This window comes from Mercenaria mercenaria, chromosome 5 (genome assembly GCF_021730395.1).
Source record: "Mercenaria mercenaria strain notata chromosome 5, MADL_Memer_1, whole genome shotgun sequence".
In the NCBI taxonomy this organism is placed as follows: domain Eukaryota; kingdom Metazoa; phylum Mollusca; class Bivalvia; order Venerida; family Veneridae; genus Mercenaria; species Mercenaria mercenaria.
Genome location: NC_069365.1, coordinates 14,732,685 through 14,804,773, shown reverse-complemented (window position 1 = coordinate 14,804,773; position 72,089 = coordinate 14,732,685). Strand labels below are relative to the sequence as shown.

Genomic DNA, 72,089 nt, shown 5'->3' with positions numbered 1-72,089 from the left:
GGATGCTGTACATCAAGAAACATAACTCTATCCTGTTTTTTGCAAGATTTATGGCAGCTTTTGGACTTAGAAAATATCAGATTTCTTGGTTAAGTTTTATGTTTAGGTCAACTTTTTCTCTTAAACTATCAAAGCTATTGCTTTGAAACTTGCAACATTTGTTCACCATCATAAACTGACCCTGTACATCAAGGAACATAACTCCATCCTGCTTTTTGCAATAATTATTGCCCCTTTCAAACTTGCAACAGTTTTTCACCATCATAAGCGGATGCTGTACATCAAGAAATATAACTCTATCCTGACTTAGAAAATCATTGGTAGGACAATATTTCTATTATACAAAAAAATCAGATGAGCGTGACGTCAGAACCCGCAAGGCGGTGCTCTTGTTTTAATTTGCAATACAATAATTAGTTCTTGTTTGAAACACGATCAAATGATCAATGTTATGAACTTTATATTTGTTTTGATTATGAATGCTAATTGTGCGAGACTACATGTGGCAACGACTTTCTTATTGAATACTTTTTAGTTTAATCAGGTTTGCAAATTAGAAGTTGTATAATTATAGATAACAATATGGTCGTTAACTGGCACATGATCACTCGCTAATCTCCCATGGTGTAGATTGCAAATTCGGTAACTATGGTAGCCCTGTTTGACCTGTGTAGGAACAAAATAATATACTAGATTAGTCCTGTGGAAATTATGAATTGTTTTTTTCAAAAATTGATAATGTACGAATTTACGTCCCCACGAAACAACCGTTTTGGCCAGAACCAGAAAATGTCATGCCAATGAAATAAAATGACTTTGCAGTATAGAAAATTTTTTAATGTAGATCATTCAAGATTTAATTTTTTCATTGTTTATGGCAATTCTCACTTGTTGTGTATTAAATTACCCAAATTATATTACAGTGGTACCCTTAATACTACACCTGTAATAAAACTCAGTACAGTCTGTATATATTTTATATGTTGTACACATTGACCTGGTACACATTGACTTGTACCCAACAATCTGGAACTATTTATCTTAGTCGCAGAATGAAGTCGGCATGAGTATATTCTTGGAAGTTTCATGCTTGAATAGTTTTTCCTGAGTTATGCCTCTTTTTTGACTTCACAATATTAGAACTATGTTTGTACCAATGTAAGTTTTACTGTCATTCCATTGCAAGTGAAACTCTGACATATATCTACTAGTATACTTCGTCTACAATTGGACATGCACAATATCCAGTCTCATGTCTGATTACTATTTCTAATTTGACTATTAAAGAATAGAGTATCCAAGAATAAAAATGATTAAATAAGCTGTGTCAGGTATCTAGAGTGGTAGAAAGGCCATGCATTAATTTAAAATGTAGGACAAGAAATCAAATAATTTATAAAAAAAGTATTATTCTTAACAATAAAAACCAAACAATAAAGTTAGGGGGAAAAGTATGCTGTGTCAACTCCAGTGTGCCAGTACAAGCGTGTGTACATATATTTAAAAAAAAATATTTCATTTGTCTTTGACAGTAAATCTATCTGGGGTTTTAATGAAATAAAGTGATATTGTATGTGTAGGCAGTACTTGAAGCAAACTTACAAATGTTCTTTTTTCCATTTTCAGGTGTGGAGGACTTGTCTTCTGCTGAGATCTTCAGGGGTGAGTCACAGGCCCGTGGCGAGGAGGTTGTGATGGTTGTAACCAGAACAGTCATTTCAATTATGTATAATTGTAACCAGAACAGTCATTTCAATAACGTATGACGGTAACCAGAACATGTATGACGGTGACCAGAACAGTCATTTCAGTTATGTATAATGGTAACCAGACATGTATTTCAATTATGTTTGACGGTAACCAGAACACGTATAACGGTAACCAGAACAGACATTTCCATTACGTATAATGGTTACCAGAACAGTCGTTTCAATTATGTATAATGGTTACCAGAACAGTCATTTCAAATATGTATAATGGTTACTAGAACATTTCATATATGTATGATAGTAACCAGAACAGTCATTTCAACTATGTATGACAGTAACTAGAACAGTCATTTCTATTATGTCTGATGGTAACCAGAACCGTCATTTCCATTATATATAATGGTTACCAGAACAGTTGTTTCAGTTATGTATAATGGTTACCAGAACAGTCATTTCATATATGTATAATGGTTACCAGAACAGTCATTTACTATATGTATGACAGTAACCAGAATATGTATGACAGTAACCAGAACAGTCATTTCAATTATGTATAATGGTTACCAGAACAGTCATTTCAATTATGTATAATGGTAACCAGAACAGTCATTACATATATGTATGATGGTTACCAGAACAATCATTTATTATATGTATGACAGTAACCAGAACATTTATGACAGTAACCAGAACAGTCATTTCAGTTATGTATAATGGTAACCAGAACAGTCATTACATATATGTATGATGGTTACCAGAACAGTCATTTATTATATGTATGACAGTAACCAGAACATTTATGACAGTAACCAGAACAGTCATTTCAGTTATGTATAATGGTTACCAGAACAGTCATTTCAATTATGTATAATGGTTACCAGAACAGTCATTACATATATGTATGATGGTTACCAGAACAGTCATTTATTATATGTATGACAGTAACTAGACAGTCGTTTCAATTATGTATAATGGTTACCAAACAGTCATTTCATAAAGGTATGATGGTTACCAGAACAGTCATTTATTATATGTATGACAGTAACCAGAACATTTATGACAGTAACTAGAACAGTCATTTCAGTTATGTATAATGGTAACCAGAACAGTCATTACATATATGTATGATGGTTACCAGAACAGTCATTTATTATATGTATGACAGTAACCAGAACATTTATGACAGTAACCAGAACAGTCATTTCAGTTATGTATAATGGTTACCAGAACAGTCATTTCAATTATGTATAATGGTTACCAGAACAGTCATTACATATATGTATGATGGTTACCAGAACAGTCATTTATTATATGTATGACAGTAACTAGAACAGTCGTTTCAATTATGTATAATGGTTACCAGAACAGTCATTTCATAAAGGTATGATGGTTACCAGAACAGTCATTTATTATATGTATGACAGTAACCGGAACATGTATGACAGTAACTAGAACAGCCGTTTCAATTATGTATAATGGTTACCAGAACAGACATTTCCATTACGTATAATGGTTACCAGAACAGTCATTTCCATTATGTTTATTGGTTACCAGAACAGTCGTTTCAATTATGTATAATGGTTACCAGAACAGTCATTTCAAATATGTATAATGGTTACTAGAACATTTCATATATGTATGATAGTAACCAGAACAGTCATTTCAACTATGTATGACAGTAACTAGAACAGTCATTTCTATTATGTATGATGGTAACCAGAACTGTCATTTCCATTTTATATAATGGTTACCAGAACAGTTGTTTCAGTTATGTATAATGGTTACCAGAACAGTCATTTACTATATGTATGACAGTAACCAGAACATGTATGACAGTAACCAGAACAGTCATTTCAATTATGTATAATGGTTACCAGAACAGTCATTTCAATTATGTATAATGGTTACCAGAACAGTCATTACATATATGTATGATGGTTACCAGAACAGTCATTTATTATATGTATGACAGTCACTAGAACAGTCGTTTCAATTATGTATAATGGTTACCAGAACAGTCATTTCATAAAGGTATGATGGTTACCAGAACAGTCATTTATTATATGTATGACAGTAACCGGAACATGTATGACAGTAACTAGAACAGCCGTTTCAATTATGTATAATGGTTACCAGAACAGTCATTTCATATATGTATGATGGTTACCAGAACAGTCATTTATTATATGTATGACAGTAACCAGAACATGTATGACAGTAACTAGAACAGTCATTTCAGTTATGCATAATGGTTACCAGAACAGTCATTTCAATAATGTATGACGGTAACCAGAACATGTATGACGGTAACCAGAACAGTCATTTCAATTATGTATAATGGTAACCAGAACATGTATGACAGTAACCAGAACAGTCATTTCAATTATATATAATGGTTACCAGAACAGTCATTTCAATTATGTATGACAGTAACCAGAAATGTATGACGGTAACTAGAACAGTCATTTCAGTTATGTATAATGGTTACTCCAGAACAGTCATTTCAATTGACAATATGACAGTGACCAAAAAATCTATTTGTAAATGTGACTGTAATTGTTGTTACATAATAAAATACAAGTAATGTACCATTGTACAATTTGTATTAATTCTTTTAACTTTATTTATGTATTTAAATGTGTTGCTTTTAACAGATTCCCTATATTGTGCGATTCCGCTCGTGTCGTCTTCTTGCCTTCGTTTCGTGTGATTTACCGGATGTTACCCGTGGGTTCGCGTGTTTTTTGTGTGTGTTTTAAGAAAGCTGTGATATCAGCAACAGCAAATATGCTGTTACAACTTATAAGCTGCGAAATCAGCAACAGCAAATCAGCTGTTACAACTAATAAGCTGCGAAGTCAGCAACAGCAAATATGCTGTTACAACTAATAAGCTGCGAAATCAGCAACAGCAAATATGCTGTTACAACTAATAAGCTGTGAAATCAGCAACAGTGTAACATAACAATAAAATACTAGTGATGTACCATGTGCAATTTGTATTAATTCTTTAAACTTTATTTATATATTTAAGTATGTTGCTTTTAAGATATTTTCTATATTGTCCGATACCGCTCGTGTCGTCTTCCCGCCTTCATTTTCGTGTGATTTACCGGATGTTACCCGTGTGTTTGCGTGTTTTTTTTTTGTGTGTTTTAAGAAAGCTGCGAAATCAGCAACAGCAAATAAGCTGTTACAACTAATAAGCTGCGAAATCAGCAACAGCAAATCAGCTGTTACAACTAATAAGCTGCAAAGTCAGCAACAGCAAATATGCTGTTACAACTAATAAGCTGCGAAATCAGCAACAGCAAATATGCTGTTACAACTAATAAGCTGTGATATCAGCAACAGTGTAAGATAACAATAAAATACTAGTAATGTACCATTTTGCAATTTGTATTAATTCTTTAAACTTTATTCATGTATCTAAGTATGTTGCTTTTAAGAAATTTTCTATATTGTCTGATACCACTCGTGTCGTCTTCCCGCCTTCGTTTTCGTGTGATTTACCGGATGTTACCCGTGTGTATATGCTGTTACAACTAATAAGGTAATAAAGATAAATATCTAAAAATAGATTAAAACCGGCACCATACCGCCACCACTAAAAATAGATCACTGCACCGCCTGCACCGATCTAAAAAAAATCTATAAATAGATTAAAACCGGCACCATACTGGGACCACCTAAAAATAGATCACTACCGCACCATAGCATCCCTAAAAATAGAAACCAGCACCAAGCCGGCACCAGGAGTATCCCAGAAAGCCATGCAAAAGCCAAACCGGCCTCATACCGGCTCCGGCACCAGAGGGTATATAAAGAGAATGCAGCTTCACACTACACAATGCAAACCAAAATTGCCTAGTCATTACAGTCAAGTCCTCTGAAGAAGTTCACTGCTGAACGAAAACCGGTCAGGGAAGATATCTAACCAACAAGAGAGCATGTCTTCCATGGCTCACACCCAGCCACATCATAAAAAAAGATAAATATGTTTACTGTTATCTATTATTTGTTGCACGAGTTGATATTTGTAATTTATTACCAAATTGTTAAGTATATTATATTGTTCCTCTACTGTAGATACATACATTATATGGTTTTTTTTGTATTTGTTTCATTTTTGTTTGTAAATATTTTTACTCTTACAGTTATAATTAAAAGTAAAGAGTTCAGTTGTCAGCTGTGGAACTGCTTCAGCTTCAAAGAATGTGAGATTCAGGGAGAATGTGTTACATCACTTGGCAGCAATGGTGGACAGAGCAAAGATGGCAGTTGCTACAAATACTAAAGTTCAGGTATGCACAGAAGTCTTCTTTTTAGCTCACCTGTCACGAGCTTTTGTGATTGCCCTTCGTCCATCTGTCGTCCGTATGTCCACAATTTCTTGTGAGCATGATAGAGACCACAGTTTGCAATCAATTTAAATCGGACTTGCATACAACTTGTATTGGCATAATATCTCGGTTCCTTTCGAAAACTGGTCAGATCCCATCATGGGTTCCAGAGTTATGACCCCTTAAAGGGCCAGAATTCACTATTTTAATAGAGACCACATTTTGCAGTCACCTTTAATCAAACTTGCTCATAACTTGTATTGGCATAATATCTCAGTTCCTTTCGAAAACTGGCCAGATCCCATCATGGGTTGCGGAGTTATGGCCCCTTAAAGGGCCAAAATTTGCTATTTTTGGCTTGTGGACACGATAGAGACAACATTTTGCAATCAACTTTAATCAAATTTGCAAACAACTTGTATTGGCATAATGTCTGGGTTCCTTTCGAAAACTGGCCAGATCCCATCATGGGTTCCAGAGTTATGGCCCCTTATAGGTCCAAAATTTGCTATTTTGGCTTTTGCAGCCATATAGAGACTTCATTTATGGTTTGATGTGATACTAACTTGCAAAATATCTTCAACAACAATAAATCTTGGATTCCATGACGAATCTGTCAGATCCCATCATCGGTTCCTGAGTTATTTTATATCTGATTACCTCCCCTGATTGTAATCAAAATGGATTTATATCAGTAAGTACTTATAGGACTGACTCATTAGTTGGACTGAGACAATCAGGGTAGATAACTATGGATTGATTTTACTTCAAATTACCTCCCTTTATTTCAAATTAAAATGGTTATATCTCTGTAACTAATGAAGATACTGATCTGAAATTTCATTTATGTCAACAGATTGACTTGGGCAATCAGTGAAGATATATATTGACTGAATTTATGACAAATTACCTCCCTTTATTTCATATCAAAATGAATACACCTTAGCAGTTTCTAATGAGATTGGTTTGAAATGTTATTTATGTCTTCCATGGTAAGAAAAAGTCATGTTAGATAACTCTTGATTGAACATTTATCAATCTGAATACTTTTCTAATATATTGATGTATAGGCTTGTATTCTGTATCTTCCACATGCGTTTACCAATGCATAATTACCTCCCCTGATTTGGATAAAAATGGATTTATCTCAGTAAATATTTATAGAACTCATTTGAAATTTCATTCTTGTCTTTAGTTGGACTGAGGCAATCAGGGTAAATAGCTATTGACTGATTTTATGTCAAATTACCTCCCTTTGTTTCAAATTAAAATGGGTGTATCTCGGTAACCAATGAAGATACTGATTGGAAATGTCATTTATACCATCAGATGTACTGGGACATTCAGCGCAGATAACCTTTGACTGAATTTATGACAATTACCTCCCTTTTATGCAAATGAATATATCTCAGCAGCATCTAATGAGATTGGTTTTAAATGTTATTTAAGTCTTCCAGGATAAGGAATAGTCTTGTTAGTACAAAAATACAGCATTTGAGCCTCAAACTTGGTATGGAAATTGGCTCTGACTAGGGGTCACCAGGTCAAAGGTCAAGGTGCTGTGGGGGCATTTGTCACCATTAGTGACAGCTCTTGTTCTTCTCAATTTTATGTATTCTTTGTTTGCTTGCAGTATGTTGATTTTGTACTTTCCACTTTTTAAATACAGCTCTTGGAGATCATATTGTAATTTAGATATGTTGTCTTAATATTTATCTATTATTATTGTTAGAAATAAAGGCAGAACTGACTGGGACCTGTAGAACATGAGGTTCAGGAAGAACATGTTACATCACTAGTCAGCAATCATTGACAGAATAAAGATGACAGGTGCCACAAATACTGAAGTTTAGGTATGCATATAAGTCTTCGTTTCCCAAAATTTTCTTTTGAGATATATATTTCCACAGACTGAAGAGGTACCGTAGATACTCATGTATAATGTGCAGTTTTTTTTTACCCCTGGAACCACCCCCGAATCGTGGGTGCGCATAATACACAGGAATAGACAATTTTCCAACTTCAAAACAAGTTTGTTACCCATGCTCGCCATTTTGGTATAGGGAAACTACTCCCCACGCTTACTGTCATCGCTCTATTCTAAGATTGCCATTACGTTCCGTAAAAGATCGAATGGTGTATTTTTCTTTCAAACAAAATTAATTTCATATAAATTTAAAAGTATTTAAATGATGAAAGAAATGTTAATAAATCAATCACAAAAATTATGATACTAATTAAAGATCGAGAATTATCTTTAACCGAGATCAAACTGTGAACAACATAATTGACACGAGGTGACACGTTAATTCGCAGCCGGTAATTACTGGCTATTTGATCGTGACAAAAAGACTATCACACCTTTTGTTATTGGTTTGAATTGAGAAGCTCATGTCATTTTGAAAGATACCATTCCGAAATATTGAATCAGCTGCTGTTTATTTATTCAAAATAGTTAATTAAAAAGGTAAAACAACAAATAAAACAATATTTTACTGGTTTTATTTTCGAGAAAACACATTTAAAATCGATAGTACCGCGAGACCGATGCTGCTCACCGCCGCGGATATAAAATTTATTACCGGTGTCGTTAATAAACTCTACTTTCGTTTTCCATCCACCTCAAAATTGACCAAAAATGTTTTTTTCCCAGGATTTTGGGACAAAATCGGGGGTGCGCATTATACATGGGTATCTGCGGTAGATGAAGAATTACTATGGGATTTTACTTGTGAAGTTTATCTTGAAGTAACAAATATAACACAACAAGAGTGGGGTGAAAGTAAACGGAATTTTGTAAAGAGAATTCATTAATTGTGTGTATCACGGTTGTTCATTGTTTTTATTAATTTAAAGTGATTGAATGGAAAAATAAAAAGATGCCAGAAAATTATAATGTTACATAATGTACCTATAATCATTTGAGAGAGAGCAACCTATCGTTCCTTTAGTTTCCTGATGTGAAATTGAACAATGATCGCCGACTTAAATGGAGTCGTGCTTGCAGCAGACAAAATCCTGATGGCTCTAAATGGATACCAACTGCAAAGTGTATACATTTGCAGTGTCAAAGCCCTTCCATAGTTTTTATTATAAATTTATTTAATTCATGCCGTAATATTCGCGAGAAATCCGATCCCCTTTCAGTATAAGGACGTGAAAATAAATTGGGTAAATGGGTCTCTCTCTCCATTCCAGTCGTTCTGTAGATGGCCTCCAATAATAAAACCTCAATTAATATTTTTTCATACACCTTTTTGTCTTAAATACATATTCAGCAATTTCATTTTTTTTTTTTAATAGATATTGTTTTATCAATATTTTTTTACTTTCACTTTCATTTTTGATGAAATTAAACACTCCCCATCAACTCTGGACTAGGTCTAATTTGGACTTGTGAAATGTGTTACTAGATAATAATTTTAAATGGTTGATTCATCAACATTAACTTTTATTCTATCAACACCTTCAATGTGGGATTTAATTAGCAGGTGTCATAATAACACCTATATTTAACCAGAAAAATGTGTGATGAATAATGGAGAAAGGATTATTCTAATGATTTCTTCAGCAACATTTCATAGGATAAAACAACACCATTATGTAAATAAATTTAATTTATTATTATATAAAATCAGTGTGGTTTTTTTTCAATGTAACAAGCTTTAAAAAATATATAGTATACATATATCTCTACAGCATGAACATTTGTCTAAATTCATAAGTGATGAGTCTTGAAAAAGTCGCCCCGACTTCATCTGACAGTGTTACATTTTCTGGTCCTTTCAGGGGATCATTGATTTTAACTCGTTTAGATTTGAACATTGAATACTGTTTAAAATGGTGCTAGGGGACGTGGGCAGTGTTGCATTTTCCATTACTGCTCATGAACATAATCAAACCCAGTCTGCAATTTTCACTGTTTGCATTGTTCTCGGTGCTTCCGGGGGATCTACTTTTCAGATTATGTAAAAGACATTCGCAGTGTAAAAATCATAAGTCACAGGGATCACTATGGAGATGAGCATGTAGTTAGTATGTAGTAGGTTGGTAAAAGCCAGTTCTGACCAGATCCTTGATGCCCATCACTAATCAAAGAGACTGATTTCCTGTTCCTATCCCTTTGATGTACACTATGCCTCCAGGGACTTATTATACGCCCGAAGGGACGTATTATGTTATGACGCTGGTGTCCGTCTGTCTGTCCGTCTGTCCGTCCGTCTGTCCGTCTGTCCGTTAGCAATTTCGTGTCCGCTCTGTAACTCTTGAACCCCTTGAAGGATTTCAAGGAAACTTTACACAAATGTTCACCACACCGAGATGATGTGCAGAGCACATGTTTTGGATGTCTCACTTCAAGGTCAAGGTCACACTTAGGAGTCAAAGGTCATATCAGTTTGTTTCGTGTCTGCTCTGTAACTCTTGAACCCCTTGAAGGATTTCAAAGAAACTTGACACAAATGTTCACCACACCAAGACGACGTGCAGAACGCATGTTCCGGATGACTTGCTTCAAGGTCAAGGTCACAGGGGTCAAAGGTCATATCATTTTGTTTCGTGTCCGCTCTGTAACGCTTGAACTGCTGGAAGGATTTCAAAGAAACTTGGCAGAAATGTTTACCACATTGTAACGATGTGCAGAGTGCATGTTCCGGATGACTCGCTTCAAGGTCAAGGTCACACTTAAGGGTGAAAGGTCATATATGTCTTTGCTTTGTGTATATTGCTCTGCATTGCAGTGTTCTTGTTTTTATTTGGCAGATCTCTTTTTTGTACTTACAATAATTTTTTTTTTGAATTACTTCCCTTTTATGTTACTATAAATAGCTTATTTTGAAACTTTTTTATTATTGGCCGTAGGGAAAAACCGAGACCACTTTTCTATGGTACAACATGAATGGTACCTCCAATTTTAAGGTGTATTTTTACATACCTGTACCTGATAAGGATTTTTTTGTAGACTTTGAATTCTTTTTTGTGGACTTAGATTTGTTTTTTGAAGTTTTCCTTTTGTTGTTCCAGTCCTTTGGGGCTACAACAGTCAAGTTGTTAAAATTTTGCTCCCATCCTATGATGTAAGCCTCCGGGCGTATATTGCCCCGCTTGGCGGCGCTCTTGTGTTAATTGGAAGAGTGGCAGGTAGATGCACATTTTTGTTATTTGCATAACAGTTTAATGACACCGTTGTAATAAACCCCTTATTGCATAATACAAAAATTGTATAATCCATTCATTGTTTTATGTAAAAAATTGAGTTCCAAAATATTTTATTCAAATAGAATTTTTTTCAAGGGACAATATTTTAGAAGATCTGTATAAAAAAAAATATAAAATATAAATGTCAATTTCATTTTTATGATTTTCACACTACATGTATTATGTACATAGATATAACTTCTACATTACACAAAGGGAATCTTGACATCCGAAGGGCCGAAGGACTGACAGTACACAACGGAGGACGGACGTTTTGGCCACGAACGTTTTGGCCTGGACATTTTGGCCTAGGATCTTTTGGCCTATGATGTTTTGGCCAAAAAAATTTTTGAGGTAGGATGTTTTGGCCAAAAAAAAATTATTTACATAATATGCAAAATATGATCTGGATATTAATATGTTATCATATGTTACAGTATAAATGAATATGTTAGAAATGGACAGGGAATAAAAAAACAAAACAAAAAAAACTGTATTATGATCTATTTTATTGAAAAACAACATTCGCCGAAGACTTATGACAATACACAACATATGTCACTTCTACCAGACCATTATTGGCACGCTAATAAATCAATAATTTTCAGTAAAACTAGAAAAATCTTTCACGAAATTACATTATAAATGGACAGGGAGAAATAAAAATTAAGAAATAGAAATGTATTATGATATATTTTATTCGAAAACAACATCGCGACCCGTACCGCTAGTATAATCGCTGCAGGTTGCTATGTGATACTTTCACCTTGCTGTATCTTGGATTTATCGGTTGCTAGGAAGTGACGTCATGCCAACCTAATCAATTATTGTGTACTCTATAATATTTTCTAAATTCTAAATATTTCAGAGAAATCTGGACCAGGAGGGATGATGAATCACATGATTCCTTTGACAAGACAAGAGAGAATGGAATGGACAAACAGATGACATGCTGGTCAGAATGAGACTGACAGATGAAAAGCGTAAACAAGAACAATGAGATGGTTGGTATTTAAAGTTGCGAAGGGGCATCGACGGATATAGACCATAAGTATATTAGGATGCACCAGTCTGTGTCCCGACTAAGACCAGAGGGAGTGGCTCTGAAAAGGGATAGGACAACGAGGATGGGCCGTACAGACTCTCAACAATTCTACACCTGAGGGAGCCATCATTGTACTTCTGTACTTTATCACAGATATGCTTCAGCCACCCAGCTCCGTCAAGTCTTATGGTACTGATGGGACTCCAGTATGGCAATAGACGGCAACGCAAGTAATGACAAACACTGCCGTAGAAAACTTTTGAGTGGCACAGATGTGTAGACCGAACAGATCTACCAGGACGGTTCACTGATGGCATGCAGAGAAGACCCCAAGCTTCTCAATCCCTACGCTCAACGTGGGGGGGTGAGAGGGGAGGGGCATCAACACCAGTGACGAGGGACCAGCTAGCCTGCACCATGCGGCGACTGACCACTTTTATAAGGACGAGCTTGCCACCTTACCATCTGTATTTCTGCAACCAGGTCTCTGGTCTCTGTCAGTTATGGTCTCATTGGTCGTGACAGTGACCCACTTTTGGCTTCAAAATTATTTGGACTTTTTAGCATATACTCTACGGAAATTGCATAGAGGTAAATTTTCTTATAACACTTTGGCTTCAAAATTATCTTAAACAACATGCCTGGTGACAAGCCAGGTGTCTATACCCTACATAGCTAAAGGCTATACTGTGCCTAAAAGGGCGGATGGACCCTTCTTGAACTTAAATACTAGTATTTTCTAAATTCTAAATATTTCAGGGAAATGTGGACGAAAGGGATTAACAGTGCAGGAGAGAATGGAATGGACAAACAGATGACATGTTGGTCAGAATGAGGTCGACAGATAAAAACCAAACCAAGAACCATGAGATGGTAGGTATATATTTTTGCAAATTATGGAGTATTTTCTAATTTCTTGATATTTCAGGGATTCTAATTTCTAAATATTTCAGGGAAATGTAGACGAGTAATGATTTACATGATTCCTTTGACTTATAATGGAATGGACAAACAGATCACACACTGGTTAGAATGAACTTTACAGATGAAACTCAGTAACAGTGAACAAGAACCATGAGATGGTGGGTATATATATTTGCAAATTTAACAAGTATTTTCTATATTTTGATTATTTCAGAAAAGTGTGGACGAGGAGGGATGATGATTCACATGATTCCTTGACAATACAGGAGAGAATGGAATGGACAAACAGATGACATGCTGGTCAGAATGAGACCGACAGATGAAAAGGGTAAACAAGAACCATTAGATGGTGGGTATATAAAGTTGTGAATTAAGGAAGTATGTTCTTCAAATGTTTCAGGGAAATGTGGACGAGAAGGATTAATGATGCAGGAGAAAGTGGAATGAAATTGACAAAGAGATGAGACGTTGGTTATATAATATTGCTAATTAAGGAAGTATTTTCTAAATTTTCTTTATTTCAGGGAAATGTGGACTAGGGGTATCAACAATGCAGGAGAGAATGGAATGGACTAACAGATGACATGCTGGTCAGAATGAGGTTGACAGATGAAAAGCAAACTAGAAAGGTGGCCATGGGACACAGATGCCCCCACTACATGACAAAGGACACAGATCAACTTTGGGAAAACAATATGTTGCTATTTAAAAAAAATGAAAAAAAGAACCATATATAATGTACATATAAACATATATGCTTTCTTTAAAATGACAATTTTTTCCTAGGTCAAGGGCCATAACTCCTACAATACTGAGTGAATCGGGACGCAAAACCCCAGGTGCACAACTGCACATGCTTACCAACATTCCTGTAAACTTTGGTGACTCTAGGTCAAATACTTTTGGGGCTACGCGCGACACATTAAAATGACCTTTTTTTTTTACTAAGTCAGGGGCCATAACTCCTACATGACTGAATGAATCCAGATGCAAAACCCCAGGTGCACAACTACACATGCTGACCAACATTCCTGTAAAGTTTTTGGAGCTAGGTGCGACACAACACTAAAATGACCAGTTTTTACAAAGTCGGGGGCCATAACTCCTACACAACTGAATGAATCCGGACACGAAACCCCAGGTTCACAACTACACATGCTGACCAACATTCCTGTAAAGTTTTGTGACTCTACGTCAAATACTTCTGGAGCTAGGCATGACACAACATTCTCAGAAGGACAGATGGACAGACAAAGGCAAATCTATATGCCCCCCGGTAAAAGTGGGGGCATAAAAATGAACCCAAGATGGTAGGTATATACATGTATAATTGCAAATTTACTGAATATTTTCTAACTTTTTTAATATTTCAGGGATTCTAAATTCTTAATATTTCAGAGAAATGTGGATGAGTAGGGATGATGGCTTGCCTGATTACTTTGATGTTACATGAGAGAATGGAATGGACAAACAGATGACATGCTGGTCAGAATGAGGTTGACAGAAAGAACCATGAGATGGTAGGTATATATAATTGCCAATTTAGTGAGTGTTTTCTAACTTCTTAATACAAATGTATTTCAGGAATTCTAAATTCTTAATATTTCAGGGATCAGTAGGGGTAATGATTTGCATGATTCCTTTGGTATTTGAAAATTTAGCGTGTATGTTACATGAGAGAATGGAATGGACAAACAGATGACACGGAGGACAGAATATGACAGACAGATGAAAAGCGTAAACAAGAACAATGAGATGGTGGGTATATAAAGTTGCAAATTAAAGAAGTATTTTCTTAGTTCTTAATGTTTCAGGGAAATGTTGATGAGAGGGATTAATGATGCAGGAGAGAATGGACTGGACAAACAGATGACATGCTTGTCAGAATGAGGTTGACAGGAAGAACCATGAGATGGTAGGTATATATAATTGCAAATTTAAGGAGTATTTTCTAACTTCTTAATACAAATGTATTTCAGGAATTCTAAATTCTTAATATTTCAGGGACCAGTAGGGGTAATGATCTGCATGATTCCTTTGGTATTTGAAAATTTAGCATGTATTTTCTATATTTTAATTGTTTCAGGGAAATGAAGACGAAGAGAGATGATGGTTCACATGATTCATTTGATGATAAAGAAGAGAACAGAATAGACAAACTGATGACATGGAGGTCAGAATGAGGCTGACAGATGAAAAACATTAACAAACAATGAGATGGTAGGTATATAATATTGCTAATTAAGGGAGTATTTTCTCAATTTTCAATATTTCAGGGAAATGTGGACGAGGGGGATTAACAATGCAGGAGAGAATGGAATGGACTAACAGATGATGTGCTGGTCAGACTGAGGTTGACAGTTGAAAAGCAAAAAAAAAAAAAACATGAGATGGTATGTATACATAATTGCAAATTTATGGAGTATTTTCTAACTTTTTTAATATTTCAGGGATTCTAAATTCTTAATAATTCAGAGAAATGTGGATGAGTAGGGATGATGGCTTGCATGATTACTTTGATGTTACATGAGAGAATGGAATGGACAAACAGATGACACGGAGGACAGAATGAGACAGACAGATGAAAAGGGTAAACAAGAACAAAGAGATGGTTGGTATATGAAGTTGAAAATTAAGGATGTATTTTCTAAGTTCTAAATATTTCAGGCAAATGTTGATGAGAGGGATTAACAGTGCAGGAGAGAATGGAATGGACAAACAGATGACATGCTGGTCAGAATGAGGTTACAGATGAAAAGTGTAAACAAGAACCATGAGATTCTAAGTATATATATTTGTAAATTAAGGGAGTATTTTCTGACTTCTTTATATTTCAGGGATTCTAAATTCTTAATATTTCAAAGAAATGTGGACGAGTAGGGATGATGGTTTGCATGATTCCTTTGTTGATACAGGAGAGAATGGAATGGACAAGCAGATGACATACTAGTCAGAATTAAACTGACAGATGAAAATGTGAACAAAAACCATGAGATGGTGGGTATATGTATTTGCAAATTTAGCAAGTAATTTCTATATTTTGATTATTTCAGAGAAATGTGGACGAGGAGAGATGATGATTCATGTGATTCCTTTGGCGATACAGGAGAGAATGGAATGGACAATCAGATGACATACTCGTCAGAATGAGGCAAGATGAAAAGTGTAAACAAGAATCAGATGAGATACAGTAGGTATATATAGTGGCAAATTTAGGGAGTATTTTCTAAATTCTAATTAATTCAGGGATTCTAAATTCTGAATATTTCAGGGAAATGTGGACGAGGATGGATGATGATTTCCATGATTCCTTTGACAATACAGGAGAGAATGGAATGAACACTTAGATGACTTGTTGGTCAGAATAAAGTTTACAGATGAAAACAGTCAACAAGAAGCATAAGTTGGTGGGTATATAAAGTTCCAAACTTAAGAAATATCTATAGTTAAGAACAGCTTAAATTTTTTGAAATCTTGAGTATGTTGCAGTCTGAGAAAATACTGGTAGTATTTTTTTATGTGTTTCAAAAATTTATGTTTGGCATGCGATGTTGAATGTAAGGAACAATGTTTAAATGTTCAGAGTTTTTTTGTTTAAAGATATAGACCCTAAAGGATATTCCTAAATGAGAACAGTCACTTCATAGATTATATGTAAACATAAGATTAACTGGTTAAAGCACAGGATAAAAGTGTACTACTGCTCAATAACTGAATGATACATTTTTGATCAGTTTTATTTAAAATTCTGCAATTTTTGTGGATAAAAATTTGATTGGAACATGCATAACTTGCACAGTATACCAAGTATTATTTGTACCAAAAATTTAAATCTTTATGGCATAGTTGTGCCACAGACTTACCATTTTTATTTGGTTGTTTGTAGGCACTGTTCCCATAGAGTTTGACTTAAACCTAGCAAATTAGTGCTGAACTATTGACTAGTCAGTAGGTCAAACTATGGACTGGTCAGTAGGTCATTCAAAGTATGGACTGGTACTTTATATAAGGATTCATGTAATAGAGTCTTGTAAATGGCAGATATTGTTTATGTTATGATATGCTTTATTTCTTTCAGGTGTATTGGGGTGAAACCTGACTTTTCCTAGGTAGACTGTCTTCGGCTGATGTACAAAAGCCTGGCAACAGCTTCAAGCCTGGCAACAGCTTCAAGCCTGGCAACAGCTTCCGAAAGCAAGGACACATATATCAGTAAGTTAACGTTTTTCATTTTACAGTTATTGTCCATGTGCAGTCACATGGAGGAAAGATTCACAAGAGCAAAAATTCAACTCGGACAAAACCACAAAAAATCACATTTAATTAGTCTTAAACTATGTGGATTTCTATCAAGTGGGGGAATTATTACAATAAATGAAATAATGTAAACTATTAAATAAAATAATAAAAAGATCAGAATAAATAAAAGCAATTTTTTGGGAAAAAGTGACTCTTTTCTAATGCTACCTGATTTTAAGTTTGTCTTTATTGAGACTGTTTATATTTGGCTGTTAATGAGAAGTTGATAGAAAGAGAAAAAAATCTGATGTAAAAATGTAAATCAGAACAATGACAAACTTTAAATCTGGAGGTCCCAAGTCCTCGGAAAAGCAGAGGGAAAAGGAGCTGCTGCCTTGGTTGTCTGTGACAAAATGCCTATCTTAACCCTTGCCCTGCTAAATTTCTATAATGATATTGTCCATCTTTCAATTTGGACAGTGCCATTAACTGTTAAAAGGGGTGCTCACCAAAAAGACACTGACTGAATGGAGAACAGTGCAGATCAGACTGCATGGATGTGCAGGTTGATCATGATCTACACTGATTGCAAAGGCAGACTAATTCATGTCCAGCGTGATAAGGGTTAAGACTATATTGTTTTAAATAAAATAGAAATAACATAGTTGTTTTTAACTCAAATATTTGAAATTTTTAAAAAGCAGTTTTTTAGCTTAACTATACGAAGTATGGAGAGATGTCCTACTTGACCCGGCGTTGGCGTCCTTCCGCATCTGCACTTTGGTTAAAGTTTTATTGCACTTTCTCTTTATTTTTGTTATTACTTGACGCATATACTTCAAACTTAAAAATAGTTGTTCCTCATCATCACCCACATCATATGGCACAAGGATCATAACTCTGGCATGAATTTCATGAATTATACGGTAACCCCCTTTTTACTTAGAATTTCAGGTTAAATTTTTGGTGCACTTTCCCTTTATCTCACTTATTACTAAATGGATTTGATTCAGACTTAAAATAGTTGTTCAACATCATCACTCACATCATATGACACAAGGGCCATAACTTTTGCACCAGTATTTCATGAATTATTCCCCTTTTTACTTACACATTCAGGTTAAAGTTTTGATGCACTTTCACTTTATCTCAGTTGTTACTGAATGGATTTGGTTCAAACTTAAAATAGTTGTTCCACCTTATCACCCTCATCATATGACACAAGGTCAATAACTCTGGCATCAATTTTTCATGAATTATGCCCCTTTTTACTTAGAATTAAAGGTTAATTTTGATGCACTTTCACTTTATCTCAGTTATTACAAAATGGATTTAATTCAACATCACACAAGGTGCATCACTCTTGCACCAATATTTCATGAATTGTGCCCCCTTTTTGCTTAGAATTATACTAATTTAATGTTTTGATACACTTGATCCTTATCACTCTACACGACTGAATGAATCACTCTTTTGACACAGACTCAAGCTATTATCCAATATCTTCATCCACATTGCAGTCATTAAACACTCCAGTGACAGCTCCAGCTTCATGAAATATGCCCAGTTTCACTATCCAGCATCGGAATAGTTTAGCACGCTGTCTCTTGTGACAACTCTTGTGGTGTTACATTTTCATCTGTGCCTGTGTCACAGAAGTTTCACGTGTAAGCATGTTTCACTAAAATCAACTTGGTCAAAAGCTTTCAAACTCTTCTACCTAATACTCCTGATCCGCAAGTTTCACTCGGGCATTGCTCAGAAATGTAGTATAAGCAGGAAGTATCCATTTGAGTTGTAAAATGGTTTTCAGGAGAATACATACAAGAAGTTGTAAATACATTTTGTCAATTAGGTGCAGCCAGTTCCCATTTCAGCTTCTTAAAGGGTCGAGGCTCCAGGGTTCGGAAATTACTCTCAACCTTGTCTTCAGTTAATTATTAATTTGTGCTCAGAATCAACCATTTAGAAGCCAGAGTTTTGAAAGTGATCTCTAAAGTCAGTTGTATATTATTCTGTTACATTGCAGAGAACTTATTATCCCCAAGGAGTTTAATTAGTTACATAGGAGCAGAGAAAACTTCCTAGAGGTTTTTAGCTCCACTATTCGGATAATAGGTGGGGCTATTCTACTCACCCCGGCGTCGGCGTTACCCTTCTTGGTTAAAGTTTTTCGGCAACCTTTGTTTTTCTGTCATATCTTTGTTACTATTGCTTATATCCTACTGTAACTTCACATAAACATTGTCCAGTATACAAACAATGTGTGTGTAGGGGCTGAACCCATTATACTCAAGGTCAAGGTCACCAAGCTGTTATACTTAGGTTGTTTTTAAGGTTAAAGTTTTTCGGCAACCTTTGTTTTTCTGTCATAGCTTTGTTGTGATTGCTTATGTCTTACTGTAAGTTCACATAAACATTGTCCAGCATACAAACAAAGTATGTGCAGGGGCTGGGCCCATTATACCCAAGGTCAAGGTCACAAAGTTGTTATACTTGGAATTATTTTCATGTTAAACTTTTTCGAAAGCTTTGTTTATAGACATATCTTTGTTACTTGGAAAGATAATTACTTGAAATTAAAAAATTTCTTTATAATCATCATCTGCATATGTGGTTACAAACCCCATAACTCTAATTATATTTTTGACAGAATAATGTCCCTTTTGTACATAAACTGTTTTTGCAATCTGCGCTTTCTGGATATTACTTTAATGCAGTTTAAGATAAAGATGTGAAAACTTAAAATGTATCTTTATCATCATCATCTGCATGTGTGGTAACAATCCCCATAACACTGATTTGTATTTTTGACCAAATTATGCCCCTTTTATTCTTAAATTTTTAACAAACTTCGATTTCTGGACATAACTTTGGTACTATATAAGGTAATGACTTGAAACTCAAAATATTTCTTTACCATCATCATCTGCATGTGTTATAACATTCCAGTAACTCTACTTTTTGTTCTTGACAGAATTATGCCCCTTTGTGGATCTTCCTTTTAAAGTAGAGGTCTGTTATTGAGACATATATTCATTTCACTGTCAAATCCCTGAATAGTGGAGCGCGCTGTCTTATGGACAGCTCTTGTTATATCTTTCACTAAATGCTGACAAAAAGGCATATCTACATTTTAATGGTATAACATTCTGATGGGTTTGTTTGTACTGCTGTAGATCTATATGGGTGAGGTAAATCAATTGATTTCATGAAGAGGTAATAGAAAAATGACTAGAGGAAAACAACATGGATTTATTAAACTATTGAAGAATTATTGATATAATGTAAACATAAGACCATTATCCAGTTTGACGGATTGTAAATCATTTACTTGTCAGTCTGCGAATTCACCTAAATGTGAATTATCAATTTTGTTAAATAGCAAGTAAAGACAAAATCTAGAAGAATGACAGAAGTTGAGCAAATCCACCTGTGTTTGGATCATGCCCATGTCCTGTCTAATTATCTTGCACTTATTAGCTCGACTTTTCGAAGAAAAAGTAGAGCTATTGCACTCGCCCTGGCGTCGGCGTCTGCATCGCCATTGGTTAAAGTTTTTGATAAAGTCAAATATCTCTGTTACTAGCAAAGCCTTTGACTTGAAACTTCAAATACTTATTTATCATCAAAGTCTACACCAGCAGAAACAATCCCCATAACTCTGATTTGAATTTTGACAGAATTATGCCCCTTTTTAACTTAGAATTTTTGTTAAAATTTTTATAAAGTCAAATATCTCTGTTACTGTTAAAGCTTTTGCCTTGAAACTCAAAATAGGTATTTACTATCAAAGTCTACACCAGGAGACACAATTCCCATAACTCTGGTCTGAATTTTGACAGAATTATGACCCTTTTTAACTTAGAATTTTTGGTTAAAGTTTTTGATAAGTCAAATATCTCTGTTACTATCAAAGCTTTTGACTTGAAACTTAAAATGCTTATTTACCATCAAAGTCTACACCAGGAAAAACAATATCCATAACTCTGATTTTAGTTTTGAGAGAGTTATGTCCCTTCTTAACTTAGAATTTTTTTTACAGGCAAAGCTCTAATTCAGAGTCAAGCACTGAGAAAAGTCGAGTGTGCTGTGTTACGGACAGGTCTTGTTATATTCCAATTATCACAAATTACACAGAACAACAGGAAAAGTTACTGCTGCCATATAACAACTGGATGTAGCTGAGAATAACAGACTGATGAAGCCGTTGGAAAAGTTCCACTAGATATAGATAAGAAAACTCCACAAACATAATGTTATTTTGGGAAAGTAACAAGATCATAATTAAGTAAGAACATTTTGTTGTGTGATCCGCCATTGCATTGAGTAAAGTGAATAAAGTAATTAATCAACATCTTATCTAATATATAGGATAAAACAAGTACTGAAAAAGTACAAATGCCTTCTTAAAGTAAGTGTAACAAACAGTTGTATGAGAAAGACAACTCAAAGTGTGTTAGCAGAGTTGTCTCCCTTTATAAAAGAATAATGAAATGAAGCAACTATCTTTCTGGATGATAAATGACATATTTTATTTTACAGATTTTCTTTTAGCAATAGTGGGAGATGATCAACTACAGTCAATTTTTTCAACATTTACCAGTGGTCAAGTCCAGGAAATTCCTAATACTGAATACAGGAGATTGATTAAAGTCTAGTTAGGTGGTTCTGAAGCCTTGTAAACCAAAAGAAAAGCAGCGCATGGTCAGTAAGTGTGATATTGATAATGAAAGTTGCTTTTTGTCAGGTAAGCTATACATAGTACGGTATATAGAGAGCTATCTTTAGACTGCCTTGACGTCCGCCTCTGCCCCAAGCTTGGGTAATGTTTTAGCTATCCTTAGACCATCTTGATATCCAACTCTGCCCCAAGTTTGGGTAACCTTTTAGCTATCCTTAGAACGCTTTGACGTCCACCTCTGCCCCAAGCTTGAGTAACGTTTTTGCTATCCTCAGACCGCCTTGACGTCCGCCTCTGCCCCAAGCTTGGGTAACGTTTTAGCTATCCTTAGACCGCCTTGACGTCCGCCTCTGCCCCAAGCTTGGATAACGTTTTTATGTACTTTTACTTTATCTCTATTATTCCATGATCCATTTGCTCCAAGCTTAAACTATTTTTTCCTCGCCATCATCCTCATCACATGACACAAGGGCCATAACTCTCAAGCCAATATTTCATTAGTTATGCCCCCTTTATAATTAGAATTTCAGGTTAAAGTATTGATGCACTTTCACTCCATCTGTTAGTACCGATTGGATTTGGTTCAAACTTAAGATATTTGTTTGACGTCGCCCACATCATATGACAAAAGGTCCATAACACTAGTGCCAGTATAGCATGAGTTATTACATGCTTGTTTTTATCCTCCATTAAGTTGAAATGGAACTGATAAAGTGAATATTTTCTGTACTGACTTCTGTATTTCATGTTTTGCACATGATTTCATTTTAATGTGTGTCTTTGCGATAAACTATTTATTAACATCAGTATTGTCAATTTGTTTTCAAGGGTGGACGATGACATCTGAGCATCATTTTATATTTTTCAGTTTTCATTTATTCTGTTAAAGATTTATTTTAAGAAATAAAAAGACCAACTACATACAGTTAGATTCCTACTCAAAATGTGTATTTTTATTACTTTTCAGGAAATTTTGTAATTGCCTCCCTTTTATGTAAAAGTATTTATATAAAGTATAGGCAAAGGGAGGTAATAATAATTTTATAAACTTGCATTTCTAATGAATTTTGGCAAAATATATACTATTCAATGCAAATCTTTGACAAATTTGATACAGTAGTGCTTATATTCATATTTTTCCACAGGCAAAATATGTTTGTTAAATAAAATAATGCCATCTTGGTAGGAAAATTAAATTTTAAAAATAATTTCGGTGAAAATCTAACATATATTAAGAACTCTATGAACAAAGATAAATAAATGATTAATTGTTAAGTTTGAACTAATCAATTTGTTGACCAGAGTTTTAGTTAACCAAAATCTGATTTACCATTTTAAGCTGTTGGACAAAGTTTTAACATTTTTTAAATATCAGTATTTGTAAATATATATGAAATAAAAAGATTATTAGTTTTGCATCAAAAAATACTCTTTGTTCGTCAAGAGAAATATATTGTGATCCTGGGGTCGCACAATATTTCCCCTACAAAACGTGCATATTTCTAGATAAAAAGCTAAAAGCCATTAATTATACCCTTCTACCTAGAATTTTATGTTATTTTTGATGCACTGTCACTCTGTCTAAATTATTACTTATATGGATTTGATTGAAGCTTGCAACAGTTGTTCCACATCAGCACCCATATCATATGTTACAAGGTGCATTTCTCTGTCAGTAATATTCTATGATTATGTGATTTCATGCTTTAAAATTCTAAATATTTATTTGATGCTCTGTGGCTAAATCTTTGTTTTTATTAAATGGATTTTACTCTGTTTAGACTGTTGTCCCAGGTCATCATCCACATTGGGAGGTATTGACCTCTCCAGATCTAGCTTCCTCGGATATGCATGGTTTCACTATACAGAAATTGAATTAGTGGAGAGCCCTGTCTCTGGGACTAATTTTGTTCAGAAATGTACTAGTTCATTAGATGTTACCTGAAATTCATTACAATGTAATAAGGAGAAGTTTTTGCATTAGAACTTTACATTAAATCAAAGTTAAGAAGATATTAGGAGGCTGCTCAACAGGAAACTTTACCCTGCTAAATTTCTAAAATGGACTGGTCAGTTATTCCATTTTGGCAGTACCATTTATTATTCAAAAGGGTGTTCACTGAAATTTTACTGACTGAATAGCAGACCATGATCAGCCTGCACTAGTCCAAATAATAGGATGTTTGGAACAGCTGTCCTGTGGGATGACAACTATAAAATATCGGATAAGAAAATAAGTCATCCCGATAAGCCAAATGAGTAAAGCTAGGTCTGTAGTGGGCGCAGAGGCATAATCACTTGCCGGCAGCAGGTTAAATTGTAAGATTAAACGAGACTTACCGACGTTAAATTAAATCTCACATTATTTATTCTGTCTCTGCTCTATTTTGTCATGTCAAAAGCTTCTTGTTAAAATCTTGAAAGAAGTTCAGTTTTAATTAATTTAGCCAATCTGTTGATGCTGTTTTAGTGACGATTTTCTGTTTTTTTACAGTTTTTTATTGTTTCATGTACCTAGGCCTTTCTACCAGGAACCAGTTACACAGGCCAAATCTTCTAACATCCTTGGACTTAAAGCCAAGCTCCGCAGCTATTCAAATTCTATTGTGTATGCAACCCATGATTACAATAGGTAACAGTTAACAGCCACGCGCCACACTTTAGCACGCAAAACCACAGGTATTTTATATAGAATTTATATAAATAGACTCTTATTTTGACAGGCGTCACTGTTCATAGTCAGGATTTTCATGCTTTTTCAGTGACAATATTAGGTTAAAAGGTAGGACTGGAGCAGGTCTTTAAGGAAATAGGAGCAGAAAAATATACAGCTGTACCGTCTACCTGAAAACTGGTCTACCAGAGGAAGACGAGAAAAATTCTTGAGACGAAGCATCATGATCAGCTACGATGTTGACAGGAGTCGGAGGAGGACTGTGAAGAACTCAAGGAACACTGGTATGACAGCTTTACTAAACACCTTCATTAATTCACACTGTGTAATGTAAATACAGTCAAACCTGTGTTAAAGACCACCTCTGAACAGAGCCCACCTGGCTCTAAAACCCACAGGTTTTGTTTCCCATTATAACATTTACAGTGTATCTAAACCTGTGAATAAAGGCCGCCTCCCAATAAAGACCATATTTTGGCTCTCCCAAGGGTGGTCTTTATAGACAAGTTGTGATTATTTTTACACTGCGATATTGTTTCATGAAACTAACTGCCATTTCATCTCATATTAAACCTTTTTATTTGGAATCCAGGTCTACCTAAAATTATGTTAAAAAGATTTTTTTCATGTGTGATTTATTTTTGTTATATTGACAAACTGTACGTATTCCTGAAAAATATACTGGTAAAAGTATTTCTTAATGTTGAACAGAGATCAATATGTTTATAATCTGGCTATGTATCCTCCAGTCTTGAAAACAGTGAACTTTTAGTGTCACAAAAATATCTTCTATGGCTAAAAACAAAGACAATGAGGTATAAAGCTGAATTTGGAAGACCAGTCTACAAGTACTGCATTCTCATTGGTCAGTTTCATGTTTGAGCTCAAAATCAGCCAATCATATGCTTGAATTTTGAAACTGGTCTCCAAACTAAGATTTACAACCTTGAACCAAGGTTTATGAATTACTAAAAACCTGTGAGGGAATTTATTACAATAGAAACATTACTATCTTAAAGTAAAAATATGATATTAAAACATGGAATTCAAAATAATGGCTTAGAACCAGCTTGAAATGTGTGGATCACTTTAATCATGGGCATATCTCATAAACAAGCACATGGACCTATACATTTTATTTCACCATATTATAGGTCATATGTTTATTTACAACTTGAGAAGTTTCATGAAAATCTACTTTGTAGAAAAAATTCTATTGGCGAAAATGTTATGAAAATTGTGATTTTCCCATAAAGTTCCATCATGAAAACTTGTGTGAGGTTCTAACTTTTAATATCAGTCTAGCAAAATTGTTTTAAAAAAATCAGGGTTTATTCAAATTCTACATTGTAGAAAAAATTTGTTCGGAACGTGCAGAACTACCTTAAGAAAAATGTGGAAATTCATAAGAAGTATATACCTAAAGATGACTTGTAAATAATAAATATTGAAACTTCTTGCCCAAAAAGGACTCAGATAATAATTAGTATAAAATTATTATTTATGGCTTTTTCAGATCCTAAATCTCAAAGCATTAACACTCCAGCTAGGGCTTATGAAGAGAATCGCCTGTGGATGAGGAAGAAGTTTTAAATAAACACATAAACTAAGACAGACACCATCACACAAAACAATCTATGATTTGTGATTTTTGTTTTAAATTAAGGGACAACTGCCAATATTTCAAGATTTCTTAGAAAGTGTTTGTGGTGCTTATTTATCCTCATAATTATTGTTTTTTGTAACAATACTTAAATATTCTGTATTCTATATGTATGCTTTGAGGAAATGAGTTCATTTAGAAGAATGGAATAAATTTCATATCTACGTGCATTTGTCATGGCCACATCTTTTTACCCTGAATGGTTATCAATTAATTATGCCACCCTTCAAAGAGGATGGGACATATTGTTTTGCTCATTGTCTGTCTGTCTGGCTGTGCATTAGTAGGTCTATTGGTATACTGTTTGGTTTCTGGTCAACAACTAGAGAATGCTTGGTCTCACAAAGATTTAACTTTACAGGATGACGGCCTGTAGACAGTATTTTTTTTTTGGGGGGGGGGGGGGGGTTTTACAGTGCACCAATACAGTATAGGTTATATCTGGCGCCAAACAGGACTACAAATTTTGGTTTCACATCTCATTTACATCGAAATAAAAAAGTATATGACTCGTATGGTTTTGGGGTTCAGTAGGTGAAAGTGATCTAGAGACAGTAAACAGTTTCTGCTCTATAATGAAAAAATACTTTGGCTGTCAGTCTTTGTAGGAAATCATATTTTTGAGGTCATTTGGTTAAAGGTCAATGTCATAGCTACCTACTTGACTCCCAACAGGCCACCATTGGGGATGAGGCATATGTGTTTAAAAATGGCTCTTGTTTGACTTGCAGACTGTTGGAGCATACTATATATTATATTCTAATGTTATTAAATGAAATATAAATACATTGTACACGTTTGATATCATATATTGTGACCATTCCATTAGGAGTTATGAATAAATCTTGTTTCTAACATGAGCATGTGTTTGTTTTTTTCCTATAGAGCCATGTTAAAGATGCTCACTGCAATTTCTTGTTTGAGAGATGCGACAAAAATTTCCCAATAATTGTACATGAACATGTTAGAAACTAAAAAATGCAAAAAAAAAATCACTGGTCACCATGCTTGTTCAGAGTTATCTGCCATTAAAAACTGGATTTTTCTTCAAATCTGCATATTCAAGGGCAGATAATTCCTGAACAAGCAGGGTGACCTTCGATTTTTTTTTCATTATTCTATTTCTAACATGACACTGTTCATATACAAAGATTAAACAAATTCTATTATTGGGATTTTTTTTTTTACAAAACTGCTGCAACCATCCGTAAATGGTTGATATTATATAGCAACATTATAAATTTACTTGAACTGTAACTAAAGTATGTGGAAAAGATTTACAAAACATTTTATCTGGGAAAATGAGAGATTATTTATTCTGTCTACCTTTATCAGACTAGCTTGGAAGTGCTGTTTCAGGATTAGGAATTTTCAAAGTAATTGTACAGAGAGTTGGCCACATCCCCTGCCTGTGTGTTTCAAAACTGTAGAGGGGAGGTACCCGGTAGTAAATTAGAAAAGGTTTCCCGCTAATTTCCATCTACCAGTACACCATTTGATTCTGTTCAGTACTTGCAAAGTACAGGAATTGAGATAAATAAAAAAAATCAGAGTTGACGTTCTTGTGCTGTTGTGAAAAAACAAAAATAGAAGACTTGGATATTGCTTTAACCTTTAGCCTGCTAAATTTCTAAAATGGACTGGTCCATCATTGAATCTGGACAGTGCCATTTGTTATTCGAATGGGTGTTCACTGAAAATTTACTGACTGAAAAGTGAACAGTGTAGGCTGATCTTGGTCTGCACTGGTTGCAAAGGCAGAATCACGTGCTGCCAGCAGACTAAAATTTACATCTACAATACATTGAAATGTGTAAAAAGCTGCTTTTATTACTTCCCTGTGTTTCACTGGAGAAAACTTAGTTTGTCAGTCCTCTGTCAGTCCAGCAGAAAATCAGTCTGTCACACAAAGTGGGATCTTGTAGTAACTAAAAAGTACGAAATATTTTTTTTTGATGAAACTTTATAAAAAGGAAAGATGCCAATATGCAGATTTTGCATGTCTTTTTTAATTGTTTCTACAGCAAAAATGTGACAAATGAGCTGTCTCATAACAACACACTCCACTATTGGAAGGCTTGTCAGTAAAATGGATTTTCTATCTAAGAATCTTGTTCAATTACAACCAACATCTGTGTAGACCTTCATTAGTTTTGGAGACGGGATTTCATGCCTTAACCTTGTGTTACTACCTGAAAGATGAGTATGAAGTTTTAACATAGTGTCACGGTACCATACTCTTTTAAAAACTTTCCCTTAAATTTTTAAGTTCAACTTAACAGCTTAACTCTGGAAATATTGCAGATAGAGTTACGCATATTGTCACACTAATGTACATTGTCACTATGAGCAAGTACAGCAAGTTCTAACTGCATGCCTCGGTAATGAAGATACTGGACTTTATAAAAATTTTAAACAAAAAAGTTAACAAGAGCTGTCAGATGACAGCGCGCTCGACTATTCGAAGAATTGATTGAAGAATGGGGTCAAAATATTTCCATAGATTTTCAGACAAAAGAAAAAAATGGATTAAGCAAAAAAAGTTTTCCTGTATTTCTGGATTTCGATTAGTCTTGGACTAAGTGGCAGTGTGTGACCATGATGGCAAATATGTTATTAAGTTATATGTTAGGCAAAATATGGACTTGTATGAAAAATTTAACTAATTTCCAAGTCCAAAAAGGGTCATAATTCAGTCAAAATAGTTGACAGAGTTATGTACACTTGCCTACAGATGGAAATCATGTTGATATACTAGTGTTAAAAGTTTCAAAGCCACAGTTCAAATAGTTTTGACAAAAATTTCAAAGTCCAAAAAGGGCCATAATTCAGCCAAAATAGTTGTCAGAGTTATGTACTCTTGCCTACAGATGGAAATCATAATGATAAACAAGTGTTTAAAGTTTAAAAGCCATATGTCAAATAGTCTTGACAAAACATGGACATATACGAAAACAGAACCAATTTCCAAGTTAAAAAAGGGCCATAATTCAGCCAAAAAAGATGACAGAGTTATGCACTCTTGCCTGTTGATAGAGACTATAATACTGAACAAGATATAAAAGTTTCAAAGCCATATGTCAAACACTTTACACAAAATATAAACTGGTACGAAAAACCTTAACCAAGATTTCTAAGTCAGAAAGGGCCATAATTCAGCCAAAATGCTTGATGGAGTTATGTACTCTTGCCTACAACTGGACATGGTGATGGTAAACAAGTGTTGAAAGTTTCAAAGCTTTATCTCAAAAGACTTTGTCAAAATGTAGACTGGTACGAAAAACTTAACCAAGATTTCTAAGTCAAAAAGGGGCAATAATTCAACCAAAATGCTTGATGGAGTTATGTACTCTTGCCTACAACTGGACATGGTGATGGTAAACAAGTGTTGAAAGTTGAAAGCTTTATCTCAAAAGACTTTGTCAAAATATGAACTGGTACAAAAAACTTAACCAAGATTTCTAAGTCAAAAGGGGCCATAATTCAATCAAAATGCTTGACAGAGTTATGTACTCCTGCCTATAACTGGACACGGTGATGGTAAACAAGTGTTGAAAGTTTCAAAGCTTTATCTCAAAACACTTTGTCAAAATGTGGACTGGTACGAAAAACTTAACCAGGGTGTGACGCCGATGCCGTGGTGTGTAGGATAGCTCTACTTATTATGCCCCCCTTTGAAAAAGGAGGGGTATATTGTTTTGCAGATGTCGGTCGGTCTGTCGGTCGGTCGGTCGGTCGGAATGTAGACCAATCCGTTTCCGGATGATAACTCAAGAACGCTTGGGCCTAGGATCATGAAAGTTGATAGGGAGGTTGGTCATCACCAGCAGATGACCCCTATTGATTTTGAGGTCTGTATGTCAAAGGTCAAGGTCACAGTGACCCTGAATAGTAAAACGGTTTCCGGATGATAACTCAAGAACACTTGGGCCTAGGATCATGAAAGTTGATAGGGAGGTTGGTAATGACCAGCAGATGACCCCTATTGATTTTGAGGTCAGTATGTTAAAGGTCAAGGTCACAGTGACCCTGAACAGTAAAACGGTTTCCGGATGATAACTCAAGAACGCTTAGGCCTAGGGTCACGAAAGTTGATAGGGAGGTTTGTAATAACCAGCAGATGACCCCTATTGATTTTGAGGTCAGTATGTCAAAGGTCAAGGTCACAGTGACCAGGAACAGCAAAATGGTTTCCAGGCAATAACTCAAGAACGCTTGGGCCTAGTGTCAGGAAAATTGACAGTTAGGTTGGCCATGACCAGCAGATGACCCCTATTGATTTTGAGGTCATTAGGTCAAAGGTCAAGGTTACATTGGCCAGGAACAGTTAAATGGTTTCAGATCTTCTTGTCCAAAACCATAGGGCCTAGGGCTTTGATATTTGGTATGTAGCAAAATCTAGTGGTCCTCTACCAAGATTGTTCAGATTATTTCCCTGGGGTCAAATATGGCCCCACCCCTAGGGTCACATGGTTTATATAAACTTATATAGGAAATTTTACATATACTTATATAGGGAAAAACTTTGAAAATCTTCTTGTCCAAACCACAAAGACTATGGCTTTGGTAATTTGTAATGTAGCATCATTTAGTGGTTCTCTACCAAGTTTGTTCAAGTTATCCCTCTCGGTCAAATACGGCCCCGCCCCAGAGGTCATATGGATCATATAGACTTATACAGGGTAAAAATTTGAATCTTCATGTCCATAACTTACATCATTCAAATTTGGACCACATGTATTGTTTTGAGTGGCAAGATGAACCTTGACATGAGTTGACCTTGATCTTGACCTAGTGACCTACTTTCACATTTCTGTACCTACAGCCTTCAAATTTGGATCACATGCATAGGTTTGTGTACTGAAAAAAACTTTGACCTTGTTATTGACCTAGTGACCTACTTTCATATTTTTGAAGGTACAGGCTTCAAATTTGGACCACATGCATAGTTTTTTGTTCCAAAATAAAATTTGACCTTGATTTTGACCTAGTGACCTACTTTCACATTTCTCAAGCTACAGCCTTCAAATTTGAACCACACGCATAGATTTGTGTACTGAAATGAACTTTCATCTTGAGATTGACCTAGTGACCTACTTTCACATTTCTGAAGGTACAGGCTTCAAATTTGGACCACTTGCATAGTTTTGTGTTCCGAAATGGAATTTGTGTTTACAGTGAGCATATAATTTCTGTTCCTTGTGCAATTACTGAATGCATCAAGAGGGGCATTTCGTGTTCGACGAGCTCTTGTTCTTCGAATAGTCGAGCTAAAAAGGGTAATGATTCTGGAAAACTGCAGGTAGAGTTAAACAACGGACGGACAATGAGTGATCACAATAGCTCACCCCAGGCACTTTGTGCTCAGGTGAGCTAAAAACATGGAATTTTTGAAAATTGTGCCTACAGCAGAATTTTGAGGATTTTTTTCTCACAGGACCACAAGACTGGCCATCTAAGAGAGTGTCCCAAACTGATGAACAATGTAACACAAGATTTGACTTAGACTGGTTTATTTTAGAATAAGGATGGCTTTCTTCCGAGATGAACATTATAAAGGGTTTGTTTTCTGTTGCCATAACAACCAAAGTACCGGTACTGCATGAATCACTTTTTTTCGCTCTTTAGGTGTAGAACTACAAAACGCAAATTCTATGAAGCTTAGTTCGACAAATGAATGTCTTTCATACAGAAAATAACAAGAGTGCAAGAATGTCACAATATACGCCCATCGCAGCAAATTAGCAAATAGCAGCTGTGTTTGCAAATGGAATCTTAACTTCTTGGTTGTTTAGTAATAACTGTAATTCTTTTGTTTTTCTATGTCCACAAAAAAACTCCTTACCAAGTAGAGATACCTTAAAATACACCTAAAATTTGAAAGTAACATCTATGTTGTACCACAGAAAAGTGATCTTGGTTTTTTCCTACGGTCAATTATAAAAAAGTTACAGTATAGGTAACAACTAAGGGAAGTTAATCTTTAAAAAAAAAAAATCCAAAACCTTGACCTTAGACGTAGGAACCTGGTTCTTGCACAAGACACTCCATCTCGTGGTGGTGAACATTTGTGCCAAGTTATATCAAATCCCTCCATGCATGAAGAAGAAATGCTCCGGACAAAGTTTTCATTCTTGTATCCTTTGACCTCAAAGTGTGACCTTGACCTTAGACCTAGGGACCTGGTTCTTGTGCATGACACTCCGTCTCATGATGGTGAACAATTGTGCCAATTTCAATCAAAATCCCTTCATGCATGAAGAAGCATAGCTGTCAAGGCTCCACAAAGGACACGAGTGTGATCGGGGTTCGAAGGAAAGTTTGTCAATCGTAAGGGTCTGGAGGGCGATGATCCCTAAAAGCCAGAAACGCCCTCACATGGAAAATTTAGATTTTTAACACAAAATAGATCTGGTTTTGAATAGTCTCCCTCCATGTTGACTTTTTGTGACGTTTATTCATGTGGTAGAAATAACACGTTGCACCGGTGAATGTAAAAGCTGTATTATACAGTATGAAAACACCGTGTCAACGTCGCCTTGCATGTTTGATTCAATTATTTTCTACGAAAAAACAATTGATTGCTTTATTTCTTTAAAATGCGTGTGACCTTGAGCGTGTTAGCGTGATCTAGGGCCGAAATGCGTGTGACACACGCGCAATGTGTGTGTCTTGACAGGTATGAAGAAGATATGCTCCGGACAAAGTCATTCTTGAATTTGTCCTTTGACCTCAAAGTGTGACCTTGACCTTAAACCTAGGAACCTGGTTCTTGCGCATGACACTCCATCTCATTATGGTGAACAACTGTGCCAAGTTTCATCAAAATCCCTCCATGCATGAAGAAGATATGCTCCGGACAAAGTCTGTGGATGCCGCCCGTTCCCCCCCCATCCCCCTCCCCCTCGACCCCATCCGCCCACCAGGGGCGTTCCCATAATATGTCCCGTTTTTCAAACGGGCGTATAAAAAGCAGGATGATATTTCTATATAAATGCCTTTATTAAAACATAATTCACAGAAAGTAGCATATGAAAAAAAACAACACATTTTACTTTAACCACTGAAAACAAATGCATAATACATGTATATAAATTTGCGTACCTGGCACAAATTGATGATGTTAGATAAATACACAGGCACAGGTATCATATGGTATGCTGTATATCATCTGAAAGGGGTGTATGTTTCCCTACATTTATTTTCAACAGTACGCTGAAGTTTTAAAGCAATGAGCAGCACTCGTACAACCGATATCTTTCCCTACATACTCCCTTTTACAATAGAATCTCGAACAGCAATATTTATTTTTGGTGTGTTAAGTCATTTTAATATGTGTATTTGTGTTAAAAACTTCATAAACATAGATATTTTCAATTATGTTCATTCTAAAGAACCAGTCTATATCATTTACTAATGAGTAGTAATAAAAAGATTATCAGCTATGTACTGTGTTTGTTTGTTTTAGGTTTAGCACTGTTTTACAACAGTATTTCAATTATGAAACAGACAGCAGTTAACCTAACTAGTGTTTCTGGGTTTTGTACCAGTACAAACCTGTTCTTTCCAAGTAACTGCCAACTTCTCAATATAAATAAGATGTGAAGGACAAAATTACTTCTGACACATATGTCTTCTAACACATTGTCATGGAGAACATATGCCTTGCCCGTGGATATTTAACTCACAACCTTGTGATTTGTAGATTTGCGCTCTCCCTATTGAGCTAGCTATGCACTAAGAAAAATGTACTTGTTCTATTGCAGATTAATACTGCCCTCCTAACCAATTATCTCGACTACAGAACTTGTGTGTATTTCTCGATACAAAGCTAATAAGCTATAGATGTGACAATGAACCCAATGAAGGGAATATAGAATAAAATACATATTAAATTTTATATGAAACAGTGTCAAATGACATTAAAAAAAAGCATAGAACATTTACTGACCTTCTAAATAAAATCTTTCAGTTACAAGGCATAGCACAGTGGACACAACCTTGATTCATTAGATGGTAAATTGATCTATCACACACTTACATAATTAAAACATCTAATTTGACAATGAAGCATGTAATAAACAAGTGAGTCAATTTCAGCAGTTAAAAAGGTTAGGTAATATTTTTTAAAACAATTCTTACTACTGTAGTCACTGGATAAAAATAAGCTTGAACCATAAATATGCAAATAGACATTTCTTAAAATCACAAAAATCAGATCAACAGATATCAACCTTCACTCCATTTCAGTAAAAAAAAAAAAACATAAAAAGAAATTTTACTGGACTAGCTCTATTTGAAGCAAGGTTACTTAAATTGCAACAAAGAACACAAAAATTACATACATGTTAAAACTTTCATAAATGGGTTAAATAATGTATAATACAGAGTCTAGCAGTAATATTATTAAAGGAAATATATGGTTGTATGTTTGAAATACATAAAACCATCAAGTACACTGGAAAAAAAAATTCCACTGTCAGAATTTGATCACTATTGCACCTGCAGTTTAGTACACACAAGTTCACCTACAAAAACCCACTTTTAAATTTGACAAATTGGTTTCTATGGCAATTTTCTTGTATGAGATTGTTACGCACATTCTATACATATATGCATTTGCATTAAATTGAAAACAAAAAGCTAAATTTGTTAAAACATCCTATCTAGAACACTTAACAATGACCAAAAGTCATACAAAGTCAGTACGACCTTTATAAGGTCTTCAACACATCAGAATGTTTTGCGTAGCTGGAATGAATGAGCACTAATTAAAAGCCAATGCTTAGGCGGAATTCACTCCCATAACGTATCTATCTAATATTGCAACAAATGAAAAAAATACATATATTGTCTAATTTCAAAGACTGATTAACCTCATCCACTCTATCTTTTTTCACTTGACAATCTAATCTGACTAAACTAGATATTTTTCTATACTCTAAATGCATTTTTCACAACCTTGAGTCTAAAAGAAAGGCACAAGTCTTGCATTTTTCATATATCTTCTCTTAACTGTGAGTATGGTGGCAACTTATTTTTTCCTTTTGACTGAGACTCATAAAATTGCATGTCATCGTGCTGGCGTTCCAGTTCATCATCCGGAATGGCGCTGAAATTCACATCATCATGATCCTCTTTAAACTCGATCGTTCAGAATGGCTTGTTTTTAGGGAAGTTATGGCTGCGTTTGTACACAATAAAGCCAACGATTCCCGACAGGAGAACAATCGTACCGACAACAATGATGCCGGCAGCTGGTGGTTTCGTACTGGTGTTTTTCTCAGCTGTAGATGATAAAGAAATGTGATAATACTAGAGAAAATTTTAGTAAAACTTGCTTTTGTTCTTCACATGTAAACCTTGTAAAATATTGCAATAATACCTATTTAATAGGGAAAAAAAAGTTAAAATGTGTTGTTAAAAACATTTTCCAATTCCATAGGAATTTTCTGTGTGTGAGTGTAAATATTTATCCGCAAATGTTGAATAAAATAATTTAAACTGATGTAAATCAGAAGTATGATTTCACACTGAACCTTGATGAGACAAAGTCTAAAAGTCCAGTTCTTTGTTTTTATGATATTTACCACCCATTCCAGTCTGTGTCAGTAATTTTATTTTTAGATTGGTTTAATTTCTATCTTGGAATGGGGCGTTGACATTAAGTTGCCGTGCTACTACAAGTTTCATTTTGAGCTAATGTTAAAAGATTGGGAGAAAATCTACATACCATTGAATGGATCACAGATCAGTCCTGGTGTTATATCATGGCAACCTTGGCATTTTATGCACTTTGAGGGAGCCGCTGCATGGTCTCTATAGTAACCATTGGCACAACGATGACACAGGTTGCCAGTGTACACTTCTCTACAAGTTGTACAATGCAGGTAACCTTCCACTGTAAGACAAAAGTTTAACGTTCATGTTATGTGAGTCTGGTTTACTCCCTTCAGATAAATTTTCATACCGGGTATGTCAGAATACCATGAAATCAATAATTTTCATGAGGGACTAGATTTCATGGTTGCATCAACCTTGATGAACATATATAATATCTGCTATCAATCTTGGAAATTTCTTATCCTAGAATGCAAATCCCGTTTAAATGTCATTTTCAGCAAAACTATGAAATTTAATGCCATAATATCAACTGATTCGCAGTGCTGTTGAAACAAGATGGACATTGTTCTGGAAAGCGGCAGACCTTTATTATTCACTTAATATCTTAATCAAATTTCAGCCGGATGGCATTATTTTTCAAAATGACAAAGTGTAAAGTGTAAACACTACAAAATGCCATTTTTATCACTCAGGATAGGATTGCTGGTATATTTCAAGAAGAACGGCTATGAATAGAGAGAAATCTATCACAAGAACATTCAAAGGTGGCATGTTCCTAGTCACATATCAACATGATGAAGTATTTCACATACATGTATATTATAACTGTTGAGCAATCTGACAAACTGGCTTATATAATGCGGTTGAGTGAGATAACCCCCTTAGTTTTACAACTTTTTTTAATGAGGATAATTTTGTTCTAATAGACTGTTGCCAAATTACTCAAAGAAATTTACATCAAGTCCTTTAAGGGAACCCCCTAAAAAATTTAGTGAGGGGCTTTTCAAAGTTCATTTTCAGTTTTGCTGGATACTGTAAACATAAAGTAAAATAGTGCTTGTCCAGTCTACGCAAACAGAACAGGATTCAGTGGGAAAATAATTTGCCTGCTTTTCACCACAGGTGATATAAACTACTTTATTGGTGCAATATATTTCAAATTAAGGTAAATGTGCCTTTCATAAATCTGCCTTACTTGGTACTTACTAAAATGACAAGATCCAGTAGAAAATGTCTCTGGACAAGGACACGTATGGCATGGCAGGCTTCGTGCAGTCCTGTTATATCCATGGGCACAAATCTCACAGAAGAGTCCAGCATGACGCGGTTTACATTCACACCAAGGCACATGTGTCAGCGATAAATTACAACTCTTATAGCCGTCCTTTGTTCCAAATGGATCACAGTAACAGTTAGCTGTAAAACCGAAAACATTCTTTTTTTTTTGGCTTTTGTATCTTATTAATACACTATTACCGTAAAAGATTTATGTATTACAAACTAATCTGGACAAAAATATTCTTTTTTCATTATAATGCACAGGGTAAGAAGCAAACATTTTACAAACTATTAAATGCTTGAAAATCAGCTATGGCATTTTTTACATTTAATTTTTAAAAGCCATTTACAGTGTACTGGTCTTAAAGATCACCCACTTGACTTACACCGGTTACCTGAAAGGTTTTGGCAGATGGACACTCAAGGAAAACTTTATAAAATTATTCTGGACTAGAAATGTGTCCATGGGACACAGATGCCCCCACTACATGACAAAGGACACAGATCAACTTTGTATTTATGCTGATGCTGTCAAAAAAAACTCATTTCTCTTCGTAATGACTGTAGGTAAAATATTTTCGGAGCTACGCGCCACAGAACATTAAACTCCTATAATACTGAATGAATCCGGACAGGAAACCCCAGGTGCACAACTGCACATGCTGACCAACATTCCTGTAAACTTTGGTGACTCTAGGTCAAATACTTTTTGAGCTACACGTGACACAACATTAAAATGACAAATTTTTAACTAAGTCAGGGGCCATAACTCCTACACCACTGACTAAATCCGGACGCGAAACCCCAGGTGCAGAACTGCATATGCTGACTAGCATTCCTGTAAACTTTGGTGACTCTAGGTCAAATACTTTTGGAGCTACGCGTCCCACAACATTAAAATGACCAATTTTTTATTAAGTCAGGGGCCATAACTCCTACAAGAAAGAATGAATCTGGACGCAAAACCCCACAGGCTGACCAACATTCCTGTAAAGTTTTGTGACTCTACCTCAAATACTTTTGGAGCTAAGGGCGAAACAACATTCTCGGAAGGATGGACGGACAAGGGCAAATCTATATGCCCCTCCCCTCGAAGTGGGGGTATAAAAAGGGCCAGTGTTCAAACTCAAAGAAGTAATTATAACCAAACTTACAAGCTTTTGAAGGATCTGCAGCAGTTTTATCTGTCACAGCCTCGGCTGATATTGTAGAGTTTGTCAGATACACTGCGCTGACAATGATTTTATGTTCTACAGATGATGGTAAATCAGTAATATTAACCTCCATCATATTTCCTGGCACTGTTATATTCTGGATGAAAGATCCTGACAGTTAAATGAAAAAACAAAACTATGTTAATTTTTTTTCCACAATTCTTGGAAGCAGTTGCAAAGTTTGTGAACATTCTGCCAAATTATTGTGTTACAGAGATTTATATTTTGTATTCACCAATGTTTGAAGTCTGAAATTTAGGACTGAAAAGGTTAAACCTTCATTATGCACTTTCAGTATTAAACAGTATTTTGTAACAGAGTTACCAACATGCATCCTCCACCTTGGGACATTTTACACAAACATACTGCATGCCAATACAACATATTGGTAGTAATTGGGCAACATACTAACAATGTACGTAAGTCATACCTATATATCATATAATTCATGAAGACATTATGAAGTTTGAAACTGTCTGGAAATCTGTTATTGCTGAATCATGCCTGAATGCTTTCAAATGCTAATATCTGTATTTAAAGATTTAATGTGATTTCATTTTTAAATTGAAAAAGAAAAATAAAAGAAAATATATTCAACTTACAGATGCTTTTGTTGACCCTAGGCCCAAGCATTCTAAAGTTATCATCCAGAAATCATTTCACTGCTCTGGGTAGCTGTGACCTTGATCTTTGACCTACTAACCTCAAAGTTAAACTTAACCTGTATTTCATGATGTAACACTTGTGTACCAAAATTTATGATCCTATGCCAAAGTGTTTGGAAACCTTTTAACTGTTCAGGGTCATTGTGACCTTGACCTTTGACCTACTGACTTCAGTTGAACTTGACCTGTATTTCCAATGTTACACCTGTGTACCAAAAATAATTTAAATTTGTTAAGTCTTTCATGAGTTATTGTCCAGAAACCATGAAAACCAACGGACAGATGGACCGACCAACAACTTGAACTAGCTCACTCCTATATACCCATCCCCAAACTTCGTAGGGTATAACAAAAGCCCCCAAAACATCTCCAAAGGTGACGTTGACCTTGCAGCTAGGGGTCTGGGTCGTACGAATGACGCATCAACTCATTATAAGGAACATTTGTGCCAAGTAAAATCCCTTAATGAATGGCAGAGTAATTAGCTGGACAATCAACAGACCGTATTAACCTTTAACCTCTAATTGTGACCTTGACCCTACAGCAAGGAGTCTGAGTCTTGCGCACGACACATGGACTCATTATGGGGAACATTTATGCCAAGTTATTTCAAAATCCCTTGATAAATGGCAGAGTTATGGACCAGGCACAAAAAGACCCTGTTAATCTTTGACCTTGACCTTGGAGCTAGGGGTCCGGTTCTTGTGGTGAATATTTATGCCAGGTAAGATGAATGGCAGTTATGGACCCTGTAAACATTTCACACCTAAGTGTGACCTTGACATTTGAGCTAGGGGCCTGGGTCTGGCGCATGACACATTGTCTCATTTTGGGAAACATTTAAGCCATGTTATTACAAAATTCCTTCACGAATGGCAGAGTTATGGACCATACACAAAGTATGATGGATGGACGGAAGGAAGGATGGATGGAAAGACGCAGCCTATTTCTATATCCCCCTTTTTTTCTTCGAAAAAGGCAAGGGACAATTAAAACAGATTACCATGAAACTTGGCAAGAATGTGCAGCCTGTATCTACCTACTGCAAAGTAAAGTTTTCAAACTATAACTATGCTAAAACTAACCCATACATACTATTAGCTGGCAGTACGGTTATCACATAATGCGTCAATTTTGCAAAATGGAATGGCACTTTATTTTTCCCAATATAGTCCAAGATACTCAAATTAGTTCCTGCTATTTCAATCACCTCCGCAGTATGATTTGCCGCAGTAGAACTGGCTGTTGTACTACCCTCCCCAGTCTTGGTTTCACTACTGGTAGAATTATCTTCTGATCCAGTCCTATTTGCATTCCCGACTGTGGTATCTGACGGTTTTACAGTGGTTTCACTTTCACTTGTGTCCTGGTTCCCTGCCCGAGAATCAGACTCTGAAGCACGTTTTGAATGAGCTGGTAACAAAACAGGAGATTTCTGCGCCCCACCACTAGAACGGTGCACCGTATACGAAACACTGCTGCTAGCTAAGCTGGGTTCATGTAGTCTTTAGTTCAGGGGAGGGTACCAGTACAAGTAAATTCTGTTTGTCTGCACATATGCCACTGTCACATTCTGAGGAGGGTGAAGTTGAACCAACTTTTCTGAAAATGAAGAATCACCATTAGTTTCTGTTCAAGATGAAAATTTAGCCCTGGTGCGGTAGTCCTCATACATACAGTAGTCTTTTCACAAAACAAATTATCAAAAGCATGTTGGTTTTTTTTTTATAAGTTATTAATATTTTTTGAGAAATAGATTAAAAATCACTTGCCACATTGCTTATTATCTTATATTCAACATCCAAACAACAGACAAACAGAAAAAACAGACTGTCAGAATATACAACTAGAGCTCCACAGGAGACAGCGCGCTGGACTATTTCGATGCTGGATAGTGAAACTGGGCATATTTGATGAAGCTGGAGCTGTCACTGGAGTGTTTAATGACTCCAATGTGGATGAAGATATTGGATAATAGCTCGAGTCTGTGTCAAAAGTATTAAGTAATAAGAGAGATAAGGATCAAGTGTATCAAAACATTAAATAAGTATAATTCTAAGCAAAAAGGGGGCATAATTCATGAAATATTGGTGCAATAATGAGATATAGTTAAAATGCATCAAAATTAACCTTTAATTCAAAGTAAAAGGGGGCATAATTCATGAAAAATTGGTGCCAGAGTTATGTACCTTGTGTCATATGATGTGGTTGATAAGGTGGAACAACTATTTTAAGTTTGAATCAAATCCATTCAGTAACAACTTAAGATATATAGTGAAACTGCATCAAAACTTTAACCTGAAATTGTAAGTAAAAAGGGGGGATAATTTATGAAATACTGGTGCAAGAGTTATGGCCCTTGTGTCATATGATATGAATGATGATGTTGAACAACTATTTTAAGTCTGAATCAAATCCCCTCTAGTAACAAGGCAGTCTGAATGACAGCTAAATCCTCCGCCACTGGTATGGATATTGAAAGGGTAAACCTTTGACCTTGAGCTGTGACCTTGACCTTGAACTGACATGGCTGACCCATGAATTCTGCACATCGTCTAGATGATGTGATCATTTGACCCAAGTTTAATGAAAATCCTAAAAGGGGTTAGGAGATACAGAGCTCAAACCGTTGACCTTGAGTCGTGACCTTGACCTTGAGTTGACATGGCTGACTCATGAGTTCTTGATGAGGTGATCATTTGACCCAAGTTTAATGTAAATCCTTCAAGGGGTTTAGGAGATACAGAGTGGACACAAAATGGAAGGCTCAAACCTTTGACTCTAAGTTGTGACCTTCACCTTCAGCCAGCATGACTGACTCATAAATTTTGCATATCATCTTGATGAGGTGATCATTTGACCCAAGTTTTATGAAAATCCTTCAAGGGGTTTAGGAGATACAAAGCGGATACGAACTGGTAGGCTCAAACCTTTGACCTTGAGTTGTGACCTTGACCTTGAGCCGACATGGCTGAATCATGGGTTCTGCACATTGTCTTTGTGAGGTGATCATTTGGTTCAAGTTTCATGATTATCCTTCAAGGGGTTTAAGAGATACAGAGCGGACACAAAATGGAAGGCTCAAACCTTTGACCTTGTTTTGTGACCTTGACCTTGAACCGACATGGCTGAATCATGGGCTCTGCACATCGTCTTTATGATTTATAATTTGACCCAAGTTTCATGAAAATCCTTCAAGGGGTTTAGGAGATACAGAGCGGACACAAAATGTTACTGAAGGATGGAAGGACAGAAGGACGGACGGAGACCATTTCTATAACCCCACCACCACTTGTGGCGGGGGATTAATAACTGAGATAGAGTAAAAGTGCATAAAAACTTTAACCAGAAATTCTAAGTAAAAGGGGGGATAATTCATTAAATATTCATACCAGAGTTATGGACCTTGTATCATTATGATGTGGGAGATGCAGTGGAACAACTACTTTCAGTTTGAATCAAATCCACTTAGTAATACATGAGATAAAGTGAAAGTGCATCAAAACATTAAACCTGAGATTCTAAGTAAAAAGGGGGATAATTCATAAAATACTGGTACAAGAGTTATGACCCTTGTGTCATACGATGTGAGTGATGATGTTGAACAACAATTTTAAGTCTGAATCAAGTCCATTTAGTAATAACTGAGATACAGTGAAAGTGCACCAAAACTCTAACCTGAAATTCTAAGTAACAAGAGTGCCAGAATGTCACAATATACGCCCGTCACAGCAAATTTCTTTACTCTAGCACCTGTATTTGCAAATGGAATTTTAATTTTGTGGTTGTTTAGTAATCATTGTAAGTCATTTGTTTTTAAGTCCACAAAAAAACTCCTTACCAGGTAGAGATACATTAAAATACCCCTTTAAAATTGAAAGTAACATCTATGTTGTACCACAGAAAAGTGGTCTTGTTTTTTCCCTAGGGTCAATTAAAAAAAAGTTACAATATAAGTTATTTTTTAGTAACAACTAAGGGAAGTTTAATCTTAAAAAAAAAAAAAAAAAAAAAAATCCAAAAAAAATCCAAAAAAAATTGAAAGTCCCACACAAAATCTTTACCAGGTAGAGATTGTAAAAATTTAACCTCATAATTGGATGTAGCAAGCATGTTGTACTACAGAAAAGTGGTCTCGATTTTCCCTACGACTAGTAATAAAAAAGTTACAATATAAGCTATTTATAGTAACAACAAAGGGAAGTAATTCTAAAGAAGGGAACTGCGCATGACACTTCCTCTCATGATGGTGTATAATTGTGCCAAGTTACATCAAAAACCCCTCCATGCATGAAGAAGAAATGCTTGGGACAAAGTCATTCTTGTATCTGCCCTTTGGCCCTCTAAGTGTGACCTTGACCTTTGCCCTAGGGACTGGTTCTTGCGCATGACACTCCGCTTCGTGGTGGTGAACATTTACACCAAGTTATATCAAAATCCCTCCATGCATGAAGAAGATATGCTCCGGACAAAGTTTTCATTCTTGTATCCGTTGACCTCTAAGTGTGACCTTGACCTTAGACCCAGGGACCTAGTTCTTGCGCATGACCCCTCCGCCTCGTGGGGGTGAACATTACGCAAAGTTATATCAAATTCCCTCCATGCATGAAGAAGATATGCTCCCGGGCAAAATTTTTTCTTGTATCCTTTGACCTTAAGTGTGACCTTGACCTTAGACTAGGGACCCGGTTCTTGCGCATGACACTCCGTCTCATGATGATGAACAATTGTGCCAACTTTTATCAAAATCCCTCATGCATGAAGAAGATATGCTCCGGACAAAGTCATTCTTTAATTTGACCTTTGACCTCTAAGTGTGACCTTGACCTTAGAACCCAGGGACCCGGTTTTTGCGCACGGGCACTCCATCTCATGATGGTGAACAACTGTGCCAAGTTTCATCAAAATCCCTTCATGATGTAGAAGATATGCTCCGGACAAAGTCTGTGGACGCCGACCGCCCGCCCGCCCGCCCGCCAGGGGCATTTCCCATAATACGTCCCGTTTTTTCAAACGGGCGTATAAAAAGGGGGATATTTCATGAAATATTGGTGCCAGATTTATGATCATTGTGCCATATGATGTGGGTGATGATGAGGAACAACCATTTTAAGTTTGAAGTAAACCCATCAAGTAATAACAAAGATAAAGTGCATCAAAACTTTAACCGAAGTGCGGATGTGGAAGGACGCCGACACCGGGTCGAGTAGGAAAGCTGTCCATACTTCGTATAGTCAAGCTAAAAATGATTGTTTTTTTTCCCCTTTAAAGTCATCATTTTGATAGAAAATAGAAAAGTAAATTAAGCTTACATTTTCAATATGATGCTTTTGGTAAATTCATGAGTTTGTTCATTGAAATAAATTGTAAATAATACAGACAGAATTCAATTTTGAACCTGAGAAAAAGCTTTTAGATCAGACAGAAACTAGAGTTGTCACAGGAGTGACGAATTATACCCACACAATTATAATGGCCTTGTCACAGAACTAAGCCAATGTCAAAGCCGAACTTGCTTGACCTTGACCCACTGACCACAAAATCAATAGAGGTATCTGCTAGTCATGATCAACCTCCTAAGAAGTTCATGATCCTCTGCCCAAGCGTTCTCAAGTTATTGTCGTAAAAGGTTTAAATGACCTTGACCTTTGGAACTCAAATCAATATGGGTCATCTGCTTGACGTGACCAACCACTAGATTAAGTTTCCTGACCCTAGTCCCAAGCATTCTCAAGTTATTGTCCGAAAAACTGTTTAAATGTTCCAGGTTCACTGTGACCTTGACCTGTGACCTACTGACCTCAAAATCATTAGGGGTCATCTGCTAATCATAACCCAAACCCCCTATCAATTTTCATGATCTCGGCCCAAGCCTTCTCAAATTATCATCCGGAAAACCGTTTAACTGTTCCAAGTCACTGTGACCTTGACCTTTGACCCCACTGACCTCAAAATAGAACCTGACCTGAATTTTATGATGTTACACCTGTGTACCAAAATTTATATCCTAGCCCAAGCGTTCTCAAGTTATCATCCGGAAACCATTTAACTGTTCCCAGTTACTGTGACCTTGACCTTTGACTTACAGACCTCAAAAATCGAACTTGACCTGCATTTCATGATGTTTCTGTGTACCAAAATTTTTGATCCTAGGCCCAAAACGTTCTCAAATTATCATCCGGTAAAACCCTTTAACTGTTCGAGTCACTTTGACCTTGACCTTTGACCTACAGACCTCAAGTCGAACATGAAACCCGCATTTCAACATGTTACACCCGGTACCAAAATTTATGTTCTAGGCCAAGCGTTCTCAAGTTATCACCGGAAACCATTTAACTGTTCCGAGACCCTGTGACCTTGACCTTTGACCTACAGACCTCAAAGTCGAACTGACCTATTTCATTATGTTACACCTGTGAACCAAAATTTATGATCCTAGGCCAAGCGTTCTCAAGTTATCATCCCGGGAACCGTTTAACTGTTCAGGGGCACTGTGACCTTTACCTTTAACCTATGCCCCAAAATTTGAACTTGACCTGTATTTTCTGATGTTACACCTGTGTACCAAAAATTATTTAAATTGGTCAAGCCTTTCTTGAGTTATCATCCGGAAACCATGCAAAACCAACGGACCAACTGACCGACCAACCGACCGCCAAGCTCACTCCTATATAGCCCCCCAAACTTCGTTTTGTGGGAGTATAAATATGGCCTTTATGATGCTAACAAGCTTTTTCTATGACTTGACCTAGTGATATACTTTTTGACCTCAGGTATCCCAGTTTTGAATCTGATCTAATTTTCAAAGAGAAAAAACACTCAGTTTTAAGAATATCATGTAGAAAATGTGCCCTCTAGAGTGTAAACAAAGTTTTTCTATGATCTGACCTAGGCCCTAGGGTAGACCTCAGGTAACCCAGTTATGAAGTGATCATAGATTTCAAAAACATTCTAACAAAGTTCAACAAAGATGAGGTAACAAGAGGGCCATGATGGCCCTATATCGCTCACCTGTTATCATTGCACTTGAGGACAAGAAGGTCCTCAGAAGAAATATCTAAGTCCAAAGGACAGGAACAACAAAGGGAAGAAATTTAACCAAAAAGAAAAAAAAATTCTTACAAGGTACAGATATGTCAAAATGCACCTAAAAATTGGAGGTACTATCCATGTTGTACCACAGAAAAGTGGTCTCGGTTTTTCCCTACGGCCAATAATAAAAAAGTTACTAAAAATAAGCTATTTATAGTAACGTAAAAGGGAAATAATTAAAAAAAAAAATTATTGTAAGTGAACAAAAGAAGGATCTGCCAAATAATTCTGTTGACATAAATGAAATTTCAGATCAGTATCTTCATTAGTTACAGAGATATACCCATTTTAATTTGAAATAAAGGGAGGTAATTTGACATAAAATCAGTCCATAGTTATCTACCCTGATTGGCTCAGTCCAACTAATGACAATAATGAAATTTCAAATAAGTCCTATAAGTACTTACTGATATAAATCCATTTTGATTACAATCAGGGGAGGTAATCAGATATAAAGTAACTCTGGAACCTACGATCGGATCTGTTTTGACAATGTCATGGAATCCAAGATTTATTGTTGTTGAAGATATTTTGGAAGTTTGTATCAAATAAAACCATAAATGAAGTATCTATATGGCTGCAAAAGCCAAAATACCCAATTTTGGACCTTTAAGGGGCCATAACTCTGGAACCCATGATGGAATCTGGCCAGTTCAAGAAAGGAACCAAGATCTTGTGGTAATACAAGTTGTGTGCAAGTTTGGTTAAAATCAAATCATAAATGAAGCTGCTATTGTGCAGACAAGGTCAAAATAGCTAATTTTGGCCCTTTCAGGGGCCATAACTCTGGAACCCATTAAGGGATCTGGCCGGTTCAAGAAAGGAACCGAGATCTTATGGTGACACAAGTTTTGTGCAAGTTTGATTAAATTCAAGTCATAAATGAAGCTGCTATTGTGCAGACAAGGTCAAAATAGCTAATTCTGGCCCTTTCAGGGGCCATCACTCTGGAACCCATAAAGGAATCTGGCCAGTTCAAAAAAGGAACCAAGATCTTATAGTGACACAAGTTATGATCAAATTTGGTTAAAATCAAATCATAAATGAAGTTGCTATTGTGCAGACAAGGTCAAAATAGCTAATTTTGGCCCTTTCAGGGGCCATAACTCTGGAACCCATAATGGGATCTGGCTTGTTCAAGGAAGGAACCAAGATCTTATGGTGACACAAGTTTTGTGTAAGTTTGATTAAATTCAAATCATAAATGAAGCTGCTATTGTGCAGACAAGGTCAAAATAACTAATTTTGGCCCTTTCAGGGGCCATAACTCTGGAACCCATAATGGGATCTGGCCAGTTCAAGAAAGGAACCGAGATCTTATGGTGATACAAGTTGTGTGCAAGTTTGGTTAAAATAAAATCATAAATGAAACCACTATCGTGCAGACACGAAATTGTTGACGCACGCACGGACGGACGCACGGACGGACGCACGGACTGACGACGGACGACGGACGAAGGGTGATCACAAAAGCTCACCTTGTCACTATGTGACAGGTGAGCTAAAAATGTGGCCTCTTCAGGTGGATTTTTGTTAAAGGTTTTTAGGTCTCATTATATAGGCCTTTGTTTTTCATCATAAATATACCAAACTGTTCAGAATAAGTAGAAGTGTCTTTCAGGTATAGGTCCATGTTTTAGAGAAAAAAGTGCGAACGTCATCAAATCATAGAAAGAAAGCATTGTTTTACATGAAAATTTAACAGCGTATAAAACATTTATACTATTCTACAAAACCACTGTCAATTTGCTGATATATGCATTGAAATCCGGAAAGGGACTGCATGAAGGGGCCACACTTCTCGACAGTTCAGCGGCTTTAAAAACTCACCATTTTTTAAAAGCTGTTACAGGTCTTCGTTTTGATGCATTTGCAACATCGTGCGAGTGTTTAAACTTTACATAACTCGGTAAAACATCGTTTTTGACAATTGTTTACATTTTTTCTTTACAAATGGCATTCTTATTCAAAGGGGGACAACTCATTAAGAATAGTTTAAGTATCTAACTCTGTGGGACAGAACAGTAAAACATGTATTGGACAGATAAGTTGTCATGGTGCTGTTCATTTACTAAAAAAATCTGTTGTTTTGTGATATACTGCTAAACCTTCAAGAGAAGTTGTTATAAATGGAATAAACATAATTCCCTTATATGGCATGTACTTTGCTCATCCACAGTCTGTTTTGTAGAAAACAGCAAACTTCCTTTTTAAAAAATAATTTGACATAATATCTATGTTAATAATGAATATACTTATTGTGTGCCTAACATATTTCTCCAGGTACTCCCAGTACAGACAATGTTATGAAATATGTACATTTCAAAACGTTGCAAAAACTGCAAAATGAAAGTAAAAGTAGATTTGTCAAAATGACAAAATACTGCTATGTTCAAGAAAGTATGTAAGTTAACCATATTTCATTATTACTGGGAGTACCTAGTGTAACCACAACTACAACAAAGTTAAAGAAAAACTACTTTTAAAAAACAAGTTTGATATTTTCTTCAAAATAGAATGTAGACAGTTGAAGTAAATGTGATATTAAACAAAATACATATTACCAAAGAAGCTTACCTTTGAATAAAGTATTTACTACTTCCACTGAACAATTCAGTATATTTGTTATAAATGGTAATGGTCTATCAGGTATAAATTTCTAAAAAGGGTGGTTAATTGTTGACAACAATACAGTGCTTTAGGGTATAGCAGATTTAAGGGTATAGAGGATAGATTGATAAATTTTATATTTATACTTGAATTATTGTATAAATTTTCATATCATTCTTTTAGTGGCACTGCAAACAGATATTCTGACATACATTTTAAATATTTGCTTGTTGTGTTATTTTTCATATGTCATCAAATGTAAAATAAAGCTATCCCCTATAGACTAAATTGGTGTATATGTAAAAAACGTCAGTGAATGAAAAGTATTTGATAGATATTTAAAAAGCTGCATGTTTTTGAAAAGAGAATACATTATTATTCTGATTTATATTAAAGAAATCTTGGAAAGTTTGTTAAAATGTGTAAAAAATGACCAAAGCTATCCTGTACACCCTAAATCAGCTCATATGTAAACAATGGCGTGGAGAGAAAAAACATATGAATTTCTATGAAAAGCTGACTGTTTTAAGAAGAATAGATGTTTTCTGTCTAATATACTGAATAAAAACTACTATTTTCATTTCTTTGAATTGGAATGCAGCAAAAATCAGTTAGCTATCCGCTATACCCTAAAGCACTGTAGTGATGGACATCATCATGTGATCAAAACAACTCACATTTTTTTTGTGCTCAGCTGAGCTGAAACGAACCATGTGTATCAAACTGAGATAAGTCACCAAGTTAAATAAATGAAATCTGTTAAATAAACAACCTTCTGCTGCTGAGGTTAAGTCAAATTACTTGCAGATAATTCAAAACTGAGCCCATGACTTTCATATTACATCATCTTAAACTTCAAATTAGTGTAATGTGTGTGCAAGTGACCATGCAGATAGGTAGAGTACAAGTATTCAAATCCCAGAGCAGGCTTGATAAGCCCTCTGTAACGGAAGAGAATGCCTTTCATATCAAATATACCTTTGCATTTGGAAGAGAATGCCTTTCATATCAAATATACCTTTGCATTTGGAAGAGAATGCCTTTCATATCAAATATACCTTTGCATTTGGCGTAACATTCTTCTTCTGTTTTAAATCTGTTCTCATTTCCGCCGCATCTTAGGTAGACAAATTCCTGACATTCCTGTTCTGTTGAGCTGTAGAACCAGGCCATATAAACTGTGTAACATACCCCATTGTCTGGTGGTTTTGTACAAAAATCTGCAAAATTGGATAATGACTGCTTTCACAGATCATGACAAATAGTGTTTTAGGGAACTGTCACTGTTAATAGGTTTCTATTTTGGATATGGGCATACAGATTATACTATATTGTACATGTTGCTGCTAAGAAAAATGAAACAAGTGGGTCACTAACCCTAAAGTGCTCACCTGTGTGCACTTTAAGTGTGTTTGTATAACGTAATGGTACAAGTACACTTAGGTTTCTTCTATGTTAGCCTATATTATATACATGTCACATACATTTTTGAACAGGCAACAATTTTAACAATCATCTAGTGGTGTTTTTGCCACTGACCGTTCCAAGGCGGTGCCCCACTGTGTTCCTTTGTTTGTTCGTTTTGTCCTGATGTGTTGGTTTTGTGTGTGTGTGTGTGTGTGTGTGTGTGTGTTCCTTTGTTTGTTCGTTTTGTCCTAATGTGTTGGCTGTGTGTGTGTGGTGCACGCGTCTGCGTGCTGTGGGTTTCGTTTTGAGGAGGCTGCGTTTTTGGTGCGTGGCATTCCCTGTTTGATATTTGTCTTTGTTTTTTTTTTTAGACAGTACTACGCTGATATTACATGCCAAATATCAAGGCTCTAACTATTATTATTCAGAGTAGATTTTCAAAGTTTATTATATATAAGCCTATAATAAGAACATGTCACACACAGCGATGTGGCCATTTTTGACCTCAGGACAATAATTTGGACAGTTATGGCAATTATTTTATGTCAACACACAAAAAATGAAAAACTTTATGTTTTGTGTTGGGCAACTCACGAAAAAAAAAGAAAGAAAAATTTTAAGTTTTGTATGGAGCTACACACACTGGAAAACTCTTTAATATTGTACGGGCAACACACACTGGAAAAGTCTTTAGTATTGTATGGGGCAACACACAAGCAAAATAAAATTGTTTGAAAAAAGCGCATGCGCATGCCATGAAAACCCGTCAGCACTTACAGCTCGATCTTTTCACGCTCTGAGTAGTTTGTCCTGTAATTTCATCTGACACATATACACTTGTTGTCCTCTACCATGCTGTGCTGTGATTGATTAATCCGCTGGATGTTGGAGGAGGCATGCTGGAGGAAGTGTTGTGATTGGTCGATCTACAGCAGCCGGTGCATGGAGCTTGCTTAGGGAAGGGATACTGGTTGCTTGCCCTGAAATAGATATCAGATTCATGACATTGACAACACACACTGGAAAATTCTTTATTATTGTATGGGGGCAACACACAAGAAACATTAGTAAGTTTGAAAAAGCGCACACGCATCCCAAGAAAAACTTTGTTTTTAATCGGCGACACAAAAAAAAAATGAAAAATTTTAAGATTTGTATGGGACAAGACACACTCAGGTAAACTCGTTAGAAAAAAATGAAACATTTTAACATTTGTAAATTTTATGTTTGTTTTGTATGGGGCAACACACAAAAAAAAATGAAATATTTTAAGTGTTTTTTATGGGACAGCACACAAACAAAATGAAAATGTTTTTTAAAAAAAAAAACGCGCACGCACCCACCTGTCCAACCCCTGCCGCCACCTAGTTTAAACGGTTTGAGTTCATACTTAATCTTATTGTTCGGTGCAAAAATATGAAAAAACCTCATAAGTTTTGTATGGGGCAACACAACAAAAACTGAAAAACTTCATGTTTTGTATGGGACAACACACACTGGAGAACTCTTTAGTATTGTATGGTGGCAGAACACAAAAAAATTGAATAAGTTTCAAAAAGTGCACACGTATACCCTGAAAAACTTTATGTTTTTATTCGGCAACACACAAAAAATGAAAAACTTTATGTTTTGTGTTGGGCAACTCATGACAAAAAAAAGAGAAAAATTTTAAGTTTTGTATGGGGCTACACACACTGGAAAACTCTTTGATATTGTACGGGGCAACATACACTGGAAAAGTCTTTAGTATTGTATGGGGCAACACACAAGCAAAATAAAATGGTTTGAAAAAAGCGCACACGCGTTCCATGAAAACCCGTCAGCACTTACGGCTCGATCTTTTCACGCTCTGAGTAGTTTGTCCTGTAATTTCATATGACACATATACACTTGTTGTCCTCTACCAAGCTGTGCTGTGATTGGTTGATCCTTTGGATGTTGGAGCAGGCATGCTGGAGGAAGTGTTGTGATTGAGGGATACTGGTTGCTTGCCCTGAAATAAATATCAGATTCATGACATTGACAACACACACTGGAAAACTCTTTATTATTGTATGGGGGCAACACACAAGAAACATTAATAAGTTTGAAAAAGCGCACACGCGTCCCAAGAAAAACTTTGTTTTTAATCGGCGACACAAAAAAAAAATGAAAAATTTTAACATTTGTATAGGACACACTGGTAAACTCTTTAGAAAAAAATGAAAAATTTTAACATTTGTAAAACTTTATGTTTGTTTTGTATGGGGCAACATACAAGAAAGATGAAACAGTTTGAAAAAGCGCACACGCATAACATGAAAAACTTTATATTTTTGTATAAGACAACATACAAAAAAATTGAAAAATTTAAGTTTTGTAAACTTTATGTTTGTTTTGTATGGGGCAGCACACACAAAAAAAAAATGAAAAATTTTAACATTTGTATGGGACACACTGGTAAACTCTTTAGAAAAAAATGAAAAATTTTAACATTTGTAAACTTTATGTTTGTTTTGTATGGGGCAACACACAAGAAAGATGAAACAGTTTGAAAAAGCGCACACGCATAACATGAAAAACTTTATATTTTTGTATCGGACAACAAACAAAAAAAATTGAAAAATTTTAAGTTTTGTAAACTTTATGTTTGTTTTGTATGGGGCAGCACACACACAAAAAAAAAAAAAATGAAAAATTTTAACATTTGTATGGGACACACTGGTAAACTCTTTAGAAAAAAATGAAAAATTTTAACATTTGTAAACTTTATGTTTGTTTTGTATGGGGCAACACACAAGAAAAATGAAAAAGGTTTTTTTTTAAAAAAACGCGCACGCACCCACCTGTCCAACCCCTGCCGCCACCTAGTTTAAACAGTTTGAGTTCATACTTAATCTTATTGTTCGGTTCAAAAATGGGAAAAACCTCATAAGTTTTGTATGGGGCAACAAACAAAAAATGAAAAACTTTGTTTTGTATGGGACAACACACACTGGAAAACTCTTTAGTATTGTATGGGGGCAAAACACAAGAAACGTTAATAAGTTTGAAAAAGCGCACACGCGTCCCAAGAAAAACTTTGTTTTTAATCGGCGACACAAAAAAAAAATGAAAAATTTTAACATTTGTATAGGACACACTGGTAAACTCTTTAGAAAAAAATGAAAAATTTTAACATTTGTAAAACTTTATGTTTGTTTTGTATGGGGCAACATACAAGAAAGATGAAACAGTTTGAAAAAGCGCACACGCATAACATGAAAAACTTTATATTTTTGTATAAGACAACATACAAAAAAATTGAAAAATTTAAGTTTTGTAAACTTTATGTTTGTTTTGTATGGGGCAGCACACACAAAAAAAAAATGAAAAATTTTAACATTTGTATGGGACACACTGGTAAACTCTTTAGAAAAAAATGAAAAATTTTAACATTTGTAAACTTTATGTTTGTTTTGTATGGGGCAACACACAAGAAAGATGAAACAGTTTGAAAAAGCGCACACGCATAACATGAAAAACTTTATATTTTTGTATCGGACAACAAACAAAAAAAATTGGAAAATTTTAAGTTTTGTAAACTTTATGTTTGTTTTGTATGGGGCAGCACACACACACAAAAAAAAAATGAAAAATTTTAACATTTGTATGGGACACACTGGTAAACTCTTTAGAAAAAAATGAAAAATTTTAACATTTGTAAAACTTTATGTTTGTTTTGTATGGGGCAACATACAAGAAAGATGAAACAGTTTGAAAAAGCGCACACGCATAACATGAAAAACTTTATATTTTTGTATAAGACAACATACAAAAAAATTGAAAAATTTAAGTTTTGTAAACTTTATGTTTGTTTTGTATGGGGCAGCACACACAAAAAAAAAATGAAAAATTTTAACATTTGTATGGGACACACTGGTAAACTCTTTAGAAAAAAATGAAAAATTTTAACATTTGTAAACTTTATGTTTGTTTTGTATGGGGCAACACACAAGAAAGATGAAACAGTTTGAAAAAGCGCACACGCATAACATGAAAAACTTTATATTTTTGTATCGGACAACAAACAAAAAAAATTGAAAAATTTTAAGTTTTGTAAACTTTATGTTTGTTTTGTATGGGGCAGCACACACACAAAAAAAAAAAAAATGAAAAATTTTAACATTTGTATGGGACACACTGGTAAACTCTTTAGAAAAAAATGAAAAATTTTAACATTTGTAAACTTTATGTTTGTTTTGTATAGAGCAACACACAAGAAAGATGAAACAGTTTGAAAAAGCGCACACGCATAACATGAAAAACTTTATATTTTTGTATCGGACAACAAACAAAAAAAATTGAAAAATTTTAAGTTTTGTAAACTTTATGTTTGTTTTGTATGGGGCAGCACAGACAAAAAAATGAAACATTTTAACATTTGTATAGGACACACTGGTAAACTCTTTAGAAAAAAATGAAAAATTTTAACATTTGTTAACTTTGTGTTTGTTTTGTATGGGGCAACACACAAGAAAAATGAAAAAGGTTTTTTTTAAAAAAAACGCGCACGCACCCACCTGTCCAACCCCTGCCGCCACCTAGTTTAAACAGTTTGAGTTCATACTTAATCTTATTGTTCGGTTCAAAAATGGGAAAAACCTCATAAGTTTTGTATGGGGCAACAACAAAAAATGAAAAACTTTGTTTTGTATGGGACAACACACACTGGAAAACTCTTTAGTATTGTATGGGGGCAAAACACAAGAAACGTTAATAAGTTTGAAAAAGCGCACACGCGTCCCAAGAAAAACTTTGTTTTTAATCGGCGACACAAAAAAAAATGAAAAATTTTAACATTTGTATAGGACACACTGGTGAACTCTTTAGAAAAAAATGAAAAATTTTAACATTTGTAAAACTTTATGTTTGTTTTGTATGGGGCAACATACAAGAAAGATGAAACAGTTTGAAAAAGCGCACACGCATAACATGAAAAACTTTATATTTTTGTATCGGACAACATACAAAAAAATTGAAAAATTTAAGTTTTGTAAACTTTATGTTTGTTTTGTATGGGGCAGCACACACACAAAAAAATTTGAAAAATTTTAACATTTGTATGGGACACACTTGTAAACTGTTTAGAAAAAAATGAAAAATTTTAACATTTGTAAACTTTATGTTTGTTTTGTATGGGGCAACACACAAGAAAGATGAAACAGTTTGAAAAAGCACACACGCATAACATGAAAAACTTTATATTTTTGTATCGGACAACAAACAAAAAAAAATGGAAAATTTTAAGTTTTGTAAACTTTATGTTTGTTTTGTATGGGGCAGCACACACAAAAAAAAATGAAAAATTTTAAGATTTGTATGGGACAAGACACACTCAGGTAAACTCTTTAGAAAAAATGAAAAATTTTAACATTTGTAAATTTTATGTTTGTTTTGTATGGGCCAACACACACAAAAAATGAAATATTTTAAGTTTTGTAAACTTTATGTTTGTTTTGTATGGGGCAGCACACACAAAAAAAAATGAAAAATTTTAAGATTTGTATGGGACAAGACACACTCAGGTAAACTCTTTAGAAAAAATGAAAAATTTTAACATTTGTAAATTTTATGTTTGTTTTGTATGGGGCAACACACAAAAAAAAATGAAATATTTTAAGTGTTTTTTATGGGACAGCACACAAACAAAATGAAAATGTTTTAAAAAAAAAAAACGCGCACACTGGAAAACTCTTTAGTATTGTATGGTGGCAGAACACAAAAAAATTGAATAAGTTTCAAAAAGTGCACACGTATACCCTGAAAAACTTTATGTTTTTATTCGGCAACACACAAAAAATGAAAAACTTTATGTTTTGTGTTGGGCAACTCATGACAAAAAAAAGAGAAAAATTTTAAGTTTTGTATGGGGCTACACACACTGGAAAACTCTTTGATATTGTACGGGGCAACATACACTGGAAAAGTCTTTAGTATTGTATGGGGCAACACACAAGCAAAATAAAATGGTTTGAAAAAAGCGCACACGCGTTCCATGAAAACCCGTCAGCACTTACGGCTCGATCTAATTAGAGAACAGTTGCCGTATATTATTATTATTAGCTATCTAATTCTGATGGGCTAAAATTAGTCAACTAAAATATATAACCCATGTAAGAAGTATTTTAGTTCTGTACTTCTTGATGTTTAATGTTTAGTACAGCGACTGCAACCTGTAAATGTTATATGTTATGACCATGAATAGCTGCAGTAGGCTTATGGATATATCTGTATATGTAAGGGTCAAGCACATAAGATTCTGTGACAAGTTGAGAACATGACTGTCTATGTCACTCTCTCTTTTCGGGGAAGGACCCAGAATCAACCAACGTAGAAAACATGTACTGAAATAAGTATGGATTTCCCGAGAAAATCTAGATTATCTGTAGTAACTATTACTGATCCTGGAAGTACGAGCCTGGGGGATGAGAATCACTTTTCCCTAAAAAATTTAGCAGTTGAGGAAAGCTCTTGTATGTTACCCTTTCCATCCAAAAACTGAACTGCTAAGTATTTGTTTCATTGACAATACGATGGTAAAACTCAACAACAGCACGTGAATATTTATCTTTTATCAACGTTTCGGTGCTTACGCCTTCATCAGGATAAATACATAATAAAACAACGGACGTGATGTCATGAAGTTATCGTTATGCTGAATGGCGGAAAAACATACTGTTTTTAAGTATTCCATAAATTAATGTTAATAACAGATAACAAGTTTAGTATGATATGGATATAAGAATACAGAATTTCCTACAGCAGTATATCTAAAAAGCCATAAATAGGAAAAAACGCAATAGTACTAAACAAACACATATACATGTAAAATTCATTACACATTAAACAATCTTTCTGAAATAAGTTCATCAGGATTTAGTGTTTTTAACTTATGAATCCGGAATGTTTCCTTGCATAACCGGTTAATTTGATTATTTACCTCATCAACTGGCATAAATGCGAAATCATCAATACTATGGCCATCTTGATTAAAATGACCAGCAACCAACATGGAATATGCAGGATCTGTGAAGTTAGATATGTCAAATTTATGGCTATTCATACGCCATGAAACCGGCTATATAGTCTGCCCAACATATTGCATCTTTTACTCGTTATTAAGTATACAACATCTTTAGATTGACAGTTTGTAATTTATCATAAAGAAAATGTTTCTCCTGTAACTGTACTGCTAAATGAGGATCCAGAGTTGATACATAGAGTTCAATTTGAAGACCGAACTTACTAATTAGTCGCTTAAATTTCTTGTGCATCTGTATGCCACTATAGGTTTGTATTCATCATGTACATATTTAACATTTGTATTCTTTGCAATGTTCAGAATTCAGCTTTGAATGCACTGTCTATCACAGATTCCGGAAAATTTCTATCTATGAAGTGGTTCTGTAAATCATTAAGAGAGGTGTTGAATTTTTCGTCATTAGAAATAATTCTCCTGTACCACTTTGCCTGGCTGTATTGGATTCCATCTCTGCATTGTTTCGGATGACAAGAGGTGTGATCTAGGTATTGATGGGTTTTTGTTTCTTTTACGTAAATATCAGTGTCAATTCCTAGCGATTTATTTTTGGATACCTGTACATCTAAGAACGAAACAGTATTTTCTGATACTGTAGTAGTAAATTTGATATTTGGATGAAATTTGTAAAGATCGTCGATAAAGGACTCTAACTCCTCTAACAAATGGTTCCAAATCATAAAAATGTCATAAAGGAACCATAACCACAGAGATGGTTTAACTCCTCTTGAGTGAAGAAAATCCTGTTCAAGTTTTCCCATGAAACAGATGCATATGCTGGTGCCATGGAACTACCCATTGCCTTACCCATCTTTTGTAAATAAAACTGTTCACAGAATTTAAAGTAGTTATTTTCAAGTACAAGTCTTATTAGACGGACAATTTCGTCAGTTGATAAATTTCTGCCATATATACTTTGTTGTTGTAAAAATGACTTACAGGCGTTTATATCGTCATCATGAGGGATGTTTGTACAAAATAATGTTACGTGATTTTTTTTGATTTTTTTTCATTGACAATAGCATGACATATTTTGTGTTTATTGCCAAGTTTAGAAGTACAGTGCATTCGCGGTGCTACGAATCGCAATTTAACGAAATACCGGTATACTATGAAAAGGTGTTGTGGTCCCGGCTGCTTTCCTTCTTATTTCTATGTTACAAAGTCGCGGTTTTACGAAAATGCAATTTTACAAAAAATGCGCTCCTACGAATGCATTTTTATGCCCTTAAAGCCTGTTTTCAACTCCTTTTAGTTGCGGTTTTACGAACACCTGTATCGTCTAAGTTTTCACACCTTCCATAATGGCGTGAAAAAGAAAAACGCTTTAGAGTGGAAAGTGTCACGATCAATTAGTTGGGCGTAAACAGTAATTAAAGTGTGAAAACTCAGTAATGAAATTCGAAACACATATGCTGTGTTAGTGCTTAATGTTTTCTTCTCTAACTATCAGATCGGATGGCATATCAGTCACACTTGTTTCGATATCTATACATCTAAAACAATCATTACATCAAACAGATAAAAAATATTTAAGTCATGATCGTCTGTAAATTGTCCTTTTATTATTCCAAACAAATAACATGTTTTAATATCACGGGTTACAAGGTGCTGTGTAGCGAAATTTCCTATGATGCGCTCGAATGAAAATGCGATATTACGAAAAAAACGGCCAGTCCCTTGGCTTTTCGTAGGATCGCGATTGTACTGTATTTGAAATATTGTAAGACTTTTTGATTTCAGTCTGTAATTTTTCATCCACACAGCATCGGCCTCTATGAATAACTAATATTGGTGATTGCCTTTCTTGACTGAAAACAAGCAGGCTTTTTTTCTAAAATGATATTTATAACTTCTAGTTGGTACTAAGGGCATTTGTTTTTTTTTTTTTCAGTCACATTTGATTCTATTTCTTTAGCAACAATAATCATTTTGTATCCGATTTTCGCACGATCCATTGTGTCTCTACTGATGCGGATCTATCACAATGCAAAGTCAAACTAAGTCAGAGAAATCACGATCATCAAATTAAATGCGTTCTCGAATGGTAGAAAAGACTTGTCATACATAGTTTCCATATTGTGCAAATTTGTGATACTCCAGGGACTTAGTGTTGTTGTGATCAGACATTTTGATACATCTTTACAGGTAAAAAACAATAATATTTAAAACAACAATACAGAGAAGATATTAACAAAAAGAAGTTAAAACATTGTCAAGAAAATGTTAAAACAAATTTTATACTGAGGCTAAAACATTTCTGAAATGAATGAAAATGCTCCACAGACATCAGGTCAGTTTTCACTGGATGCTGTGTATATTTCACTAACAAAGATATATGAATGTCACAACAACAGCAACAGAAGAAGAAAATATGAAAGATGAATCAGATATAGTTATACTCTTATTCTATAGTTGTGTCCATTTGTGTTAAATAGCAAGACAAGAGAACACTAGAAAGAAGAGTTCACTCATGCAGAAAACTTTGTTAAATAGTCCACATGTAGAGTGTTACAGTATAATAATATACAATTTCTGAAGGGTCGAAAGTTCAAGTCCCTGCAGGGTGATAGTTTTTTTTCTAATCTGTTAATATTGTTTTCAAAAAAAATCTGTTAATTTTTTCAGTTATGTACAGTGATTATTATGTGACCCAGATAAAAATTCATCAGAGATTTCATAGAAACAAATATTCTGACCAAGTTTCATGCACATCAGATGAAAAATGCAGCCACTATAGCATAAGCAAGGTTTATCTTTGATTTGACCTGGTGACCTAGTTTTTGACCCAGGATGATCAATATTCGAGCTCGACCTAGATTTTATCAAAACAAACATTCTGACCAGTTCCAATGACCCGCATACCTTGGCCTAAAGATCATCAAGATAAACATTCTGACCAAGTTTCATGATGATAGGGTCATAAATATGGCCTCTAGAGTGTTAACAAGCTTTTCCTTTGATTTGAGCGGGTAACCTAGTTTCAGACCCCACATGACCCAGATTCAGAGTTGAACTAGAGGTCATCTAGACAAACATTCTGACCAATTCTCATGAATTTCAAACTGAAAATGTGGTCTCTAGAGTGTTAACAAGATTTCCCTTTGATCTGGCCTAGTGGCTTAATTTTTTATCCAACATGACCAAGTTTCGAACTTGGACTCAAGATCATCAAGGTAAACATTCTGACCACATTTCATGAAGATAGGGTCATAAATGTGGCCTCTAGAAAGTTAACAATCTTTTACTCTGATCTGACCAGGTGACCTAGTTTTTGACCCCACATGACCTAGATTCAAACTGTGTCCTTTAGAGTGTTAACAAGGCAAATGTTGGCGCACGACAGACGACAGATCTGGCACAACAATGGACGCCGGACAATGACCGGTCCCAACAGCTAAAAAAACCTCACTTTTAGTATAAAAAACAAACAACTCAGATCAGTCATTTGAAGATAATGATAAGATTTAATTTTTAAAAAATAGCCGCCATTTTGATGACGTCATTGTCCAGTTGCAGAAATCAGACTGGCAACATGGCTTAGAATGAACTACAGACATTACAGAACAGATTGGTATATGTCACCATAAATCTTTTTTCCAGTTGCAGGAAAATATGGCACTAAGCAAACAGGCTCTAACCGTTGCGGTTTTGGACAAGAAGATTTATATCCCTACATTTATAGAGACCCACAAAAAGTATTATAATCAACGTTACCAAATAATACAACACGCCTAATTCTGCGTGTTTGGATGCAATACTTTTTTTTAAAAAAAAAGGACTCTAGAAAATCCAAAACGATTCCGCGGAACGCAGTTTTTTTGCCATACGCTTGCTAATGAATAACATTAACGGAAACCATCAAAAGGCGGAGTTTACGATGACTATTTGTGCTCCTGGCCAATCAGAGATGCACGTTTTCCAATAGGTGCACGGTCGATTAAGGTAGTATTGTGTATTTACGTAATCTAATCAACACACGACAAACCACATTTGTTCTTGTTTATGTCACAAATAACACACGGCGTACTTAGGAGTTTTGAATTTGCCGCTAGTCGCGATAATTGGATTAAATAATAACTGAAATTAGAATGTTTGCAGGACAGTCACAGGACTTGATTGTGTTGTTTCCGAATTAATTAAACAATAATTTGCTCAGACTGTTTTAAAATGGTTGCGATACGAAATATATTTCCTTGGCTGGTATTGTTTGGTTATTTTAAGTACAGAATTTTCTTGTGCAAGATAAATATAAAAAAATGAACAGACATACGTAACTTTCTCACATAAAGATTCATGGTCGACCTGGAGTGTGAACACATATAGCCCTTTTCAAAAGTCAGTCAAATAGTGTTTGCTATACAAATTGTGTTCTTTATACAAACCTCGGTTACAAGGAACTAGTTCGCTATACGGATATAAGGAACCTCAATTATAAGGAACAATTTTTAAAGGTCCCAAGCTGTTCCTTATAAGCGAGGTTTACTGTACATTATCATTTTTGCTAATGCCAAATGGGATATTTCAGTAAGCCCAAGCGTTCTCAAGTTATCATCCGGAAACCATTTAACTGTTCTGGGTCATTGTGACCTTGACCCTTGACCTACTGACCTCAAAGTTTAACTGGACCTGTATTTTATGATGTTACACCTGTGTACCAAAATTTATGATCCTAGGCCCAAGCATTCTCAAGTTATCAAAAGGAAAATGTTTAACTGCTCCAAGTCATTGTGACCTTGACGCTGATAACTCTGTAATTACCTGAGTCTAAAACCCTGCTACCAATGTCACTGTCGTAAGTTACCAAGATCACTGTGCAGACCCTTTTCTCTCTTGACATTATTTCTAACTTCCTGATTCAACTGAAAGACAATAAAGTAATACCTTATGTATCAACAAAAACAGTGTTGTTTTTAAAAGCTTTTTTTTTTCAGAAAACAATTGCTTAACAGTGCAATTTCCAGAAGTCAGTTGCTTTAAACTGCTATTTTAATTAATTAAAATCAGTTGCTTTATAGTGCTATTTCCATAAAGGGATTAACTTTAAATTGAAAAAATAATTTCTCTCAAAAATCCATAAAAAGTGACTAGTAGTACAAACTTACTGACATAAGATTTTTGCAAGATATTCTTATACATAACCAAAATACTGCACACATTGCAATGCTTTTGAAAAATTGCATAAAATATACATTCTTCTTGGCTTTTTACGAATATCTAACATTTATTTTCTTCCACTTTATCATCTTCAGTGTCATATACATGTATATACATTTTATGACGAACTTAGTGGAAATAAACATTTTGAAAAATTTCACCCTAACTGTGGGCGAGACACTTTAAACTGCTGTTATCATAAGTCACTTGCTTTATAATGCTATTTTCATATGTCAATTGATATACAGTTTCTATTTCCGGAAGTCAATTGCATTATAGTGCTGTTTCAAGAAGTAAGTTGCATTTTAGTGTTATTTTCAGAAATCAATTACATATTCTAATATGCTTTTCTCTGTTAAAACACTTTAGAGTTAGAATGACTCACGTTAACGTGCGGTGACGCCAATGTTTTTGCTGCGACCAGGAAAGAGTGCTACTATACTTTATCTACTGTTTCAGATTCAGGGTATATTAGAATAGAAATAATTTAAAGCAAAAGAGTGTTTTAACACTATTAATACACTTGGCTGGTAATACGCAGTACAAATAATTTTGCGCCCTCGTGAAATTATTACTCGCAACGTATAACCGCCCATTGTGCAATAATAGTGTTAAAACACTCTTTTGCTAGAAATTATTTCTTAAATAATGCCATTTCCAAAAGTCATTTCTCTTACAGTTTTATTTCTAGAGGACAATTTCTTAAAGTGCCTTTTCAAAAGTTTAGAGCATTATAATGCTATTTTCAACAAGAGATCACAGAGTGATCTTGGCACCCACCAATGTGCCATTTTTGAGTGTTCCAAATTTCAAGACTTATTGACTAGCTCAAGGTCAAATTTCATTTCCGTACACAACACTGTGCATGTGGTCCAAATTCGAAAGCTGTAGCTTGAGAAATGTGAAAGTAGGTCACTAGATCAATTTCAAGGACAAAGTTCTTTGTACACAAAACTATGCATGTGCATCAAGTTTGAAGGCTGTAGTTTGAGAAATTTGAAAGTAGGTCACTAGGTCAATCTTAAGGTCAAAGTTTATTTCGGTACACAAAACTATGCAAGTGGTCCCTCTTTGAAGGCTGTAGCTCGAGAAATGTGAAAGTAGGTCACTAGGTCAAAATCAAGGTCAAATTACACTTCAGAACACAAATCTATGCATGTGGTCCAAACTTAAAGCCTGTACCTTCAAAAATGTGAAAGTAGGTCACTAGGTCAATGTCAAGGTCAAAGTTTGTTTCGATACACAATCCTATGCATGTGGTCTAAATTTGAAGCCTGTAGCTACAGAAATGTGAAAGTAGGTCACTAGGTCAATCTTAAGGTCAAAGTTCATTTCGGTACACAAAACTATGCAAGTGGTCCAACTTTGAAGGCTGTAGCTTGAGAAATGTGAAAGTAGGTCACTAGGTCAAAATCAAGGTCAAATTACACTTCAGAACACAAATCTATGCATGTGGTCCAAACTTAAAGCCTGTACCTTCAAAAATGTGAAAGTAGGTCACTAGGTCAATGTCAAGGTCAAAGTTTGTTTCGGTACACAATCCTATGCATGTGGTCTAAATTTGAAGCCTGTAGCTACAAATATGTGAAAGTTGGTCACTAGGTCAATCTTAAGGTCAAAGTTCATTTCGGTACACAAAACTATGCAAGTGGTCCAAATTTGAAGGCTGTAGCTCGAGGAATGTGAAAGTAGGTCACTAGGTCAAAATCAAGGTAAAATTTTATTTTGGAACACAGTACTATGCATGTGGTCCAAATTTGAAGCCTGTACCTTCAAAAATGTGAAAGTAGGTCACTAGGTCAATGTAAAGGTCAAAGTTTGTTTCGGTACACAAAACTATGCATGTGTCCAAATTTGAAGGCTGTAGCTTGAGAAATGTGAAAGTAGGTCACTAGGTCAAAATCAAGGTCAAATTTCATTTTGGAACACGAAACTATGCATGTGGTCACTAGGTCAATGTCAAGTTCAACGTTTTTTTCAGTGCACGAAACTATGCATGTGGTCCAAATTTGAAGGCTGTAGCTACAGAAATTTGAAAGTAGGTCACTAGGTCAAAATCAAGGTCAACTCATGTCAAGGTTCATCTTGCCACTCAAAACCATACATGTGGTCCAAATTTGAATGTTGTAGGTTATTGACAAGAAGATTTTAAAAGCTTTTCCCTATATAAGTCTATATGAACCATGTGACCCCCAGGGTGGGGCCATATTTGACCCTAGGGGGATAATTTGAACAAACTTGGTAGAGAACCACTAGATGAAGCTACATTACAAATGCCAAAGCCCTAGGCTTTGTGGTTTGGACAAGAAGATTTTCAAAGTTTTTTCCTTAAGTCTATGTAAACCATGTTACCCCCGGGACGGGGCCATATTTGACCCTAGGGGGATAATTTGAACAATCTTAGTAAAAGACCACTAGATGATGTCACATACAAAATATCAAAGCCCTAGGCCCTGTGGTTTTGAACAAGAGGTTTTTAAAAGTTTTTCCCTATGTAAGTCTATATAAACCATGTGACCCCCGGGGCGGGGCCATATTAGACCCCATGGGAATAATTTGAATCATCTTGGTAGAGGACTACTAGATGATGCTTCATACCAAATATCAAAGCCCTAGGCTCTGTGGTTTTGGACAAGAAGATTTTCAAAGTTTTTCCCTATATAAATATATGTAAATTATAGAAATAAACAAAGGGCCATAACTCACTAAAAAATTGTTTAACCAGTCTGATTTTCAGGGGGACACAACTAGGGTACCAATACATCATTCTGACAAAGTTTGGTCAAAATCCCCCTGGTAGTTTCTGAGGAGATGCGATGTTTCTGACGGACGGACGGATGGACGTTCCTACATATGGATACTTATGTGGCTACTCTTTTGTTCTTTCTATTGTTCTTTTAGCCACGTAAGATGAATAGCCACATAAAAGCCTTACGGAATGAATAACATCAAAGAAAAAGTACAGTTACCTATTGTTCCTATAGCCACCTAAGTATGCAAATGTGAGCTCGGACGACGGACGGAAGGACGACAGACCACGGACGCAGAGTGATTTGAATAGCCCACCATCTGATGATGGTGGGCTAAAAATCAGTTGCAATATAGTTCTATTTCCTTGACTTTATTACAGCATTGTCTTCGTAAGTCAGTCTGTCCTGTTATAATCAATGAACCTACTTCAAACATTTCTACAGCATTGTCTTCTTAAGTCAGTCTGTCCTGTTATAATCAATGAAACTACTTCGAACATTTCTTCAACTGATGTTGACAACATTTTGATCAAAGGGAATGATTTATTCTCACAAATTGTGCAGTCAATTCAAGAATGATGCTACTATATAAACACGGGTAGTTGTAAAGGGTATCACATCGTATTGTTTAACACTGGTAATACATTTTTGCTTTCTATCATGGCGTTTCTTTTTGTTTCTCGTTCCTTCTTTGGTTGGACAGTATGGTGGTTGTCCAACTTTGTGTCATTTCTCAGAAAACATGTAATTTACTAAATTTATTGGATCTTTCTGATTTATTATTTGATCACATGTTTATACTTAAACTATAAATACACGTTATGAAAATAAACATGTCTGGCATCCACAAACATTGTCAATCAACTGTGCTTTTTTTGTGTTGAGTTCAGCAATAAGACCTAGACTAAGATCAACCAATTGACATATTTGGTGTTACAAAAATTAACAAAGTACTGGTAGGAACTTGAAACGGACCATTCGCAAATATAAAATCATAATTTATATTGCATATAAATTTGTTTATGTTTGACTGTGTGGTGAGCTTATACACAGTGTGTAAGTATAAGTGGTCTGTGTATATACTGCCTGCCTGGCCAATTAATAAGATTAATAAGGCAGTGTGGCATGCAACTTCCAGACCCTTACCTAAAAGGTCAAAGTCATACCTAGAGGTCAAAGGTCAAAACCTGGTGATGTTAGTCCTTTTGACACCTGGCAGGCTTGACATGTTGCCCAAGGTCATCTAGTTTGAGTGTAAAAACGATTTCGAAGATATTGCCTTTGGTTCCTTGTATGGGACGCAAAAGGATAATTGGCTTATATTTTCACCTGTCATGAATAAATGAAGTATAAATCTGAAGTATTGAAGATATAGATTCTTAACATCACCGTGCACCAATCACAATTTTCCATGGTCCAATTTATTATCATTTATTCTACTTAGTATTACACTTCATAAACACATTCCTTATTTCTATGTCTAAGACATTCTAAAGAACAAAGAAACTGCGGCTTCTCTGATGCCATGCATCAACATTCTTGTTATAGTAATGGCATGATAAATTTAGTAGTAGATGTTCCTTCCAGAAATTGTATATTGCAGATCTACAGATGAATAATGGATTTCAAATAATCTTAAAAGCTCACCATTAGCACTTCATGTGAGCTAAAAATTAAAATACAGCACAAATTTCAAAACTTATGAGCAGGATATTGATCTTTCAAGCTGGTCTCTTTGCAACAAATTATCTTGTTAAATCCTAACAAGCAGCTAAAGCCTGGTGGCATTTTGGCCGGATTTTCCGAATTAGGTGATAATGAGTTAAAATTCTAGTAATGGCATACAATAAATAACCCTCAAATTAATAAGCAATATTGAAGGGTAAAAAAAGAAATGGACAGGTAGAAAATGAAATTAAAGAAGTAACTTGGTGTAAAAAAATAAAAGTAAATAACCCAACATTTTTAATGTTTATATCCCTCGGATCTTGACCTTTGACCCTGAAATCAATGGGGGGGGGGGGGGGGGGGGGGGGGGGGTCATGTACACATCAAGACCAACATACTTTTGAAGTTTCAAGGTCCTAGGTGAAATACTTTTCCAGATATTGAGCTGAAACCATTTTCAATGTTCAGGTCCCTGTGACATTGACCTTTGACCCAGTGACCCACAAAATCAATAGGGGTCATATACACATCAAGACCAACATATCTATGAAGTTTCAAGGTCCAAGGTGAAATACTTGTTCAGATATTGAGTGAACAAAAAGGTTAACATGTTCAGATCCCTGTGACCTTGGACCTTTGACCCAGTGATCCTGAAATCAACTGGGGTCATATATACATCAAGACCAACATACCTATTAAGTTTCAATGTCCTAGGTGAAATACTTGTCCAGATATTGAGCAGAAACCATTTTCAAATGTTCAGGCCCATGTGACCTTGACCTTTGACTCAGTGACCCTGAAATCATTAGGGGTCATGTACACATCAACACCAACATATGTATGAAGTTTCAAAGTCCTAGGTGAAATACTTGTCCTGATATCATGCAGAAACCATTTTTAAATGTTCAGGTCATTGTGACCTTGACCCAGTGACCCTGAAATCAATAGGGGGCATGTACACATCAAGACCAACATACCTGTGAAGTTTCAAGGTCCTGGGTGAAATACTTGCCCAGATATTGAATGAACAAAAAGGTTCACATGAGACTCATTATTCCATCCATCTGCCCATCCATCCGCCCCGACATACCTAATCTACAAGCTGGATTTTTCTTGGAAAACCCAGCCAAAAGTCATTTGAAAGTCAAACCATGTATGCATAAAAAGGTTTAGTGTGAAAAAGAAAAAATACCTGAAATCTGTCACTGTAACGACAAAATCTGTTCCAAGTTATCTGAGAATCCATGCATGTATCGCAAACTTACTGACTTGACCAGAATGAGACTGACTGACTAACAGACATGCAGATGTAACACAAACCCATAGACCTGTAGAAATATAAGGTATGATACAAGACTCATTGGTATGAAATACACTGTTGCACTGAACTGTTCAGCCTGTACCAATAGCAAACATGTTAATGTTATGATCATACTCATATAGAAACTATAAAATTGTGCTATGTAAATATTCAGTGAACATTTCTGTTTCAGAAAATGCAAGGGCACTTTAGTATTCTTTGTTTTTTAAAACTGAATTAGTTCCCTTCCATTAAAAATGAGAGCTGTCATAGATGACAACACGCTGGAATATTCTGATGCTGGATATAGAAATAGGGCATATCCGAGGAAGATGGAGCTGCCACTGGAGTGTTAAATGACCCCAGTGTGGATGACAACGTAGGACAACAATTTAAGTCTGAGCCAAACTAATTTAGAAATAACAGAGAATGAATGTGTATCAAGATTTACTAAGTTCAAAAGGAACATAATTCATGGACTATTTTTACAAAAGTAAAGCACCTTGTGTCATATGATGTGGCTGATGATGTGGAACAACTATTTTTAAGTTTGAATCAAATCCATTTAGTAAAAACTAAGGTAGAGTGAATGTGCATAAAAAGTTCAACATGAAATTTAGAGTAAAAGATTCATGAAATATTTGTGCAAGAGTTGTGGAACTTTGGGCATGTGATGTAGGTCATGATACATGGCAACTATTTTAAATTCCAATCAAATCCGCCTAGTAATAAAAGAGATAGACTGAAAGTGCATGACAAATTAAACATGAAATTCTAAGTAATAATTGGGGTATATTTCATGAAATATCAGTGCCACAGTTATGGACATTGTGTTATATGATGTTGATGTTGAAGTGGAACAATCATTTAAAGTTTGAATATATTTAGTAAAAATAGTTATATAGTGAAAATAGGGATATAGTGAAAAAGCATCAAAATTACTTTGAAATTCTAATAACCCAGGGGTCATAACTCATGGAGTATTAATGCCAGCGTTCTAGAACTATTTTAGTTTTGAATAAATAAAATCCATTGAGTATAAATGAAAACACATCAAAATTAACCTGAAATTCTAGATAAAAATGGTGCATAATTCATGAAATATTGGTGCAAGAGTTATGGACATTAAGTTAAAAGATGTGGGTGATAATATTCGTTAACAGACCGATACATTTTTTTCCGTTCATACAACAGCATAGAACAGTATTTTATCCTAGGGTCACTTAAGTGCTATTTAAATGTGGTATAATAATAAAATAATAAAATTTGGAAGAAATAATTTAAGTCTGAATCAAATGCATTAAGCAACAACAAAGATATGGTGAAAGTGCATCAAAATTACCCTTGAATTCTAAGTAAAATGGGGTCAACTTCATGAAAACTGGGTGTCAGTGTAATGGATCTTGTGTCACATGATGTGGGTGATGGTCAGGAATGACCATTCTTAGTTTGAAGCAGTAACAGATATAAAGTTATATAGCATCTTCACTTTAACCAAGGTGTGGACACAGAAGCCAGTGAGAGTAGGACAGCTCTCCAAATTCTTTATATAGTCATGCTTAAAAGTTATTGAAAAAAACATAAAACTGTGATCTGATTCAGAAATTAAATGTTTAAATGAACTTTTCTGTAAGAAATCTGTACATTTACCGAAATACAAATGACCGAGGGCATTTGGGTGGTCTTTAATTAAATTGAGTTACCTCCCTTGGACTGTAAAATTATAACTTGTTGTCTGCAGCTTGATTAGTAGTACGATTCTAGATACAACTGATCTTTTTACTTAAGGTATTGGACCCGTAATAGAGTACCTCCTTTTTGAAGAGTATTCAATTCCTACCATAAACCTACTTTGACTGCAATTTTCAGGGGGGCGAAGGTTCAAGCCCCACTGGGACCAAATTTTTTCCCTCATATTTTCCTTTTTTCTCTAGTAACTTTTTACTTCTTTTAAGACTTATTATTGATGTATTGTACAAAAGTAGAAAATTTTCATTTTATAAGCGATTTCTTGCTGTTCAAAGTGAATTTCCCTCTGAATCAGGAGGGGTAGAGTTGGACATCTTTAAAAATACTGAGTTACATGCGGTAAAAGTTCTCTATTTTGCCTTCATTCTTTAGACTACATATTGTGGAAGAAATGCAGGTAGGTTTTACTTCTGCCCCAAGGTTATTTTTGAATGAAGTGAGTAAAATTCAAAACAGACCCACAGGTTTCGACCTTGATTTTTCAATGTTGTAAAATCAAGTGACCCCTGGGGCAGGGTCAATTTTGACCCCGGGGTCATGATTTGAACAAATCTGCTAGAGGTCCACTAGCCAATGCTTCATACCAAATATCTAAGTTCTAGGGCTTCTGGTTTTTGAGAAGAGGATTTTTGAAGTTTTTCCTTTCGGTTGTCGTGGCAACCAAAGTTCTGCATGGAATTCAATTCTTTGAACAATTTTGAAAGGGGGCCACCCAAGGATCATTCCTGTGAAGTTTGGTGTAATTCTGCCCAGTGGTTTTCAAGAAGAAGATTTTTTTAGAAAATGTTGACAGACACACGACGCATGTCGGACACTGAGCGGTCACAATAGCTCACCATGAGCCTTTGGCTCAGGTGAGCTAAAAAACGGGATGGTAAAAGTTGTTTAAAATTTGCAACACAGTGCGAAACATGGTCAACTTTAAGAATATACCAAGCAAATGCCATTTTTTAAACATTACTATGAGGGGTCCAATACCTTAACAAATGTTAACTGCAACAACTTTGCATTAACCATACTACTTTATGCAGTATCAAATGCCTTACTGAAATCAAAATACCTGGATCATTTTTTTTTTTTGGTGTTTTGTGATGTTTCTTTCAATTTCATCAACTAGTTGCAGCCGTTGGTTCTCACAGGTGCAACATTCCTTGCAGCCATGCTGTAGATCATAAAGAACATAAATTTATAACAAATTGAGAAAAGTTTTAGATGATACAATGTGTTCTGAAACTTTGAAATAAAGGCAAGGGAAATAGGATGGTAATTTGCAAGAGTTACTACATCTCCTGCTTAAAATGGGGACAAACATTTGCTGAAATACCTTGAGTTATATGTCTTAAATAAATGATTTTTGAAAAATACCTTCAACATTTGAAGCAATCCAACTCGAAGTTGTTAAAGAACAAGTGGCTTCTTATCTGTTCCTGCAGCTTTGTCAGTTTTCAAGTTTGCTAACAGTTACAGCATCTTGTGGTCATTGGTCCTGTCAGGCATAGTTTCCGTGATGTGTCCGGTGCAGTAACAATACCTAAACTTTGTAGAAGAGAATGACAACATTGAGATAAGTTTAAAGGGAAAGGGATTGAATATATGTCTTTGAAGGTTTCCAGACTGAAATGTCCCTGTGAGGTTATCCTGTAATGGAGATATTCCTTGCCAATCCTGTTTGGATTTTTTATCAGATGATATAGTTTCTTTATAGAGAAGTTGCTGTTATTGTTATCTGTCTCATTCGGGTTGTTGATACCTAGAATATATCTATTCAATGTAATTATTATAAGACATACTGATTTTATTCTTGATGACATTTTTTAGGTATGTGTATGTGATTTGAAACAAATGACTTAGTGATCAACTTAGTGATCACTATCCCTACAGATGTCTTTGAAGTTCACTTTCACACTGAAGCCACATGTATGCTTATCTTTTAAATCAATACCTTGGTCAGCATTACATCATTATTTTCTAAACCAAATATAAGGCCTGTATTAGTATTATCATTCATATCTGGGTAGTACATGTATCTCGTGGTATAA

The 72,089-nt window shown here is 35.2% G+C and overlaps 1 protein-coding gene and 1 long non-coding RNA gene across 4 annotated transcripts; both read right to left on the bottom strand.

The window, feature by feature from the left end:
- Nucleotides 1-33,465: 33,465 nt before the first annotated feature.
- Nucleotides 33,466-66,722, bottom strand: LOC123558790 (multiple epidermal growth factor-like domains protein 9). 3 transcript variants are annotated; one of them, XM_053542754.1, is made up of 9 exons: nucleotides 66,500-66,722; nucleotides 62,188-62,288; nucleotides 52,197-52,359; nucleotides 51,144-51,346; nucleotides 40,353-40,859; nucleotides 38,533-38,703; nucleotides 37,307-37,516; nucleotides 36,210-36,377; nucleotides 33,466-35,763 (listed from the first exon to the last, which is right to left on the bottom strand). In XM_053542754.1, exons 6-9 carry the CDS (start codon nucleotides 38,666-38,668, stop codon nucleotides 35,630-35,632), a joined length of 648 nt encoding a protein of 215 aa, XP_053398729.1. In that variant the 5' UTR covers nucleotides 38,669-38,703; nucleotides 40,353-40,859; nucleotides 51,144-51,346; nucleotides 52,197-52,359; nucleotides 62,188-62,288; nucleotides 66,500-66,722; the 3' UTR covers nucleotides 33,466-35,629. The 3 variants fall into 3 exon arrangements, with proteins under 3 accessions (XP_053398729.1, XP_053398728.1, XP_053398730.1); XM_053542753.1 differs by lacking the exons at nucleotides 62,188-62,288; nucleotides 66,500-66,722 and adding an exon at nucleotides 50,018-50,179 and having other exon boundaries at nucleotides 52,197-53,964; XM_053542755.1 differs by lacking the exons at nucleotides 40,353-40,859; nucleotides 51,144-51,346; nucleotides 52,197-52,359; nucleotides 62,188-62,288; nucleotides 66,500-66,722 and having other exon boundaries at nucleotides 38,533-40,306.
- A 1,477-nt stretch (nucleotides 66,723-68,199) lies between these two features.
- LOC123556522 (uncharacterized) lies at nucleotides 68,200-71,668 on the bottom strand. Its single transcript, XR_008371158.1, has 3 exons — nucleotides 71,416-71,668; nucleotides 71,111-71,212; nucleotides 68,200-68,329 (listed from the first exon to the last, which is right to left on the bottom strand). It is a non-coding gene; the product is annotated as an uncharacterized LOC123556522 (long non-coding RNA).
- Nucleotides 71,669-72,089: the final 421 nt, after the last annotated feature.

Excerpts from the sequence above, each read along its gene's own strand:
- LOC123558790 (XM_053542754.1), bottom strand. The coding sequence starts at position 38,668 with ATGATGGAGGTTAATATTACTGATTTACCATCATCTGTAGAACATAAA. Across the intron at positions 37,517-38,532 it reads TGCAGATCCTTCAAAAGCTT|CTAACTGTTACTGTGATCCA; the intron begins GTAAGTTTGGTT and ends TCGGTTTTACAG. Across the intron at positions 35,764-36,209 it reads GATCTGTGATCCATTCAATG|CTGAGAAAAACACCAGTACG; the intron begins GTATGTAGATTT and ends TATCATCTACAG.